Below are 72,089 nucleotides of genomic sequence, written 5' to 3'. Positions count from 1 at the left end.
GGTGCTGTTTGGGGGGCTTCTAGGTTTTTGTGGGTGGGTTTTGGGGTCTGGAAGCACTGCTGGCACAGTCTAATGTTGATTGCATTTGTTTTTCAGGAAATCCATCGTATAAAAGGGGAGTTAGGGCCTAGCTGCAGAGCGTATTTGGACTGAATTGAAGGTAGGCCCATTTTTGCTTTTTGCCTGTTTGGGGGTGTTCTGCTTTTTGGTGGGTGGCTGCAGGGGTCTGGGGGCAAAGCTCGGAAGGTCTAATATCGGAATCAAGTGGTTTGGAGAAAATCGGAGGTGAAAACGTTTTTGCGTTTTTGCTCACTTGCCTGTTTTTGGGGTGTTGTTTGGGGGGCTTCTAGGTTTTTGTGGGTGGGTTTTGGGGTCTGGGAGCACTGCTGGCACAGTCTAATGTTGATTGCATTTGTTTTTCAGGAAATCGATGGTGGAAAAGGGGAGTTAGGGCCTAGCTGCACAGCGTATTTGGACTGAATTGAAGGTAGTAGGCCAATTTTTGCTTTTTGCCTGTTTGGGGGTGTTCTGCTTTTTGGCGGGTGGATGCAGGGGTCTGGGGGCATAGCTCAGAAGGTCTAATATCGGAATCAAGTGGTTTGGAGAAAATCGGAGGTGAAAAAGTGTTTGCGTTTTTGCTCACTTGCCTGACTTTGGGGTGCTGTTTGGGGAGCTTCTAGGTGTTTGTGGGTGGGTTTTGAGGTCTGGGAGCACTGCTGGCACAGTCTAATGTTGATTGCATTTGTTTTTCAGAAAATCCATGGTGGAAAAGGGGAGTTAGGTCCTAGCTGCAGAGCGTATTTGGACTGAATTGAAGATAGGCCCATTTTTGCTTTTTGCCTGTTTGGGAGTGTTCTGCTTTTTCGCGGGTGGCTGCAGGGGTCTGGGGGCATAGCTCAGAAGGTCTAATATCTGAATCAAGTGGTTTGGAGAAAATCGGAGGAGAAAAAGTGTTTGCGTTTTTGCTCACTTGCCTGACTTTGGGGTGCTGTTTGGGGGGCTTCTAGGTTTTTGTGGGAGGGTTTTGGGGTCTGGGAGCACTGCTGGCACAGTCTAATGTTGATTGCATTAGTTTTTCAGGAAATCCATGGTATAAAAGGGGAGTTAGGGCCTAGCTGCAGAGCGTATTTGGACTGAATTGAAGGTAGGCCCATTTTTGCTTTTTGCCTGTTTGGGGGTGTTCTGCTTTTTGGCGGGTGGCTGCAGGGGTCTGGGGGCATAGCTCGGAAGGTCTAATATCGGAATCAAGTGGTTTGGAGAAAATCGGAGGTGAAAAAGTGTTTGCGTTTTTGCTCACTTGCCTGTTTTTGGGGTGTTGTTTGGGGGGGTTTTAGGTTTTTGTGAGTGGGTTTTGGGGTCTGGGAGCACTGCTGGCACAGTCTAAGGTTGATTGCATTTGTTTTTCAGGAAATCGATGGTGGAAAAGGGGAGTTAGGGCCTAGCTGCACAGCGTATTTGGACTGAATTGAAGGTAGTAGGCCCATTTTTTCTTTTTGCCTGTTTGGGGGTGTTCTGCTTTTTGGCGGGTGGATGCAGGGGTCTGGGGGCATAGTTCAGAAGGTCTAATATCGGAATCAAGTGGTTTGGAGAAAATCGGAGGTGAAAAAGTGTTTGCGTTTTTGCTCACTTGCCTGACTTTGGGGTGCTGTTTGGGGAGCTTCTAGGTGTTTGTGGGTGGGTTTTGAGGTCTGGGAGCACTGCTGGCACAGTCTAATGTTGATTGCATTTGTTTTTCAGAAAATCCATGGTGGAAAAGGGGAGTTAGGTCCTAGCTGCAGAGCGTATTTGGACTGAATTGAAGGTAGGCCCATTTTTGCTTTTTGCCTGTTTGGGAGTGTTCTGCTTTTTCGCGGGTGGCTGCAGGGGTCTGGGGGCATAGCTCAGAAGGTCTAATATCTGAACCAAGTGGTTTAGAGAAAATCGGAGGAGAAAAAGTGTTTGCGTTTTTGCTCACTTGCCTGACTTTGGGGTGCTGTTTGGGGGGCTTCTAGGTTTTTGTGGGAGGGTTTTGGGGTCTGGGAGCACTGCTGGCACAGTCTAATGTTGATTGCATTTGTTTTTCAGGAAATCCATGGTATAAAAGGGGAGTTAGGGCCTAGCTGCAGAGCGTATTTGGACTGAATTGAAGGTAGGCCCATTTTTGCTTTTTGCCTGTTTGGGGGTGTTCTGCTTTTTGGCGGGTGGCTGCAGGGGTCTGGGGGCATAGCTCGGAAGGTCTAATATCGGAATCAAGTGGTTTGGAGAAAATCGGAGGTAAAAAAGTGTTTGCGTTTTTGCTCACTTGCCTGTTTTTGGGGTGCTGTTTGGGGGGCTTCCAGGTTTTTGTGGGTGGGTTTTGGGGTCTGGGAGCACTGCTGGCACAGTCTAATGTTGATTGCATTTGTTTTTCAGGAAATCCATGGTGGAAAAGGGAAGTTAGGGCCTAGCTGCAGAGCGTATTTGGACTGAATTGAAGGTAGGCCCATTTTTGCTTTTGCCTGTTTGGGGGTGTTCTGCTTTTTGGCGGGTGGCTGCAGGGGTCTGGGGGCATAGCTCGGAAGGTCTAATATCGGAATCAAGTGGTTTGGAGAAAATCTGAGGTGAAAAAGATTTTGCGTTTTTACTCACTTGCCTGTCTTTGGGGTGCTGTTTAGGGGGCTTCTAGGTTTTTGTGGGTGGGCTTTGGGGTCTGGGAGCACTGCTGGCACAGTCTAATGTTTATTGCATTAGTTTTTCAGGAAATCCATGATGGAAAAGGGGAGTTAGGGCCCAGCTGCAGAGCCTATTTGGACTAAATTGAAGGTAGGCCCACTTTTGCTTTTTGCCTGTTAGGGGGTGTTCTGCTTTTTGGCAGGTGGCTGCAGGGGTCTGGGGGCATAGCTCGGAAGGTCTAATATCGGAAACAAGTGGTTTGCAGAAAATCGGAGGTGAAAATGTTTTTGCGTTTTTGCTCACTTGCCTCTCTTTGGGGTGCTGTTTGGGCGGCTTCTAGGTTTTTGTGGGTGGGTTTTGGGGTCTTGGAGCACTGCTGGCACAGTCTACTGTTGATTGCATTTGTTTTTCAGGAAATCCATGGTGGAAAAGGGGAGTTAGGGCCTAGCTGCACAGCGCATTTGGTCTGAATTCCAGGTAGGCCCGAAATTTGCTAAGTCTCACTTTTTGTGGTTTTGCATTTTGGCTGTTTGGGGGTGTTAAACTTGGTTTCGCCTGGGTTGACAGGTCTGAGGGCCTTGCTGTGAAGGTCTAATACCGGATAAAAGTGGATTGGAGAAAATCGGAGGTGAAAAAGTTTTTCCATTTTCAGGCATTTCGCTGACTTTAGTGTTTTTGGGGGGCTGTTTGGGGGGGTTCCTGGTGTTTGTGGGGGCTTTGGGGGTCTTGGAGCACCGCTGGGTATGTATACTTTTGATTGCAAGTGGGTTGGAGAAAATTCATGGTGGCAAAGGGGAGTTAGGGCCTAGTTGAAGAAAGCTATTTTTTAACTTAGGGCTCGTTAGGGTTAGCAGTATTGCATGTGTTTGGGGGTGTTCCAGATTTTGGCAACTGGGTTCTGGGGTCTACTCTTGGAGCACTTGTCGAGAAATGTCTAATTTTGGTTGCAAGAGGTTTGAAGAAAATCCATGGTTGGAAATGGGGGATTTGGGCCTACTTTACTTTCAAAGTACGTTTTGTCACCATTTTCCACTAGGCCTCTGACAGGTAGCAGTATCACACGTTTTTTGGGGTCTGATTGTGGGTATTCTACATTTTAGCGTCTGTGTTTAAGGGTCTGGGAGCATTAAAGGGAAGGTCTAATTTTGTTCTAAAATCGTAGTTTACACTACACCTAGCTTGAGGGGAAAGATCCGCCATATTCGCCCATACTTATTTATCCTTCAAAAGGAGACTCAGAGTACGCCCTTTCGAAACTATTGTACTGTCGATTCTGAAACTGAAAGTGTGACTTTTTGCACTACACAGCGTACATACCTTATATTTCTTTCTCAGTGGTGTTTTAATATCACTTCCTGTTTTTCCATCAACATTTACAGGGCGGCTTTCAACTTGTGCAATGGAAAAAAGGATGAAGTCAGGCTTCACATTAGCTACCCGCAATTCAGCATCCCCCAGGCAGGCAGTGGACAGGGTGTCTTCTGGTCACCAACATTGATCGACGGAGCGTCAGATGGAACGGAGGAGTACCGCAAATAAGAGGAATGGCTTGATGCATGCAACTTCCCAATTTCAACAGGACAAGTACAACAACATACAGTAAAAGTATCCATTAATTTCTACTTATCTTTTAAGTAATGTTATTGCTGTGAACTTCTATGAGTGTGACTCTGCATTTCTTTGCTCTCTGCTTCTAAATTTGCTATGCTTTTGCTATGTTTAACAGTAATTTATGTTCTAAGTGTTTATTCTCTCTGAGGGCAGAGAGGCAAGTGAAATTGTGTAATGACTGCAGCCCTGTACTCTCAACTTGTTTCTTCGTAGTTACTATTAAGTTGCAGTAAGTAGTAGTGTAACTTTGCAGTAACCTAACCATCCATTTAGTAAACAACTTCTGGCATGCAGTAGTGCACTTCCTTTATGTCCCTTTAAAGATTTATCAACATCTTCAAATCTAAAGATTTGTTTCTCTTCATTTGTTGTTTGACTGTCCATGCTGTGTTTTTTCCTCTCTACCAAACTTTCCCAAAAAAACCCATTCCCATCCAATTTTCAAACCCTAACCCTCTTCCCCCGGACTGTGTGGCATTTCATTGTGGTGTGTCTGACAACAACAATACATTCCACACACTTGCAGGGGAGGATAAGGTCAAAGCAACCAAAATCATTACAATCAGAAGTTCATGTGCGCCATCGTGGATTGATAAGAACATCCTCCTCCTACACGACGTGAACAATCAAATGCTTAATGCTTACGTTACGTTGATGACGTGTCCTTTGCCTTAATTTCTTATAGCAGTCCAACTTCACGCAACTACTACTTATATTTACATTAATTTAGCACTGCTTAGGCTACAATTTAGGGCACTGTTCTATACCGTACTATCTAATGTACTGTTTATAATGCTATGCTCAGCCCACTCAATGTTTCATTTCCTTTTTTTTCATATGTTGATACTGCCAGTGTGTACCACTACTGCTACCAGCAAAACAATGATATTGCATCCGGCGAGGATTAAAGTCAACAACCAACCTTATTCACCAACCGTGATTCACAAATCATAGGTAAGATAAGCATATTGTAGAGGTAGTAGAATAATGGGCTAGGACTAAGTTGGGAGGAGAGCAGAGACTGACAGTACTACTAGTAAAGTACAGTAGTAGGGCTATTGAATTGACTAGCTGGTTACTTGCATTTTGGTACATTTCAGGACTAGATGTTTCATTCATGCTGGTAAGTTTGAAAAACCAAACGTCCAGTAACCACCGCCAACCCCCACACAAAATAATATGAGCGCGTACACCGTGTTTTGGTATGAAAAATATAAGTATTAAGAAATATAAATTATTGATGTTGTTGTCACAAAAATAAAATAAATTACCCTAACTCACCCCCTTCACTAACCAAACCAATGTCCAAAAATCAAAAAGTCCCCTTTCCCAAAAACCCAATTTCCACCCCCCAACAGTCTTTAAAAAAGGGGCAAGAGACAGTCACTTCCTCCGGTGGCGTAGTGTGGACAGCTGGTGCTGCACGTCCCGCAGCTCTTTGCGGAGGTCCCGGAGCTGGCGCTGATGTTTTTCGCCCAACCGCTCCAGGTAGTCTACTCTCTTTCGGAGGTGGCGCACACGTGCCATCCAGGCTCTGGGGGGGGCAGCTGTTGTTTTTGCTGTTGTGCGGCGGCGGCGGGAGGCTGTCGGGCCACGCCTCCGTTTGGCTGGAGGCTTGTGGCTGGTGGACCCGGGGCAGTGGAGGAGGATGTACTGGTTGATGTGTCCTCATGCTCCCGAGCCCACAACCGCCGATGCTCAGCACAAATAGCCTCCAGCTCATGGGCCCTGGCCCGGACAGCCATCTCCTCGCGGGTGAAATTTTTGGGAGTAGTATCTATGAAGAAAGAAAGAAAAATACTGTAGCCAATAGTCTTTAACATAAAGTCAAAATAATTCAATGGAAAGTTGACACTCAGTAACACCAGGAAGTAGAAAATACAGTATAAAATTTTGGCATGTATCTTTCCGCCGTCTTTATGAGCCTGTGACAATACTGGGAGTTTCAGGAATTCCACTAGCAGCACTATGGGTGGACTCATTACTACATACATAGTCAGAGAGTACTAAAAAAGGCCTTTTTGACTTTTTTTCTCTTGTGTTGCAAAAAGAATTAGTGGTACGTGAACTTGCGGTAGCAGCCATAATGGCAGCTCACTCAGCTTTCACCCAAGAAATACAGACACAGGTCATGATGATGCAGACTCGCAGTGCTTTAAGCAGTAAATGCAGGTGGGGATAGGAATGTCTTACTTTTCTATAGGGGTGGCACTGCCACTGGCCATACTTCAACCACTCAGCGTCTGCTCTACTACATCATACACCTCTGCCATCGATGAGGATAAAGAATATAACATCCAGGCTTCCAAAGTACGTCTATGATTCTTCTTAATGTCTCAAATGTACCAAAATTTATTTTTGTCAACAACCAACTAACACCTGTTTCATTATATTTTGGAAACCGCCGTCTTCTTATCTTGAATTGCATTCAACAAAACCATTCTTTACAGTCATAAATATTAAGACTCGCTCGTCCTTCGTTTCACCCTTCTTTAACTTTTCGTTCTTCACATCCCTAAACTACATCTGATATGACTTGGCTTCACAATAAAAATTTGCCAGCTGAGTTGAAGTGAAATAGAGGGGGCCATTGGTTACCCGAGAAGTACCGCAGCTAATGATATTACAAGTCAAGGTTGACTGTCTTCTCCGTGATAGTAGCCCAAAAAGTAGTTCTGTTCTTAACAGTACAGTCTACTTATACTAGTGTACTGTGTACTACTGTACAGTACATCATACACTCCTTTGCGAGCCTACACAAAAACATTTCAATGAGTAAGGAGTATAATAAATTACCACCGTCCACCGCTGCTGATTCTTCCCCCCCAGCTCCTCCTGTTTGCACCGCCGCATCCACAGTGGACCCCACCGCACTGCTGGCCCCGGCACTGGTGGTCATCTGTGCCGCATCAGATGTTGTGACGTCAATGAAAAACATGTCATATTTTCAGATGCCATATACAACCCCCTATTTTATCTCGTAATGGAAGAAAATGTTATATAACACATTTTTTATTACTGGGATTGAGAAAAAGTAACAGTTTTGGGGAGGAAGTGTTAACCTTTTATATGCTTATTCCATTAAATGATACACTTCTTCTTATGACAACTTATGAATGTGTGCTTAACGTGCACCATTTTTCTTTACAGAAAGAAGATTTCATTGCCCTTCTGCCAGACGATTCACCAACTACTAGTAAGTCATCACTAGCAGTACTTTAAGTACATTAAAGAAGGTGGGGGCTCCCGCACAGTTATTCTAATAATTTCATGTGTCTGTTAACTATTATTAAGTTTGAGTCATAGTAATTTAATTCATGGGAATGTTGTTTAAACTTTAACGTCGTCTGCATCCATCACCATTGGTCGCTCCGAATACTACGCTGTTGAAAATGAAGAAATTATGTTTTCATTTCTTAATTGAAAATACAACTTTAAAACTAACAAACACTGCGTGGTTTATGTTCACGAGTGAGTGAGCGGAAGGGTTTGAACTACTGCACTTGGCAGTCATGTTTCAGTGACTCAGATAGGCCGGGACTCGGCGGTAGTCTTCTTCTGTTCTTCTGGGTCGTAAAATCATTGGTCAGACACACTTGATAGTCGGTCAGGGGATTGGGGGTTCAACTTCTGTTCGGACTGAGCTATGTCGAAAGTCGAACTGCACCTATCATCAACAATGTCCTATTTCTCTTGTCCATACTTCTTTAAGTGCAGAATAGTCCCTGAAACACTAGCGGTATGGGATGTGCTCCTCTCAAATCAAAAAGGCAACTGCTACCTTTTACTTGGTGTAAACAATGACATTTTGTTGTTGGAAATTGTCAAAGCACTTACATTAAGAAGACTGGAATAGACAGCAAGGGCAACCCAGAGGACTGCACTCAGTGCCTAGAGCTATTGCTGGATCAGAGTTTTGTTTCACACCGTTTGCCGACTGGGCAAGCTTAGGTACCTACAAAGACCGACTCATAATCGTAAATAGTAGTAACGCAGAGAGTGATGGTAGAGGCAGGATAAGAATGTAGAAAGTAGTCTACATTAGAAGAAGATCAAAGACTATTTTGTAAAACATAGAATTATTAGGAAACAGTTTGTATTGAATAGGAGCTGTAAAAGTTAGGGAAGTATAACAATAGAACAACTTACTGGGGCCAGCAGAAGAGCCTGCAAGGGACTGATCCTGTCCACCTTCTTCAACCAGAGTCTCAGTCGCCGCAGCCGCCTTGCCCCTGGGAGGTTCTGGCGAACATGAAATAAAGAAACACAACATGGATGATTGTTTTTTGGGAAATATTTGATTTCTTTGAACACAATCTAAAATTTTGTCCGGGGAAACAAATTAACAACAATTGCATTTGATCTGGTGAACTAGGAGGATAGTAGTACAGTATTGCAGGATTCGCAGACCATCTAATAGGAAAGTTATGTAATTCACTAACTACACCAACAACAAAAAGGTTCTACTACGACTGTCATCACTCAGCAGCACGAGACGTCGCGTGACAGACACAGTCCGTCATCATGATTGCAGACCACTAACAAATGTCCTATAACAAGTAATAAATAATATACTCAACATATCAATCCACTACTATCTCTTCAAAGTGGCAGCAGTAGGAGTACAAAGAAGGACTAGACTTGAGTCTACTGTCTCTACCATTACGCAGTAATGCTCTCAAACGAGTAAAAAGTTGCAAACAAGTAAGCATAGTAGCAACGCCAATAACCAGGCGAGCACCTGCAATGACAGAAGCTATTTAAAGATTAATTTAACTGCAATGTAATCGAATCAGCAGCATTCGTACTCTTCAGGAAAAATATAGATTAGCAATATAACAGAGCAAAAGAAAAAAAAGTAGTTATTAAATAGCTACTTACCAAGGCCAGGGATCTCTAATCCTAGCAGGTCGAGCATGTCATGCACCCGGTCCAGGATGTCAGTCCACCGGTGCGTCGCTTTCTGGTAGATGTGCCGGACCCCAGACTCCTTCCACATGCGCCGGCACACGTTCTCCCACAGCTGGCGCCCCTCCCGGAGGCCATAACAGGAAGCAATCCGCCCACCTGCTGCCACGGTCTTAGGGAGGTGGACAAAAACCATCAAGGCGGCCACATCCACCACAGAGTAGATCTCCCTGGCCTGGACTAGCTACCCCCTCAAACGCCCGCAAGGGAGCCAGGTACAGAGTGCTGGGCCCTTCCCCTTGCACTTGTCAGCTCCCTTTGCCATGGTCCTGGGCACAAGAAAAAGGAAAGAAGAATATGTGTGAAAAAAAATAGGAGAGAGCGCGAAAGAAATAAAGTAGGTAATAAAGTAACAAAAAGTAAAAAAAAATATATAGATGTAGGAAATTGTAGAGATAGATAATAAGCAAAAAAAAGTTCAGAAAAACATAGGATTACAAAGATGTAAGATGGATAGAAAGGTAGCATGCCCAAAAACCATAGCAATGAATGAAAAACAAGATGGCCGCACCCATAGAGGACCACGTGGGTAAGTTTGTGCGATATTTTCCCCGCGAGCACGCAAAAATACAGCCGAACTCGTAATAGTGCGGCGCACACAACGCGAGATTGCCAATGTAAATGTACATGTATTTATATAGCGCAAATCACCGACCCGGTATCTAAGCGCTTGCTTAGGGAACCCGTCCTGGTATTCCCCTGTGAGATAACCCCGGCAGGGTATCCACAAGGTGAAAGCCAGGCATCCCACCGCGAGGGGCCGTTGTGGAGATTAAGCAAGCTATTGCCCAGAGTCGCAGAGCGTGAACCCCTGAGTCGAGTAGGCACCGGAGCGAGAATTGTCGAGTCCGTGGACATTTTAGGACTCAAGACCCCGCTGAGCCGGGAATTGAACCCTGGTCCCGGGCTGACCTCTGCTTCCAGGTCTGCCTCCTCTAACCAGTGAGCCACACTTCTCCACACTTCTCCAATAGCGCCCGGAACTGGAAATACGCAACGCGCACAAGATGGCCGCGCCCATGTACGACCGCATGGGTAACTTCGCGGTCGGTGCGATGCAAGCGGCTTGCGAAGACGCTAAAAACCCCGCGAACACGCAAAAAAAACCAATCCGCTAATTTGCATGAATTCGCGGATTGCGAGTTCGATTTAGCAAGAATTCGCGCCCCGCGAATCTCGCGAAATTGCAGAAAAACGAATTTTGCAAAACTGAAAGCACTTAGCAGGTGCAAAAGTTCAAGCTAATTTGTTACCATTCCCTGTAGTGCTTCGTAAGGGGCCCCACCAAAGTTCAGTTGCCTACTTGCAACTATTCTCTGACCCTGCTCCGACCCTCAAAGCAGGGTCAGAGAATAGTTAAAAGTATGGCACAATGCTCCTGTAAAATAAATTAAACTGCAACAGGAAGCACTTACAGCTAAGGAAGCAGGTGCCAGACTTGAAGCTCAAATTCAGTGACACATTAACCAGCCCCAAATTAATTCATCTCATTTGAGGCTGGGCAGGTGTGCTTTCCCTCCATAATCTACAGTGGTGAACCAGAGGGTGCTGTGATGAACCAGAGGGTGGCAGTGCTGAACCAGAGGGTGGCAGTGCTGAACCAGAGGGTGGCAGTGATGAACCAGAGGGTGGCAGGGATGAACCAGAGGGTGGCAGGGATAAACCAGAGGGTTGCAGTGGTGAACCAGAGGGTGCTGTGATGAACCAGAGGATGGCAGTGATCAACCAGAGGGTGGCAGTCTTGAACCAGAGGGCGGCAGTTTTGAACCAGAGGGTGGCAGTTATGAACCAGAGGGTGGCGGTGATGAACAAGAAGGTGGCACTGGTGCTGAACCAGAGGGTGGCAGTGCTGAACCAGAGGGTTGCAGTGCTGAACCAGAAGGTGCAAGTGTTGAACCAGAGGGTGGCAGTGACGAACCAGAGGATTGCAGGGATGAACCAGAGGGTGTCAGGGATGAACCAGAGGGTGGCAGTGGTGAACCAGAGGGTGCTGTGATGAACCAGAGGATGGCAGTGATCAACCAGAGGGTGGCAGTCTAGAACCAGAGGGTGGCAGTGCTGAACCAGAAGGTGCAAGTGTTGAACCAGAGGGTGGCAGTGATGAACCAGAGGATTGCAGGGATGAACCAGAGGGTGTCAGGGATGAACCAGAGGGTGGCAGTGCTGAACCAGAGGGTGCTGTGATGAACCAGAGGATGGCAGTGATCAACCAGAGGGTGGCAATCTAGAACCAGAGGGTGGTAGTGATCAACCAGAGGGTGGCAGTGATGAACCAGAGGGTGGCACTGGTGAACCAGAGGGTGGCAGTGGTGACCCAGAGGGTGCTGTGATGAACCAGAGGATGGCAGTGATCAACCAGAGGGTGGCAGTCTTGAACCAGAGGGTGGCAGTGATCAACCAGAGGGTGGCAGTGATGAACCAGAGGGTGGCACTGGTGAACTAGAGGGTGGCAGTGATGATCCAGAGGGTGGCAGTGGCAAACCAGAGGGTGGCAGTGATGAACCAGGGGGTGGCAGTGATAATAATAAAGTAATTTATAAAGCGTATGGTGACGCCATCCCGGCGTGTCCCCGCGCTGTGGAGCACAATTTAGCAAAGAACAGTAGCACCGCTTTCGCTTATGAGTGGCAGGTGATGAACCAGAGGATAGCAGTGATGAACCATAGAGGGTGGCAGTCTTAAACCAGAGGGTGGCAGTTTTGAACCAGAGGGTGCTGTGATGAACCAGAGGGTGGCAGTGGTGAACCAGAGGGTGGCAGTGATGAACCAGAGGGTGGCAGTGATGAACCAGAGGGTGGCAGTGGTGAACCAGAGGGTGGCAGTGATGATCCAGAGGGTGGCAGTGGCAAACCTGAGGGTGGCAGTGACTAACCAGAGGGTGGCAGTGATGATCCAGAGGGTGGCAGTAGCGAACCTTAGGGTGCTCTGATGAACCAGAGGGTGGCAGAGATGATCCAGAGGGTAGCAGTGGCAAACCAGAGGGTGACAGTGGTGAACCGGAGGGTGCTGTGATGAACCAGAGGGTGGCAGTGGTGAACCAGAGGGTGGTAGAGGTGAACCAGAGGGTGCTGTGATGAACCAGAGGGTGGCAGTGGTGAACCAGAGGGTGATAGTGATGAACCAGAGGGTGGCAGTGGTGAACCAGAGGGTGGCAGTGATGAACCGGAGGGTGGCCGCGATGAACCACAGAGTCGCAAACAGGCTGGACACGTAGAAATAACATGGTCGCAACCGTTGCAACCAAACAAGTAAGTTTGCGTTCCCGAACTTGTAAAAAACCCTCGCGAACTGGCAAAAACCCTTGCGAACAAGCAACAAAAACAAATTCGCAAATATGCACGAATTCGCGGATTTTGCGAATTGCGAGTTCGCTTTCGCACAAATTCGCGGAACACGAATTCGCTAATTTTGCCCATACTTACCAGTTAGTCTGAGTCTTAGTGAAACAAGCGAGACATGCCCCAGTTTATCTTTGAGCCTTGTGTCACGCTAACTTCTTGCAACAGGTTCCTAATTAGTCCCAGACCATCTCTAGCATCCCAAATGTACAATCGAACATTTCCTTCATATCCCAATATTGATATCCTAATCTGCTCTATAGCCCTTGCAACCCAAGCCCTCCACAATATGCAGGCATACAGCTTTATGTCCAATTCAAATAAAAAAGTGGTCGATGGAGCAGGTTTCTCAATTTTCCCCTTTCAACCCATTACTAGTCTGAGATAACCCTGTGCAAATGCATGTAACTTATAAAGGTATATCGAGGCAATCATTTCATGGCCAAACCCTATATTGTGGAGCATTAGAAGTTGATATTGCCATCTAAGTGAATGGATGCTCTTTCTATATCTCTAGAAGCTAACACAGACAATATTTCTGTGTCTCAGTCTGCATCCAATGAAATAACTTCTGAATGTTTGGGAAGGTGTTTCAGCACAGGACAGAACCTCTCTGATCCAAGTGTTTCAGTGTTGTAAGACATTTAGAAATTGTTTGGCTAGAATTTTATGGGGTTTTAGAACATTTAGGTCAAGCATTGCCAGGGTGATGTGATGCTCTGTATACTGGGTTCCATTGTGGTATACATGGTGCTATTGTGATCACTCCCTTTGTATGTGTACGCTTTATGTTTAGCCTCCATATATAATTCCATCAAATGAGGGGCAAGGATATCTATGAATGTAACAGGGAATCCAACTGTGAGTTCATCATACCTGGAAGATTTGATTGCCTTTTGGTAAATCTGCTATGGCTGTCTTGATCTCAGGCAGGGTTACTGAATCTTCTAATTCTTTGTTGTGAGTCTGCTTTCGCATTTGTAGTTCAGATAAATCAAATTATTGTTCCATCAAGGTCTCTTTTGGAAATCCTGTAAAAAAAAATACTGGAAGAAAAGCTGATATAATTAACCCGGGGCAAACTTCGCGTAGCCGTGCTACGTGAGGCTACGCAAAGTTGTAAAAAAACTCTGCGCTGCTAAACGTAGCTAAGCGTGCATGCGGAGTTGTTGTTTCTGCATGCTCGCATTGTCTCGCGAATGCTTACGTTGTGCTCGCGTATGCTCGCAAGATGTTTTTGACGTTCGGCAAAGTGGATGACGTGTTTAGGGGAAATATCGAGCAAACTTCACCATGTGCTCGCCAATGGGTGATCTTTTTATTTATTATTTATCCCTCTCTGTCCCTAAGTCTACATTGTGCTTTAATTCTAGTTTTACTGCATTTCTTTTACTTTTCTAGTTTTATATTACTTCCTTCTTTACTCTTCTACTTCTTCTCCTCACTTTATTTTTTCCTGCTAAATTTTCTTCATCCACCCCCGCCCACACTAGAACCATGGCTAAGGGGAAGGGAACTGGCTCCAAGGGCGAGGCTCCTGCGCTCAAGAGCCGTCTGCCTTGCGGCAGACTGAGCCCTGCAGGGGTGTAGGCCCGGTCCCTATTCAGCGAGGAGGAGGTGGCCGCTCTTGTTTTTTCTGTGCAGTGCCACCTCCCTTTGACCTTCACAGCAGGCGGCAGGCTTGGCTCTGGGTACGCTACCCAGGAGCATCACCGCCGGTGGGAGAGGGTGCGCCGTGCAGTGTATAGCTGCTCTGAGGTCTGGCGTACCCAAAACCAGCTGACCCACTGGTGGCCAGACATCTTGGACCCTGAGCAGGACCTACTGGACCTGCTAGGTGTCGAGGTCGTGGGGCTTGTTGATTAGCTAATACTATTGTCTGTTCTCTAGACTGTATTACTGTTATTGCGAGTATAATTTTTTCCTGAATAGCAAGAATGCTGCTGCTTACATTGCAGGTAAACATAAGTTTAAACATCTTTAGTGATTGTTATTCTTCTAGACACAGGTGCTCAGCGCTACTAATCTTACTTGTTTGGAACTTTCCCCTCGCTTGGGCTAAATTTGTAAGAGTTTACTATAGAGATGTTAAGTTAGGTAATGCTAGAGAGACTCAAGTCCTCCTTCCTTTGTCCTCCTGTCAGTAAGATAGCTGTGTATAGGTAGTTTAGTTAATTAGTTACTTAGGGGGTCATTAGTATGGCGGGCGGACTTTTCCTCCTGCCATAACACAAAAAGCATGTGGAGGGATGCAGAAGGGTTTGTTTTAGCACTACAATGTCATGCAATCATATTTGAAAATTCCCAAGCAGGCTTACACATAGGGAAGCCACCAGAGGGTACACTGTACTGCAAGAAGAAAGGTACTATCTCAATTGTAGGTACTCATTGCAGTCAGGAAAGCACAGCCACATTTAAAATACATTCTAAGCACAACTTCTACACAGGGAAGTAACACATATACAAGTGTCCCACATGGAGAGAGCAAAATACTGGCTTGAGGGGAATTTTAAAACCAATTTATCAATAGCCCGATAGGAGACTAACATTGCAGAAGACAGGTAAAAAGACATCTCATGCCACTATGAAGTTGTTGCTGCTACCACTGTCATTCCTCATCAGCCCTGGGAGCAGGGACTCAGCTGAAAAGAGAGTGCACATGCTACACCCTGTCACATCACAGAGCCCCACTCTGGGTCACAATCCACGTTACAGAAAACCTTCAGCACATATGCATAGATTGTCATGTGGGATACAACTTGCCATGATGACCTCCAAGTAGAGATGCATGCTTTTCAGCAGTATGTGGTGGGCCTTTTCTGCCCCAACACACCATACCCATTACTTGATATTGTCCATATATTCCATACATTATAGTGATTAAACTATCATCATCATTGTATCTAATAATGTGCTTGTCTAGGAGACTTTTTCCAATTGAGATCCTAAAACTGGGCAGGCAAAATGTCTGTTTAGAGAAGCCGATCTATATATTTGTTTCCCTTGGTGAAATTGCTATAATTGTAATAAAGTGACCATTATTAAGTAATGAAGTCATTACTAATCCCGACCTTTAAGTACTTTAGACCTTTAATGCTAATCTCTATAGGAAAAATTCCAACGTAATACTCCCATTCATTTTTAACTGGCAATTTATAGTGATGGCTAGGCCATGTCATGCTCACCATGCCTAACTTTAATATGGTTATTGGTTCTAAGCCAATCATCACTTTGGGTCCTGGTCTTACTCTTATGATGCTTGGCCACGGCCTCCATTGGTCATACTTCATCAGGGGTCCCTTGTAGATCTTGACTGCTGACCTTCTGTGAGAAACCATTCTTTACTTCAGCTTTTAGCCGCAGTGACACCCTCCATTTAATTCTGCCACAATCAATTGAATGCACTGTCATATCTCCTAGTGGAACAACTGGAAAGTACCCATCACCAAATCCTCTGGGGAGATCCACCGGGTCATTTCATTTACAGCAGTTGTTAACATCAGAGCAGACTTTCATGTGACCTCATTCTTTACAGAATGACATAAAGAGACATCATACTTCCAGCAGCAAATACTACTTTGCTAACAACTGGGTTCACACATTCATAATGAAATGTTCTAAAAGGCATATTGTATTGGTCAAGGAGCACACAGCAACTGCCACTGCCAAAAAAGTGGTTCCCAAAGCTATCATTTTTATGGTCTGTCTTGACAGAGCAGCTGTCACCAGACAATATTGTGAGCATTACTAGAGAGAGGCTTTCAGCCTGATTCATCAAGCCGAAATGGGCCCTTTGCGAGCTCTATTTTTGCATTTGGGATTCATCATCCCAAATGCAAAAATCGGTAATAGCGATTTCGCTATTTTGCGATGATTTACATTTAAGGAATCTCAATTTGAGATTCCTTAAATGCAATTCATCATCCATTTTAAAATTGCGAATTTGCAATTTCGGCCCGCTATTTACCGCGAGGTCAAACCTCGTGGTAAATAGCGAAAACTTAGAAAAATGCTTTTAAAAGCATTTTTCTAAGTTGCATGTTGCACACACACATGTCCTTTGGACATGTGTGTGCGCAACACCTGTTCGTATTTACTTTTAAGGGGTGCTACAGGGTGTCCTTTGGACACCCCTGGCACCCTTTAAATCGCTATCTTATTTGCGATTAGCAAATTGCTAATAGCAAATAAGGAATACTCCCCATTCATTCCTATGGGCCTTTTGGCCCATAAGAATGAATGGGGAGTTATTCCTTATTTGCGATTAGCAATTTGCTAATCGCAAATAAGGAATATGTAGGAATCGCTTTTGTTTTTGCGATTCCTACATGAAAGCTGTTTTGCGAGTCTGGAATAGCGATTCCTTATGATTCGCTATTTCAAACTCGCAAAACGGCACTATGATGAATCAGGCTGTTTGTCTCCGCCCACATGTTGTGAGCTAAGAGTACATGTTTTGGTTGTGTGCTTCCACAAGAAAAGTGTTTGCCCTCCACACAGCTGTGATCATTTAGTTAATTTATCAAGCTGCCTGGCCTTCAGGGGCAAGAAAATGACATTGTAATGCTGTAAAAGTGCCTTAGCTAACTAGATAATGTTTGGTGTTTTTCTCTGGCAGCAGGAAAGATGTGAGTAGGGCAGTCTTTAACTTACATGGATGTTTAGCTCTGACTTGAGTGTCACGTGACCTTTTACCCTGCACCAATATTATTCTACGGTTATTTTCGTCCACACAAATACATATCCATTATCATGGTCTTTAACTGTACTGTTTCACATTACCATACAAAATGTATTTCAAGCCAAGCCTATTGGCATTGCCATTGCTTGTTAAAATATTTTTGACTGATATTTGGAAATGATAAAAGAAATTGGCAAACAGCTGTGGGAAAACATATTCCTCCTAAGTAAATGTACTTGCTTGATGTTTGCATGAGTCTGTTGAACAAAATCAATTTTAAATGTAATTAATGAAACCAGCGATTGATTTCATCCAAGAGAGATATGTAACATCCTTTAATTAATTGAAAATACATTTTTATGCATAAATACAACTCCAGGTGACTTGTCTAATGCTTAAATTGATATCAACAAATTTCCAATCTCCAGATTTAAACACGATGCAATGCTATTTCAGACTTTAACATTTTTGCTGCATTTTAAAAAGCTTTTATTAATCAGTATCTGATTGAAGGCAATTTTCTAAATGTATCTGGCATCTATTAAACATTTCCGTCTGAACAACCAAACACAAAATATTAATACTTTAAAAAAAATAAGCATATTTAATGTAGAAATGGGGAAGAACAAGAGACAAGAGGTAAGCTGTGACATTGTTGCAGCACCCGTGCATTAGTTTTATCGGTTTTTTAGGTCTCAGCTAGACAGTAGACAGTACATGCACTGTCTTGAAAATACGTGTTGTGTTTAAACTGTGAATTTCTAACCGCCCAAAGGCTTACCATTTGCTTGCTTCATCATCACTCTAATACTCTTTGTTCCTATTTGTCCATGCCATGTATGCATCATGCCTCTTCTGGGGTTGAGTCCTCCCCCATGGCATGGACTGGGTGCTTGTGTCCATCCACTGATTGCGTTTTAGAAGCTACTTTTTTCTTTGCCTTTGAGCATTCCTTTTTTGAGCACACTTTTTTGTCTTCACTCGCTTCATCTCTCGGCAGGACCTGCCGCTCCTAATTCTTGCTTCTAAGCATTTTGATGAATGCGATTTTCCCTTCTCCTCTCTGGGTGGCCCACCACGTCTGAGGAAAAAATGCTACAATAAACACGGTTGTGTATACAGTGCTCTGTGGCACATCAGATGCAGGTCGCGTCTAAGTAAAATTCAAAACTATTTTTCTCTTCCGCTCTCCTTGTAAACTATAGCTAATTGTGTGCAAGTCTTACAACAGTGGAGAGGATATGGTGTAACGGATAGAGCGCCGACCTTGAAGCTGGGGAACTGGGTTGGAGTCTCGGCTGTAAACTTAACATTGTAATCTCTCTGTGCCCACCTGAAATGCAACTGATGCACCTGTAAAGTGATTGTGATTGTGATTGTGATTAGGTTCTTATATAGCGCACTACCACTCCAAGGAGTATCTTGGCGCTTCGACTCCAAGTTGTTTGATAAAGATGAGAGGTAATGATGTTAGGTGAGCGTACAAGGATACTTTCAGGGTCGAGTTTTGAGCTACATAAAACTGCAACAAAAAAATACAGTAAAGGGAGCTCTTCAAGGTGAGGTCCAGTGTGCTGCAGTAACAAGATAAGTCGACTTTAGCTGAAGAAGTTTGTCCCTGTTTCCTAAATGTACCCGGGGAAATATGGCTGCGCAGGACAGTGAAGCCAAAGAAGAGGACATTTGTTACTTATGGGAAACCTCTTGAGGCTCTAGAAGAAGATAATTCCTGTGGCCTAAAAGTGCCCTGTGGGTACTGTAGTGTGACCACATGCGGCCCACGGTCTTTTATACACCTCTCTGGCCACGCCTGGCCAGAGGATTTCGTGCGTACAGCTTCCGGATCAGAATCAGGATAACCAGGACTTCTAGCCTGCTACATCCCTTCCTAACTTTGTTTCAAAGCAACTTTCGGTCAATACAACATGCATAGTATCTGAGCTGCTGGCTCAGTTGAGCATTGGGCCAGAGTTGGTATCTTTGATATTGGGTTCAGCCCTACAGTTCCTCAGCAGCAGGGAGAGCTCTGGTACCCTCCGCGGTAAAATACCGTCACTCCGCATTTTTTACTCCGCATTCCTTTACTCCGCATTCCATGATAACGCAGGTACCTTTACTCCGCATTTTTTTATAACGCATGCCTTTATATATTATATGCTTTTATCTCGCATGCTTTTACGACGAAAATCATTGTAAAAGCATGATTGGTAAAAGTATATGTTTTAAGGTAAGTTGTAAGGTAAGTATATGGTTTTTTTGGGGTTCAGGGGTATTTTAAGGGTGGGTTTGGGTTATGGGGTGCAGGGGTATTTAAGGGTTAAGGGGTACAGGGGTATTTTTAGTGTTCAGGGGTAGGTTTGCGTTTTGGGGTACAGGGGTATTTTTAGGGTTCAGGGGTTGTTTTGGGTTTTGGGGTAGAGGGGTATTTTTAGGGTTCAGGGCTGGGTTTGTGTTATGGGGTACAGGGGTATTTTTAGGGTTCAAGGGTTGCTTTGGGTTTTGGGGTACAGGGGTATTTTTAGGGTTCAGGGGTTGTTTTGGGTTTTGGGGTACAGGGGTATTTTTAGGGTTCAGGGATTGTTTTGGGTTTTGGGGTACAGGGGTATTTTTAGGGTTCAGGGGTTGTTTTGTGTTTTGGGGTACAGGGGTATTTTTAGGGTTCGATGTTGTTTTGGGTTTTGGGGTACAGGGGTATTTTTAGGGTTCAGAGGTTGTTTTGGGTTTTGGGGTACAGGGGTATTTTTAGGGTTCGGGGGTTGTTTTGGGTTTTGGGGTACAGGGGTATTTTTAGGGTTCAGGGGTTGTTTTGGGTTTTGGGGTACAGGGGTATTTTTAGGGTTCAGGGGTTGTTTTGGGTTTTTGGGGTACAGGGGTATTTTTAGGGTTCAGGGGTTGTTTTGGGTTTTGGGGTACAGGGGTATTTTTAGGGTTCAGGGGTATGTTTGGGTTTTGGGGTACAGGGGTATTTTTAGGGTTCAGGGGTTGTTTTGGATTTTGGGGTACAGGGGTATTTTTAGGGTCAGGATGGGTTAGTGTTTAAGGGTGCTGGGGTATTTAAAGGGACTAGGGTGGAATTAGTTTTTAGGGTGTATAGGGTAATTATTAATTAATAAAAATTAAATATATCTATATATATATTTATATATATATATATATATATATATATATATATATATATATATATATATATATATATATATATATATAGATATATATATATATCTATATATATATATATATATATATCTATATATATATATATATATATGTATGTATATATATATATATATATATATATATATATATATATATATATATATATATATATATATATATGTGTGTGTGTGTATTATTAATATAGTTCTAAATATAATGTAATTTTAAAGAAATAATGCTTCATTTTATTTAAAAATCTATATATATGTGTGTGTATATATATATATATATATATATATATATATATATATATATTTATATATAAATATTTATATATATATTTTTAAAAATAAAGTACTTTTACAAAGTATATGACTTCACCACACATGCATTTGCGTTGTAATTGCATGCGTAGTGAAGTCATATGCGTTGTAAAAATTTGCGGAATTATGGCTTGAGGAGTAATGGTTTTTGCGGATTTAAAAATGCGGAGTGATGGTATGCGGGATTTTTGTTTGCGGAATGGAAAGATATATTCACCCTCCGCTGGTGTGCTGTCTCCAACCGCTTGGTGGCGATCCTCACTGCTATCAAAAGCCTCATCATATTCTACTGCTTCGGGCCACTCACGATCTTCATTGTCTTCAGGAAGATTCCCCTGTTGGGAGGTAGCATCAACTCTTTTGACCCATGCTATATTCCGGGCAATAGTTTCTTGGCCCTTCTTGGCTGTCACCATTGTTCCATCATCTGTTAGTGTGGTCCATATCCCACAATCGTATGGTGTATGGAACTTCCACCCAGGCCTGCAGTCCTTGATGATCATGTGGTCTGCTGGTGAGATGGAACTTACTTTGGCTTGGCGCTTCTGGCTCGTGTTGGTGTTGTGCTGCCAGTGCCGAGCTTGGGTTCCATGGCTGTCCAGTGGCGGAGGCGACCAACCTGGACAGACCGGGATGGTGTCGCGGCAAGCCCTGTTGAACATCAGAGTCCATGGTGCTTGGCGGGTAGTAAAGGGAGGCATCACATGATATTCTTGGAGAAACTGTTGAAGGTCGTGTTTGGGGTTGGCTTGCTCAACCACAGCGATGGGAAGGGACTTTTTCAGGGTAAACATGAACCTCTTGGCCCCACCATTGGCCTGAGGCCACTAGGGGGTCATACTGTGATGGTGTATCCCTAGTTGTTTGAGGAGGTCTTTGAATTCGGCCCCATGAAAGGGTGAGCAGCTGTCAGTTTTTATCCCGGTAGGTAACACGAAGGTGGCATAGATCTTCTCCAATGCAGGGGCTACATGCACAAATGCAATCTATTCAACTACCTCCGCAATAGGATATTTTGAGTAGCTGTCGATTAGAACCATCATGGTTCTCCCATCTGGGAAACTCCCAAGGTCAAGGCTCAGCTTGGACCAGGGTACAGAAGTTGGGTCTTCACTGGTGCCGGCCTTTCAGGAGAACTTGTCAGCTGGCATCCTTGGCATTTTCGAACAACTTCCTCAAACATGGCTTCAAGTCCAGGGAACTTTCATGCAGGAATTATTTTCATGATACCTTGATGTCAGCTGTGTGCTAGTACCGTCACATGTCGCTGGAGGCTAGCAGGAATGATGATCAGACCCCCGTCAGGAGGGTCCCTCCTTGCGAAGTGCTGAATTAATTCTGGACTTGCCACATTTTCACATGCCTCTCCCTGTCTTAGCTGGGCCAGTAGTTGGCATCACATAAGAAGTTTTTTCATGTGCCACTATGAATTGCTGCTTTGAGTTTCACCAGAACTGGATCTGCCATTGAGGCCTTGACGATATCTTCCAGACTCAGAGCTCGAGGGCATGATGCTTGTGAGATCAGTTTGACATAGTCTTCGATGGCATCGAAACCTTTATCACTTGGGCTGTCTGATTGTAGAGGATGGCGAAAGAGGAAAACAGCAGGATTTTTTGACGCTGGCCACTATACAACTTCCATCTGTTAGTGTTGTAGCTGAATGGCTCACATCTCGATTCTTGGTGGTGGATGCAGTTGCAGATCAGATCCATGAAATAGTGTTATGAGAAGCTGGTGGTCCGTGATGATTTTGAATGGTTGGTATAAGTAAACATGTCAGCATGTCCACTTGGTTGCCAACGCCTCTCTCTCGATCTGGGCGGATCGTGCTTTGGTCTGTGTCAGTGCTTTGCTGGAATATGCCAGAGTCACCCACAGTCCTTGTTCTTGCTCCTGAGCAAGCATTGCTCCAAGCCCAATGGGGCTGGCATCAATGAGGCGTTCAGTGGGCCAATCAGGATTGAAGTACCCCATGGCGATGTGGTTGAGCTGTGCATCCTTGATTCTTTGAAATGCATCACCTTCCCTTTTCCCCACCCCCACTTGGTGTCTACATTCATGAGGGCTCTTAGTGGTTCTGGGAGAGTCGCAAGGTCCTGAATGAATCTGCCACAGTATGTGGACATGCCGAGGAAATTCGGCACTTTAGAGATGGAGGTCGGTGCGCACGCCTGCTTGATGACTTTCGATTTCAGGAGGCCACCTGGATTTCATCCTAGTTAAATACAGAACAAAAATAATCGAAGTGCGATTGGAAGAACAGGCAACTCTGTGTTCCCACAGATGACGTCACGTAGCTCCCAGGTGTTGGTGATGCTTTGCCACTGTTTTCGAGTGAATGAGGATGTAATAATTGACATTCATAACTCCAGGGAGTCCAGAGAGTGTCTCAGTGGGGCATACAGCAATTGGATGCTCTTTGTGACCTCAGTATCTGCACTGAGACTTTGTGGGTAGAGTTCTACGCATTCTTGTGGTTTCTCTCTTGTTCTTCATGCGAACAGGGTCGACCCATTCTTGTTTGACATTGATGGTTTTCTCATTCTCTTGGCTTGAACCATCTCGTTAGCCTAGGCAGCAGATAAATCATGGGACCTTGCTAATATTCGGATGTCATCTAGGCTGATATTTCGTTGTCTCAGAATGAGGATGCATAGGATTTTGTTGTGATAGCCTTGAATTATTTGAGCTCAAATTTCCTTCAGCTAGTCATCTGCTGCTCAGGTGCTTTCTAGCTCGCGCTGCCGTGCGTACAATGTGTCAAAAGATTCTCCTTCTCACTGCAGAGCTTGGCGGAGTTTGAACCGCCTGAAGTTGGGGTTATGTTGGGTATTGAAATGACTGCAGAGCCGAGTTTGGCAAGTGTTTGAATAGTTTGTATATGTCTTCCCCTGCGTAGAGTAGGAGTAGGCATCTTTTCACTGCACCGGTTGAGGAATCTGCCTGAAAATTTCCTCAAATTTGCCTCGCGGCGCTCCGGTCCTTCCCTGAAAGTTTGGGGGGATTCGTCAAGCGGGGGCCGAGATAAAAGGGGGGTCCCAAAACGTGTTTTCCCCATGTTAATTTCCATAGGGCGGTCGACCTCACTTTTAGCCCGAACGGCTGAATGGATTTCCACCAAACTTGGCAATATTGTAGGGACTGGTAGCCCGATGTGCCTTTGCTATGTCTCAAGATATATGCTCCAGTGGATTTTATGAAAATTAACTTAGAAAAAATATATATTGGGCTACATTGGGCTATATATATGTTAGAGCCCAAATGTAGCTCAATATAGCCCAATGTAGCCCAAAGATGGCCACCAGAGACAAAAAAAGACAAATGTAGCCCAAATATCAGCCAGATGTAGCCCAACTATAGCCCAATGACAGAATGTCCCAGAGTGTTCTAAGAACAGTCTTACTTATGACAAAAGTATTGCACACCTGAAGTCATCTTGATTGGAATAAAGTGGTAACACTTAATACATTCAATTTGAAAAGGAACAAAATGAGGGGTTTCATTTTGCTATAGAAATGCTTTATATATATATATATATATATATATATATATATATATATATATATATATATATATATATATATATATATATTCACTGAAAAAACCATAGGTTTCACACCAGTTATAGTTAGGAATTGGCATTTAAAAAATCTATTAAATTCACTGAAAAAACCATAGGTTTCACACCAGTGATAGTTAGGTGGAAATTTTACTCGCATAAATCCATTGAAATTCCCACGTTATAGTTAGTTGGACTCACTATAACTTGCGCGTGCAATGCACTGCTGATGACGTCACATATTACATCACTCATGACATGGTCAGTGACATCACTAATGACATCACTGATGACATCTCAAATGACATCACTGATGACATCATCCAGTGAATGTGTATCTTTCTGAAAAATAAATATTTTTATATATGTATATCTAAAGGTTGATGGAAGAATAAATGGGTAAATAAATGTCTAAATGGATGTTTTTTTGTGTAAAATTGATTGGTTAACTGACTTATTAAATGTATCTTAGTGAATACATATATTAGCGAGTAATGTTTAAATATTTAAATATCTGTATCTGTGTCTCACTTTGTGTATAAGTGGATGCATGGGTTGGTGAGTAGCTACATGAGTGTGTATATGGGTTATTAGTTGTTTTTTTGAGTATCAGTATCAGTGTCTGTATGGTTCGATGGGGGATATTACTTAGAGCACAGATGCATGAATGAGTGACTCACTATTTGTATGTATTTTGAAGACAGCATGAGTGCAAGACTGTATGGGTGGAGGATTGTGTATATGGGTGGGTTAGTGAGTATGTGTTTTTATAATTGATTGTTTAAGAGAGTAAATATGTTTCCGTTTCTGTAGAAGTATGTGTAGTTGTGTGTATGTGTATGTAGATGTTGGAATTACCTAATAAGTTGTTGTTTTTGGTATTGGTTTCTCCTTTTTTTAAGAAAATGTTAGTTTCTATTTTTGAATGTGTGTGTCAGAGGTTATTTTATGCTGATAGGAGGTCTGCCACTTTGTCACAAGGATGTTGTCATCAGTGATGTCATTTGAGATGTCATCAGTGATGTCATGAGTGATGTCACTGACCATGTCATGAGTGATGTAATATGTGACGTCATCAGCAGTGCATTGCACGTGCAAGTTATAGTGAGTCCAACTAACTATAACGTGGGAATTTCAATGGTTTTATGCGAGTAAAATTTCCACCTAACTATAACTGGTGTGAAACCTATGGTTTTTTCAGTGAATATATATATATATAAACATATATACATAAATATATATTTTTCTCCTTTCCTACGCCCTATTTCCAAGAATGGAGGTTTTTCTGGAGAAGAGGAGAAAGGAGCGCTTCCTGGAGCTCTCAAGTGCGTGCTCTTGTGCTACCGGCAGCTTGCTCTGTACTTTTAGCGGACATGGCCAGGCTCTGTCCCCAACTGCCTCTTGGTTATTTCTTCCAAGGCCGCAACACTGGGTCTTTCTTCGCTCGTGCAGGCTGTTCACCGGTGGTCACGGAGTGCTTATTTGGCTGCCTCAGGTTCTTTTCCTGCAGGATGCAGACCCGCGTAAGGGCATGGGCCATCTTCCTTGCGGTTTTCAAGGTGTGCGCTGGGGTGTAGCCACAGCTTCCCTTTTAGTGCAGGGTGAGAGACGCTTTCAGTGTGGGGTGGGTACCTCCAGGTCCCTCCCTTGTCGCCACTGTCGAGGGGGCCTTCCCTGGGTGCAGTATCAGGCCTAACTATGCCTCCCTCGCTGGATCTCGCAAACATGCATTAACTCGGCACAGGGTTGGATTGGGATTACAAATCGGCCCGGGCACGCATAAAAAATCAGCCCACATTTGCATAATGCCTTCCCTCAAATCACTGCTGTCAGCGTAATTTTACATAAAAAGGTGGGGGGTTAAAAAAATGCACGCATCAGTTTGCACTAGTGAAACACACCTTAAAACTAGTTAGGCCACTTCTGCTCAGGCCCCCTGCCCTGCTCTGTATGCCTACATTAATGGGAGGTCAGCAAAAGAAAAGGGGTGACACTCTACCTGTTGCTGCTATATGGGAGATAATGAGTGCCCATCTCCCTCCAGAAAGGCACTCAGACACCCACTGGGCCGCTGGCAGTATAGTGGAACAACAGAAACGCCGCCCTAATCGGCCCACAGGCTGCTCTAAAGCAGCCCTCAGCTGGAACCTCGGACCCCGGCCCCTCGGGCATTGCCCGAATGCCCCCCGTTACCAATCCAACGCTGACTCGGCATATGTGTATGGAAGTTTGACCGTGTGCAGTCCACGCTCTTTTATTATAAACCTCCAGCCACGCCGGGCCAGAGGATGTTGTGTGTACACCTGTCAGATCCGGAGCAGGATAAACAGGACTGCTGACCTGCTACAATTCCCACTGATTCAAGATGATCATTTACTTCCCTCCATGGGCTGCGGACATGTGTTCTAGCTAGCGCTGTGAAGCAGTCTGCTTAGCATAGACTGCCTTTGCATCTCTCCATTAAGCCTCCTGGCGGCATTGACATCTTCACTTTTCCAATGCACCAAACTTTCTTATGGACTTTGATGGGTGTCTTTTTCTGAAATAAACATCTAAAGCGGTGTTCACTAAAGTGGCTATATTCACCCTACAAATACAAGGTTTCGCCCCATTGAAAATTGTGCAAGCCAAAGCAATGCCTTTCTGCATGCATTTCTGTTTACAAACGTGACTTTAATGTAGCGCAGAACAGTCATTTAGCAGGATTGCTCTGCACTGTGTGTTGTTGACTCACTGAATTTGAATTGAATTTAAAATACTTATAGAGCGCTGCATTCACCATACGGTTTCTTGGCGCTAAGGAGGCAAAATTAGCAGAGGAGAGGCAATAGATGTTGGGAGAATGAGAGGGAGCGATAAGGACAATTTACAGCGGGATGGCCTGATTGAATAAGAAGGTTTTGAGACCTTTGCGGAAGAGAGAGTAATGCTTGGCCGACCGTAGGTGGTCGGGGAGGGAATTCCAAAAAGTAGGTGCCAAAAATGAGAAGTTGGCCCCTGCCCACTTTTTGCGCTTGTAGCGGGGTACCTGCAAAAGAGATTGGCATGATGAGCGAAGCTCTCTGGCAGGGACATACTCCCTTATCAAAGAGGTAATGAAGGCGGGAGCTGAGCCCTGGCGCGCCTGGAAGACCATGCAGCCAGTTTTGAAAAGGGATCGCTCCCTGACAGATAGCCAGTGGAGCGCCTTCAATAAAGGAGTTGAGTGGTGGGAGCGGGAAAGGCCGTACACTAGTCGGGCCGCCTGGTTTTGGACCAGTTGGAGCTTTCGTAAGCTGTACGCTGGAATGCCGTTGTACAGGGCATTGGCGTAGTCCAGCCGGGAGATCACCAAGGCGGACATGATCAGTTTAAGTGCCAGGGGAGAAAAGAAACGGGAGACAGTGCGAATAGTGCGAAGAGTGAGAAAGCAAGAAGAGACAACAGAGCTAATTTGTGAGTGTAGGGTAAGATGATTATTCACTTTGATGCCTAAAGTCTTAACTGTGGGAGAGGGAGTGGGAGGGAAACCAAAGGAAGAGGGCCAGAATAAAGAGTTCCAGGGACTGGAAGAGCCACCAGTGAGAACCAACTCAGTTTTATCCGGGTTCAGCTTCAGGTGGTTGTGGCTCATCCAGTCCCTGATAAAAATCATAATAGTCTGAAAGTTAGAAATAGAATAGGAAGAAAAAGAGAGGTTGAAGATGAGCTGGAGGTCGTTCGCATAGTTATATACGGTGACCTCCAGCTGCTGGAGTGCAAAGATTAGAGGATAGATATAAAGATTGAACAAAAGAGGGGAAAGAGAAGAACCCTGGGAAACACCACAAGTGACCTTAAGTGGGGTAGCCGAGAAATCCCCCAACCGGACCACCTGGATGCGGTCCCTCAGGAAGGACAATAGCCAGACCAGGGCTGAGCCCCCGATTCCCGCCACTCTGACACGTGAAAGCAAGATGGAGTGGTCCACTGTATCAAAAGCGGCGGAGAGATCGAGGAGCACCAGGGCCTGGTGTTTGTTTTGGTCCATGCCCTCCCTGAGGTTGTCCAGGACCGACACCACAATGGACTCAGTGGAGCGCCTAGGCCGGAAACCCGCCTGACGAGACGCCAGGCCCCCAGTTGCCTCAACATGGGCGCTGAGTACCGATGTTACATGGCGCTCAAGCACCTTGCCCAAATAGGGCAACAGTGAGATAGGGCGATAGTTGACTGGGACAGACGGATCTGCACCCGGCTTCTTCAGAATAGGCACTATTGTAGCAGCTTTAAGTGCTGGAATCACAACCCCCTGAGCAAGGGAACTGTTGAGAAGAGTGATCGGGGGTTGGGTGCAAACAGAGTAAATCTGTTGAAGAATACGGGCCGGGCAAATGTCTGCCGGGGAGCCTGACTTTACCTTAGGAAGTATTTCCAGGAATACTTCTTCAGTGAGAGGGGGGATCGAAGAAAGACAGCACTGGACAGTAGGAGGAAGGGGTTCAACAAAAGTGAGAGAGGGGGGTGGAATATTGGTCTTGATGTTAGTAATTTTTTCCAAAAAATAAGAGTTCAATGAATCACATAAGGACTGGGTGGGAGGAGGTTTAAGTGTAGCCCTGTCAGAAAAGGCTAGATCATGGATAATTGTGAAGATTTCCCTGGATTTATTCTCTGCCACCAGAATTTTTGCTGAGAAATAGGCAGTTTTGGCACCCAGTATGGCTTTTTTGTAGTCGCTTAATAGTGTGGAGTAATGGATTTTCAATAAAGGACAATAGTCCCTTCTCCATTGCCTCTCAGCTCGCCGGAGGGTCAGCTTTTTTTCCTTCAGATCTTCACTGAACCACCGATTTGACTCCTTAGGTCCTCTCGTTGAGATCCGACGTAAGGGGGCTACTGAGTCGCAGCCTCCAGCTAGCCAGGTGTTAATGGCGGTGGCTTGAGATGAGGAGGATAAGCCCGGCAGGTTAGGTGAGGAGTTCAGGAGAGAAGAAGATAGCGAAGGGAGGTCCACACGGTTCCAGTTCCGCGCCCAGGTGTTTTTGGCAAGCGGGACCTTAGTTACAGGGTTAAGGTGGAGGGAGAAGGAGATTAGGGCATGATCTGACCAGGGACATGGGGACACAGACATGGACGAAACGGAGATATTGAGAGACCAAACCTGGTCTAACACATGTCCGTGTATGTGTGTCGGGACTTGTATGTGAGAGACAAAATTCAGGGATTGAAGTGATTCTGTAAACTGTTTGGAGGAAGTACACTCAAGGGGGTCCGTGGGCCAATAGTTGAAATCGCCTAACACTAGGACTGAGGCGTAATTAACCGCCAAAGTGGCCAGTTAGTCCTGAAAGGCTGGCATGAACAAGTGGGAAGACAGGGGCGGGCGTTACATTAGCAAACAAGTAAGCGGGGGAGAAAAGGTAAGCGAGCGAACCACAAGATGCTCAGTGGGGATAATAGGAGGGGAAGGAAGAAGTTGAAAATTGTACTCAGACCGGGCAATAAGAGCCACGCCGCCCCCTGTCTTGCCCGCCGGGGGGTCTGCACGGAGAGCCATGTAAGAAGGGGGGAGAGCAGCCAGAAGGGAGGGTAGAGAGGATTCACAGAACCAGGTTTCGGTTAAGAACAGTATGTCAGGCTTGTGGGAGTCAAGCAGAACAAACAGTTCCTGATGGTGTCTAACCGCTGACCTGGTGTTGAGCAGGATGATAGACAAAGGAGGGGGGAAGATGGAAAACCAGAGCGAGAAAAGGGCTGCGTCAAGGGTGTCAGCAAAGAAGAAGGAAACTGAGGAGATGGAGGGGCAAGACCAAGAGAGGAAATATAGCTGATGATGGAATCGGGTAGAGACCAATGGCCCTGTATAGCTTTTAGATCCTCAGAAGAATAGGAGATAGGAAGAGCATGAGGACGCGCCCCTAGCCCCGTCCTGCCGCGGACGGGCGCAGACCGGCTTGACTTAGGCTCGACTTCGGCGCGCCTTCGTCGCGTCCGCTGCACTTCCTCATTGGGGGGCGTTTAAAAAGGGGTGGAGCGCGGGGGTGTGGCGCCGAGCTAGGTCGCCTGACCAGCCGAATGTAAGATGGCGCCCGCACACCACCGAGCCCTGAAAAAATAAGGGAAGTTAATCACCTGTTGATTTTCAGTAAAGGTTAAAAACAAAGTATAACAGTTTAAAATGCAGTGCGACTGCTCTCAATCAGCAGGGCGCTGCGATGACACTCGGGAAATCAATGCTGCTCCTGACTGCAGACGCGAACCCTCTGCCACCGGGGTCGCCTGCCTCCAACAGCGAGCAATGCGAAGCCACTCCTAAATAGGGGCGGAGCACGGGGGTGTGGCGCCGAGCTAGGTCGCCTGACCAGCCCAATGTAAGATGGTGCCCGCACACCACCGAGCCCTGAAAAAATAAGGGAAGTTAATCACCTGTTGATTTTCATTAAAGGTTAAAAACAAAGTATAACAGTGCGACTGCTCTCAATCAGCAGGGCGCTGCGATGACACTCGGGAAATCAATGCTGCTCCTGACTGCAGACGTGAACCCTCTGCCACCGAGGTCGCCTGCCTCCACTGGGTATGCATGACTAAAACACGTTGACATTAACAATGCGAATAGCTCTTGGATAGTCGAGACCTATTGGCTTCGCTAGGTGCTTGTTCTATTTTGTAAACAGTAACATTTTAAACATTTTATAACAATCATTACTTGAAAACCTTAAAATGTGTAAAAGGTTAACAACAAGGGACAGGGAAATAACTTTGACTTTGTTGCAGTACACGTGCACAGGCTTTATTCTTTTCTTTTTTTCTGCACGGTAAGAAACACTTTATTAATTGTACTATATATATGCACAACAGAAAAATAAAACTACTGGTAAACTTAGCATAGATGAAAGTGCATTATTTGTAGAAACGTTTTATACATTCATACATTTTAAAACCAAAACTGTTGTTTCAAGGGTTAAAATCCACAAAGAAAATCCACGTAAAGATAATTATTGATTTGGATCAACCTAATCGTGTATCTCTACCTCCCTGCACAGCCCTACTTAATATTCAGGTAGGCCATACAAGTTTTTCAGTGCTGAAATTGGCTTGTTAGCCTCTACTTTGTGCACCATTTTTATTAATATTATAACCTGTAACCAATCATGCCAAGTTTATAGCTATGCAGGGGGAAGAGTGTCATGGTGTTTTTTAGGGGGTTCTGTTGATTTGTGGTTCCAATTGACAGTTTGTAAATTTTACATGGCTAGATGCACATGTGGTAAGTCTAAGGAACAGGCTCTTAGGCTGCCTTACAAATACTTTCACAAGGTAAATACACGTATGAGTGTATTTGTAATGTTAGTGTCCTAAATTGACAATGATGTTAACTTCTCTTGACACTAAAAGAGCTTCAACTGTCCCTTGTTTTCCAATTGTATTTAGGGGCATATGTTCAAGGAAGTGGTGGAGTAAGTCATTAGCCGCCATGGCTTAACGCCACTACTGAAACTCTAGGCTGCACCATATTTACAATGATATGGTGCAGCCTTTCTTTTCTCCGTGTGCTGGCGCTACACTGCACCATAGTGCAAGGGTGTCTGCATGGAGGGGAGGATTGTTTATGTGTAGGAAGTCCCTTCCTGCACATAAACAATCCTAAAACGCAATTTTGTCACTTTTCTGTGAGTTGCTTCATTCAGCAAACATGAAATTCACAAAATGGCATTTTGTTTACATATTGTTTATGTGCAGGAAGGAGGATCTTCCTTTATATAAACTTTATATAAACTGCTCAAAAAGCAAAAACGAGGAGAAATAATGCATTTCTTCTCGTTTCGCCAAGTTAAGACCAGGTTTTCCCTGGTTTTAATTTTGGGGCTGCCTCCTTAGTACGCTGCCCTTTGTTCATAGGGAGCAGCATTCAAATCAGTGGGTGTTGCCGTGGAACGCTCATCGCTACACCCACAGCCCACCCCTTCCACGCTAACCATAGCATGAAAGGGGGCTTACGTACGAGGCACTATAATGCCAGGTTAAGTAGCTTATCGCTGCCTTGTAAATAAAGCAAAGCCCCTATCGCCGCCACAATGTCGGAAAAAGTGATGTTGCGGTGGCCATAGGGATTTGTACATATGCCCGTCAGTGCTTTCCTAGTCTCCAAGCAGTATATGATCAACATGCCAGTCGTCTACCATCGCTTCTGGAGTTTAGTTTGAACTGTTTCTCAAGGGGTGGAATGGTAATGTGAATTAGTTGGGAATGATGTTGCCTCTTTTGCATACGGCCAAGATGTGTCTTAGCTGCAAATGATAATAGAATTGTTTTTATAAATATTATATGACCTTTTCAAAAACTTCTATTCATAAGTCCCCGAATGGCCAAACTTAAAATGCTTAACAGTTTCTACATCTAAAATCCTTGTAAACCAACAGCTCGAGAAAGGGTTTTTCCCACGTTCATTGTTTTTTATACTAATTGATTGTTCTTTCCCTAACATCTGCAAACACTGGTCCCAGCAGTAACGCCATCTGTCAGATTCTGGGTTGAGAGCTGACCATGTAGTGGGATGCTTTCATATGAGAAGTGTCTGGATTCCTGCATCCTAGTCTTCTTCAACTCTTACCTAATGAAGACATTTCCCTAATGATGAGCAGATAAACTGCTTACGTTATATGAGACAAAAAGTCTTCTAGTGTGTATAATGTCTGGCAGTCATGCTGTGTGAACAGCCTTTCGGCAAAAACATCCTTTTGAAGCATCGTTACGTGGGATCAATTAGATTAGTTGCATCAAAGGGCACAACGTTTGGGAGAATAATTATTAACACATGTGCTGTTTTTTTATCAAAGAAAACCGATGTGTCATCCAGCATTAGATCTGTTAAAATGTAATTTGTACTTTGTAATGTACATTCTTTGAGTGAGTGAGTTAGTCAGGGTGGTTATATTTTTTAAAAAAAATCTCTATGAAGTAATTTGTTCCTAGATACATAGGGGCCCATTACTATGGTGTACCAGTAAACGGTCCGACTGCCAGATGTGTGGTGGTCCTGCTGTGCCCATTAGGATGCGACCACCACCCTGGCGGTCACATCCCGCATATTCAACATTGTAGTGGTCGGTGCTGTAAGCAGCACCGGCAACAATGTTGAATATGCATATTGTGCATTGGCATGCACAAGGTGACAGGCACCACATGGTGCCTGCCACCTTGTGTATGCCAATGTGGAGGAGTACCATAGGTACCCTCCCAAGCGCAGCCCCCCACTCTCCCACCCCCCGGGGCACGCAACGTGCCCCCTAAGTGAACACTGCATATATTCCATGGTGGAGTCTCCGCCATGGAAATGCATTCTACCGCACACATCATAATATGGATAGCGGTGCCTGCAAGGCACTGCCAGGATATTATGGGCTTTTCAGCCCTGCAGGCAATCATGACGATTGCCTGTGGGTGGAAAAGCGGCGAAGGGACTTTCCATCCGCTGCGATACCCCTCGCCATGCTAATATGGCGGGGGTAAATCGCTGTCCGGCGGTGAGATTTGGCGGGCGGTGTGCCACTGCCCGTCAGGCGGTGGCGATCCGCCAGCCATGATAATAGGCACCTTAGCATACATTGTGGAGTGAATGAGATGGAGACAAAAGTAAATCAGTGGACCTAATGGAATAGACATGAGGTCAAAAAATGGAGCTTTTCTTGCAAGAGGAAGCAGTTTTTGTCAATATTTCCAACCTTTTTCTTTAAGGATAGTTTACTTCAGTGATGAATGAATGGCTTCATTGTGACATTGAAGGTGTAGCATTTAAGATGGCTTCTTAGGTGTGATTAGCTCTCAAACAAATGACTTCGCTCTTGCATACATGTAGCTGGATCCAGACAGCCATCATCCATACTTGGCTTTGTGAGGCGCATGGAATCAACTTCCATGTCTGCGTCGTGTCATTGTTAGAGACAACTAAAACTGGATATTAGTAGCATCAGGCCATGGATTTAAATCATGAATTTTGAACTCATAGATTAAAGGGTTCTGCCCATTATTTTCAATTGATCAATAATGTTCAAAACAAATTTAAGGCTCAGCCCATACCTGTGCACCTCAGCAACCATCTGTCCTCTCTCTGGCATTAGTGAGCTTGCAGAGATGTGTGTCTAAATCAATCAAACTCATACACTGACACCATTTTCTCAAACCCAACTGTCGCTTCTGAATTCTGGGTTTAAAGCCATGATCACCATGACTGAGGCTCTATGCAACACTTTTGTTTGAAATGTTTTCCTTGTGAAATAAATAAATCAGTCAAATAATTCTTTGTCAAAAAGAGCGATCTATATTGAAGCTCGTCCTTCAACACTTTCAACACTATTAGCAAGAGTGGATGCTGCCTCTTTCCTAAGCACATCATCCCACAGTTCCGTCTTTCTGTCATGTTGTGGTGTGAAACTTGGCAGGGTGTAGTAAGTAATTAGTAATCAGATGCTGTTGAGGAACAGTACTGATCCACTCCTTGTGTCTCATCGTATGCCACCACCAGTTGTTGGTGTCTACATTGTATTGAAGTTGTATTTTTCAGCACAGTGGAACCCAGGTGCTTTTTAGAGAAATGGGAAGATACAATTGTATGCATGTATGTGACTGCGTAGCTCGAACCGAGCTTTTATGCAACAAAGAGTAGAGCAAGGCAAAGAACCATAGAGGCCACTTTTATTGAAGTGCCTAATACACAAGACTAACAAGACAGGCTTGACGGCTTTCCATCGCTTTAGGACACAAGCAGCGTTGTGTGCATAGTGCAGGCACTTCAAATGTTCTGTTCCGATTTTAAATTATATTTTACACAAATGTCATTGATATTTGGCAGCTGATGACAAATCATGAATACTTAGAATGGTTATAGCTGTGTCTGTACCAGCGCCTAATTTGTACCAGAGTTTGCTGGTGCTCATCACTGCCAGGCATTTATTTAAATTGAGATTTAATTATCACATTCTACCACATAATGGAGCTGTCTGCAATTCAGGGGAGTTTTTAACACATCAGCACAATGTTTAGTAATGTAAGTATACTGTAGACATAATGATGCTAGGGTGCCCATGGCCTTGTTGAAGCTTTGAGTGACCTGGAATTGTCCAAAGTGTCAAATGCACAGGAGGATAAATGTAAATAGGTAGCCCTGGTACAGGCATTTGGCAATGCTGGCAGGGACAGTGAGTGTGGAGCTGCAGTGGCATCTTGAGAATCATGTTAAGCCAGGCAACGTACTGTTTTACAAGCTAAGCACTTGCCTGTACATTTAAAAGCAAACAAAGATAGGTGAGAGCATGTCACTATCATACTTAGAAGGCTCTTATGGAGTTGTGTAAGATCAATACAAAACCCAAAAAGCTCGTCAAATTAGAGAGGGAGAAAAACAACTGTCATGCACCATATTCAATAAAGACATATTGGCCACTGATAATCTAGAAAGATCTGAAATTCTTATAAAACAAAGGTGGATAAAAGTTGGAGCATTGTACTAAAAAGTACAAAATCCTATCAAGAAGAGTGTAAGAGTGCTTGATGCTTCTCTCAGAGACAAACAGCTCTGAGGCCCTTCCTGAATAGCCGACTCCGTTTATGTGATCCATGGCCCATGAGACAGAACTCGATTACTGGATAACAAAACAGGAAGCATCATCCTTTATTGCCATCAATCCCTGAATTAATATTTCCAGAAATTGCACATGATAGATTAGGTACGAATTCTCATCAGAGCAATCTATCACACAAATATTATGCCACCGTAAATCGGTTCCTATGTAAGAGCAGAGGGTATACACACATTAATATATATATATATTTGTATTGGCATTTTGCATAGTAACAGTAAATTTTCATTCAGGTGTGTCACATCAATTTACACAATCCTTATCTCCGATACAAATTGCACTTATCACAAGTTTCTGTTCTCAAAGCCTCCCCTGAGACAATTACAGCACATATTTTGCATATACCATTTCTTTTTCAACTATGTATAACAATAACTTTTAACTTATCCCCCTTCATATGGTCGTGTCCTACTTTGCAGAGGAAAAAATCTTTCCTAATGTTATATACCTCATCTTTCTATGCTATTCTCGAGTGCTGGAGAAACTTCAGGTGCCACTACTGCATCTATCCCTTCCTGTCCTGTCTGTAACACGTATACCTCCCCCACCAGAGGGTCTTCTTCCTAAAGTATATCTGTTATCATGAGATACCAGGCCCTCGCACCTTCTTCTAGCTTCTCATCTCGTCTGACTTTTTTTATTCAAATTAGCTCTGCTGTGGCCCATTAGTGCCTGTCCCTAGTCCATCTCTGAACTGTGGGGGTATCTGAGCTCAGCCATCTAATTGCTTGAAGATGCCAACTTACCTGAAGGATATGACGGGCTTAATCATTCCAAGCATATGCCCTTCATCTTGACAGACAAATTCTAGAATCATTTGCTGTTGAGGGTGATACATCATCGTCCCCCAAGAGCCACCCTGAAAAAGGTGGAAAAATTATTTTGAAGCAATAATATATAGGATTATAGATAAGGAACAGTGAATTACAGTCATATTTTTCATTCAGTGGTTCTTAGTGAAGTCAAATAGACAATGAAAGCAAAGCACCAGTTGTCTATGATGTCGCTCAAAACCCAGAGGTGACATACATGCCTGTAACTCTTTTTTTACAGATATATAATTTTATGTTAAGTATGGCCCTCAAAACAATCTGTCCCTGCTTTCAAATGCAGTGTTGGGGCAGAGGCTAAAAGGGGGAGCCATACATAACATGGTCAGGTGGAGCCGGTTCAGGTAAGAGTGGTGGTGCAGGGCGCGGCAGGGGAAAGTCAACAGAGGATGGAATAGGTAAAATAAAATAAAAAAAGAAATAGAACCACTTACCTTGCACTCGCCACATCACTGAGTTGCGGCAAGCACAAGGTAAGTGGTTTTAATTTTTTTGTTTTGTTTTATATATTCCATTGTCTGTTGACTTTCCCCTGCCCCACCTCCCTGCACCACTGCTCTTACCTGAACTGGCCATGCCTAAACATGGCCGCTTTTCCATTTCCAAAATGTTTTTAATAAAAAAACCTGATCTCCTGTTACCAACCCCCACCACACTCTGTGCAGACCCTTCCCTTCCCTCTCCATTAGAAACCGACTAAATGACGACATCCTGCAGAACAGAGACAACGTGAAGGAAATCAAAGACGCATTAAAGGAATACCTGGAACACAACGACAACGGTGAGGTGGGGAAAGGTACCATCTGGGATGCCCTCAAAGCGACTCTAAGAGGGAAATTGATCAACAACAAAGCAAGAATGAACCGGGGCAGCAACAAAAAGATCAGCAAACTGGAAGACGAAATAACACAGCTGGAAAGAGGGCACTGCGCTAACATAACGGACAAGAATACCCTCACCACACTAAAGAAGAAGAAATATGAGCTGAACAAGATTCCAAGTGAAAGGGCGGACACGTGGCTGAATAAATTCAAATCCATAAACGTATGTGCCGCCAACAAGGCTGGGAAACAACTAGCATCTTACCTGAAAGCAAAACAAAGGCAACACACAATCGCAGCAATAACAGATAAAATGAATAAGTCCCAAACGACAAACAAAGGTATACTCGAGGTATTCAGACAGTTCTACCAGGAACTATACACCGAAGACAAGAATCTAAAAGAAGACGGCGGCGCAACCCTGCTCAAAAACACCAAACTGCCAGAACTCACTGCAGATGAAAGAACAGCACTGGAAGCGGACATAGCAGACACAGAAATCGAAGCAGCCATCAACCAGCTCAAACCAAACAAGGCACCAGGTCCAGACGGGTACACGGCAAAGTTCTACAAGACCTTCAGCCAACAACTAAAACCACTAATGGCGGAAACATACACTCACTGCATACAGAGAGGCAAGATGACTGAGTCCATGGGCGAAGCGAACATCACAATAATCCCCAAGGAAGGGAAAGACCCACAATACCCGCAGAACTACAGACCGATCTAGCTCATAAATGTGGACTGTAAGATATACGCGAAGATATTGGCCAACAGACTAAACAAGATCCTTCCAAATATCATCCACTACTCACAAGTAGGATTAATCAAAAACAGATTATCGCAAGACAATACACGCCTACTGTGCCACCTCATCAACCACACAACACACAGCAGCAAGCAGGCGGTGATGATAGCACTAGATGCAGAAAAGGCGTTTGACAGAGTATCCTGGCCATTCCTTAACAACTGTATGAGCAGGTTTGGGCTAGGGACCAAATACAGATCTATGGTGATGGCCCTGTACAACGAACCAAAAGCAAAAGTATTGGTAAATGGAAGCACATCTGAAACACTCACACTGGGTAGAGGCACCAGACAAGGCTGTCCCCTCTCACCAGGCCTATTCCTTCTAGCACTAGAACCACTACTAGCCAGAATAAGGGCAATAACGATATAGCAGGCGTCAAAATCAAAGAAAAAACCGTCAAACTGGCAGCATACGCGGATGACATCCTCATCACGACCACCAATCCGTCAACGTCAATAACGGCACTCATGGACACATAGGAGAATACGCTGAAGCCTCTGGATACAAGCTCAATAAAGACAAATCAGAATGTAAGCCAATGAACATCCACACCACCAGAGAGGTGCTTGGTGACTCAGGACTGACATGGCAGACGAAACCACTCAAATACCTAGGCCTGCTCTTCGGGAGAGACCTAACATCCACACTAGAGCACAACGAGGACTCAACCCTGAAGAAGATAAGGGAAAAACTAGACCTATGGTCACCCAAATACGTATGCTGGTGGGGCAGGATCGAAACAATAAAGATGATGGTAACGCCAGCCGTCAACTACACACTCAGCATGCTACCGCTCCCGATGACAGACGCTTTCCACAAAAAACTGGACAAGCTCATAAATACCTTCATATGGAGAAACAAAAAATCGAGAATCAACCTACAGAAACTGAGATTAACAAAAGACCTTGGAGGACTCAACTTGGCGAACTTCAAAACCTTTCAAACAGCCTGCCTAGCGAGGCAAGGAATCTTCAGGCTAGACAACACCCAAGACTACGAACCTGTTTGGTTAGAGGTGGAAAAGAACATTCTGGGGGGCTAAACCCCGTAGCGCTTCTAACAGCAAACAGGCACCCCTAAAGAACAAACCCGATACTAAGATACACCAAGGACGCACTGATGAAAATAGACAGGCGTATGGCACGGAAACTGAAGGGCACGACATGGGAGTCGATCTGGTTCAACACAAAGATAACCTACCAAGGAGCAACAATGCACAATGATACATGGATAGAGAAAGGAATACGCCTTCCAAACCAGCTAGAAACTAAACAGACACTATTAACATTCCAAAACCTGCAGCAACTAAACCGAGAACTCTACAGCTTCCTAAAAATCAAAACAGCCATAACCAAAGCAAACCTATGCAAGGAAGAACCCACTATCATCAAATACATGCAAACCCTAAACTTGGCAGGCCACCAAACGGCAAAGATATACAAGCTCCTCAACCCATCCACGTCGTCACTGAACAAGAAAACAACAAACACATGGGAACAACTCCTAGGTAGGCAGCTGAACGACAGCGAACAATGCAAACTGTGGTGTTCAGCGTCAACAAACAAGATAACCCCACAACTAGCCCAGACAAAATTCTGGCTCCTCCACAGAGCGTACTTTGCACTTTGTTCCCGAACACCGGTCTCCTCTCTGCCCCACAAGCATTAGTAGGGCACTGTTTTCCTATTTGCCATATCTGCATATTCACATTTTTTCTCTTTGCCTACGCCAGTGTGTCTACAAGTGCAATGAAAACGAACGATGACATCTCCCGACATGTAGTAAGTATGTGGTAAATGAAAGATCACAACCTAGGCTCCTCGGTTGGAGGGCAGCTGCTGATTCACAGGGAGACCTACTGGGTTCTTCACAATCAGAAAGTCTTCCGGGGGAGCTGCTGATTTTCTGCACCTTCAAATACGTGTGACTCAGTGTAATTAGACCAGCTGTTTGTTGCTTCACTTAATTACTGCACATGTGCCTTCTATAGATACATCCATGTGTTTTGTTGACTCATTGCAGGTGGTTAAGGCAATCATTTCTTCGCTTCCCAAATGCAGCTTTACATTAGCAGTATTGAAAGTATGTATAATATGTACATATATATGCTAATTCAGTTAGTGATTGCTGTAGTTTTTTTTCAATCAATTCCACTGCATGATAGGAAATGCCTGGCTGTAAAATCTCAGACTGGAGCAGTTGAGAAATAAGATTGAAACCACTTTGTGTAGAAGTAATGAGTTTGAATTAACATGAAAATCTGTGATCACATTTTACAAAATATCTCTTTGCCTGATTTATATTATGTTATATTTATATATATTACCTACTGGCGGTCGCCAGTAGGTATATATAGTTAGGATTTTTTCCCTATGGGATTTTTGAAAATTCTATGTCTAATAACTTTGGCGTTTGTGGACGGAATCGGCTGAAATTTTCAGGAAAATGGCATATTTTGTTTCTGAGCAGCTCCTGGAAATTTGGGGGGTGTTCGTCAAGGGGGGGCCGAGAAAAAAGGGGGGTCCCAAAACACGTTTTTCCCATGTTAATTTCCATAGGACGGTTGGACTCACTTTTAGCTCGAACGGCTGAATGGATTTGCACGAAACTTGGCAAAATTGTAGGGACTGTTATCCCGATGTGCCTTTGCTAGGTCTCAATATATGTGCTTCAGTGGATTTTGAGAAATTAACGTTCAAAACAAGATATATATCTGTAACAGCGCTCCGGGCTGCGCTCCGGTCCGCTTACTTTTCGCGTAACGGAGCTTTGCGTAGCGAAGCTGATTGGCTCTCCTGTGTCTGTCAACATTCTAAACAGTCCGGAGCGGCCGCCATCTTGTCTCTCGGTAGGATCGAGAGACAAGAGGAGGCCAAAACAAAGGGGGAAATTACCATAAGGGGGCATAGTAGATCCTCGTTGACCCCCTAGGTTTTATGTGGAGGTTTTAAAAGGGCCCAGCAGGGTCAAAAAAAAAATTTTTTTTTTTTTGCGTGGTGAGCGCCAAGTTCGCGAACCGGGAAGCGTTCTGGGCAGCGTACTATAAGGAAAAAAGAATGATAGACTTTTCAAATACTGTATGTTAATTGTTTGTTGTTTTTGTTGTTTTTTTTGTTTTCTTTATTTTTAAAGCTTTTTTATTTTGTTTGTGTTTCATAATTTATTAAACTTTCTAACATTTCAGTGTCTGAAATGTCATTATTTTCTTGGAATATTGTTTGCAATTTGTGAGGTTGTAAAATGTCCTCATTTTCAAGGAAGTCATCTACTGCTTGGACGCATTGCAGTAGTTCTTTGTCCAAAGTTTCGTCCATAAATTCAATGTCAATTTGATCAATTGGATCAATCAATTCTTGGCTGCTCTCTTGCAGGTCCATTTCAAAAGAAACTTGGTTTTCGCCTTCCATTTTGCCTGAAATTTGGATTAAAAAAATATATATTAGTAGAGATAGGGCACTGTTGAGATTAATTTTAGATAGGCATTTTTTATCAGTGAATTTATCTTTGGGCAGTGTATAGTATCAGAGTGGAAGTAGGAATATAAAAAAGTGTATGTGATTTAATGTAAGAAAATTTATAATTATACAAGAGAAGTCTAAGTCCATCCATAACTATAACAGAGAAGTCTATCTAAATGTATAACTACTACAGAGGGATAGTATATAACTATTTGAAAAAGTTTACCATATTTACTTATAGTGCACAATATACTTCAGTTTTAAAAATAACAACTTACCTTTAGAAACAAGTTGAAGTGATTAGTGATATTCCAAATGACATATACAACAAGAAGTAGTAGTCAAAATGGCTGTGTTTCCTTCTCTTCCTTTATATATATTCAGGTATATAACCAATCAAATGTCAGGTAATAAAAGTAGAAAATGAAAGTAACATTTTCATTGGTTGTCAATTCCAACACTTCAGATGTGTTTTGTGAAGTAATTTACCTCACGGTATTTAGAGAGGTCTACAGGCTAAATGGCTAAATGGAATTTCAATCAAATTTGTGAAAATAAAAGGGATTGTTATGTAGTATGAGCTCATCTATATTTGGTGAGAGTGTCTCTAGTCGTTTTTCTGTAAATTACTTTCCCACCTTTTTTTTGGACCGCTTCCCGGGAAGCGGCTCGGATCGCGAACCTTAAGCGTCACGGGAGTCCTCCATTTTGTGTTTTGGTCGCATTAAGATACAAGATGGAGGGCAAATAATGTTCAGAATGGGTAGAAGGGGGCATGGTAGATTTATTTTGACCCCCTAGGTTTTCTGAGGGTGGCTGAGGAGGCTTATATGTGCGGAAAAAAACATTTTTTTTAAAAATTCCGCGAGGTTAGCTTTCGGTTAGCGAACCGGGTAGCGCCCCGGGGAGCGTATTTTGTGGAAAATTAGTGAAAAAAGTTAGAAAAAAATAATAATTGTGAGTGATCAGATGAAGGGTAGCTCTGAGAAGAGCTTTTGGGTTTATGGTACATTTAGGTACTTATATGTAGGTACCAATGCACAGTCTTAAATTCAGAATGAAAATTCTGTTGCCCTCATCTGAGAAGTGAACTCCATCTCCTCTGTAGATATCTTGCATGTAGTAACGCAAGTTATTGTTGTACAAGGAGCCCATTCCATGGTCTCTCATGTAAGCTAAAACAGATTTGTTTACATGCTTCCTCGCTTTCTCAATTTGTGGACAAAATTGGTTGGACCACCTCCATTTCTGTCTTTGGCATATATTGGAATATACCAAGGCAGTTTGAGGAAAAAGTGCCATTAATTGCTCAAAGGTGTCCTTTAAAAGCATTTCCAGACCTACCCCAGTCAAAGTGCCCAAATCATTACCTCCACAGTGCACAATTAACAGGTCAGGTTTTGGCAAATGCATAAAGGTTTTCACCAATGGTATCAATTGGTGACATTTTAATCCTCTTTGGCCCAACCACTTAATTTCCACATCTTGTAAATTGAGGTTAGGTAAATTTCTGTTCTCAGCATACCTTTGAGCCCAGTGGATAAAACTATGTCCAACAATCCAGACATTAAACATGGTGGGAGAAGGTTGTGCTGCAGTCAGATGAAGTGTGGTAATGAAAGGGCAGTTGAAACAGTAGGAGTTTGTAAAGAAAAAAAACTGTGGATTTCCAGTGCTAATGATTCATTAGCAGTGATTGGTGCATTTCCATTTCTGAAAACAGAAAGTTAGGGTGCATGGATGTGTTCTTTGAAAGATGTAATTTGAATGGTCAAGGAAGAAACATTTAATGAAAGATTGCACTGGATACGCAGGTGCACTGAGAGTTCAGAGTTCAATTGAAACATTGTTGTGTGAATTTGCAAACATGAGAGGTCTTCCAGGAGGTGGTTGCTATGGAAAAAAGGCAGAGAGGGCAGAGGGGGGAAGGGTTTTGATTTGAAAAAAGTGAGGGAAGAGTTATGATTGGCTAATATGAGAGATATGTGTAATGAATATCTGTATTTCTGTGCTTTCAATAGCTGCAGCCTCTGGAGTGCATCCTCTTTCTTCTGCTGAAGACAATTTGGTGTATTTCTGAGACTGTTTTGAAACTCAAAAAGTATTTGCTAAGGTGAGAAAAGATTTATTTAATTTAGATAGAGAATAGTATGATTTAAGGAGAAAATGATGAAGAAAGCTGTGTTTTTAAAATGTGGCTTTGTCTCAAGTGATATACAAATAGATTTTGGTTTTAAATTTTAATTGCATTTTCGGTGTAGCATTCTGGCATGCAGTAACACAAGTTATTGTTGTACATGGAGCCCATTCCATGCTCTCTCATGTAAGCTGAAACAGATATGTTGTTTTTAAAAACGATTTTTGAAAACAATTACATTTCGGGATATGTACTGCTAGAGCTTCATAGGTTGTTTGGGTCATATTTATAAGGCATATGAGTGTCTATTATGTTATTTTACCCTTTTTAACTGGAAAGCGTTCCTCATGGGGCAAGTTTCTTGTAAATACGCTCCCACCTGTGGTTGGCAAATTTAGATTTTGATTATGGGAGTTACATAGCCATGTTAATAATGTCCCAAAAATGGTGCTAGGGCATTCCAAAAAACGCTTTCATGTGTCTCAAGGACATTTTCAGTCTTTTCCTCCTGAATGCAGGTATACAATTGATTTATATGCTGTGTTTAAAAACGATTTTTTGAAATGAATTACATTTCTGGATATGTACTACTAGAGCTACATAGGTTGTTTTGGGTCATATTTATAAGGCATATGAGTGTCTATGATGTTATTTTTCCTTTTTAAATGGAAAGCGTTCCTCATGGTGCAAGTTTGTTGTAAATACGCTCCCACTTGCGGTTGGCAAATTTAGATTTTGATTATGGGAGTTACATAGGCATGTTAATAATGTCCCAAAAATGGTGTAAGGGCATTCTAAAAAACGCTTTCATGTGTCTCAAGGACATTTTCAGTCATTTCCTCTTGAATGCAGGTATACAATTGATTTATATGCTGTGTTTAAAAACGATTTTTTGAAATGAATTACATTTCTGGATATGTACTGCTAGAGCTACATAGGTTGTTTTGGGTCATATTTATAAGGCATATGAGTGTCTATTATGTTATTTTACCCTTTTTAAATGGAAAGCGTTCCTCATGGGGCAAGTTTGTTGTAAATACGCTCCCACCTGTGCTTGGCAAATTTAGATTTTGATTATGGGAGTTAAATAGCCATGTTAATAATGTCCCAAAAATGGTGCTAGGGCATTCCAAGAAACGTTTTCATGTGTATTAAGGATATTTTAAGTCAATGAGGAAATACAGGTGATGTAATTCTGATATGAGGAAAATAAACTCCACATTTTTCAATTACATCACTAGTGTTTCCTAAGTTTATGAATGACATTGTGCAGATGAAGTTTAGGTGTGACCACAGATTCAAAAGAGGTCTGCCCTTTGTTCAAGAGTGAAGAGGACATGACTTACTTCATTGGTAGGCCTTTACATGCATTATCTCCTTTGTTTTCTTCAGTGAAAATCTTATCTGCAACCATGTGTTGGCCTCACCTCAAACAAACAAAACAGGTGATGGACCGAATGTGGATCAATGACACACATTCACCCCAGTCCAAAGATCTGGGCCCAAACAAACCTTTAGATAGGCCACACCTTATCGTCATCCTGAATTAATCATTTGAAATGTTAGGGAGAGATTTATGATTGTTGTATGCCTGTTTTGTAACACTGTGTGTCATTTTTGTGACGCAGTGCTGGTGCAAAAGATTTGCTATGTTAAGTTTTTGCTGACTGTTATTCATTTACTGTTTGGTAATAGTGGTTAATAACATTTTTTATTATATTTTTCCACAGATTCAACTGCAGATCTTTTCTAAATTTGAAAAATGCCAACTGAGAATCGAATTAGAAAGGCTAGAAAACGCCAAAGACAGCAGGATGATCTTTTATTGCAGCAGTCCTCTCCCCAAAATACTTTTAAAATCACCAAGAAAGCTCCGGGTAAGAGCACGAAATCATTCTTAAGAAATATTTGTAGTAAAAAAAGTATTTATCCAAAAAATGTTTCAGTTCAGAAAAAGAAAAGCATTTTAAATGGAAAGGAAAGACCAATCAAAAATGTTACTGGTAGAGCAAGAGATAACTCTGTGCATGATAGTAGAAGGAAACAACAGTTTAGGGACATTCGAAAACGAATGTTCCGCAATAGGATAATAGTTAATTTATTAAAAAATATTAAGAAAGGCCAACAGAAAGTGGCATTTTATAAGAAGAAGAAAAATGTAGAGAAAATTATTGATCATGCTTTTGAAATTAAGCGAAAGTTGTTTATTTTGGTAATCAATAGAATTAGGAAACTAAGCAAGGTAATTTCTGATTTCAAAAAAAAAAGTAGATGGAAGAGAGTAGTAAATCGTAGTAACTTTTGTGAAGTTTTTTCCGGAGAATGGATGCATAGTTCAAGTTGTGAGGCATTTTTTAATGAGGAGAGTTATTTTCAGGATAATGATTTGGTGTTTGCAGTTGACACCAGTGGTCGAGCTTATGAAGTGAAGGATGGTTGTCCAGTTGAAAAAGAAAAACTTGTGACAACAGAGACAGATGAGGTGTTGGGTCATGAGGTTTTAGGAAGACGTCCTAAGGGTCCTGTGTACATTTGGAAGTGTAGTTCTATTTGCAGTGTGCGACAGGTTTCCATCAATTTGCTTTGTGATTTTATACGGACATATAATAAGAAAAGTTTGAAGCAGAAAATGAAGTTGTTGCAAGATTTAGATCCTTGCAGAGTGAGACAAATGACAGGTTTGCGTGGTCATTCACTGGTTTGTCTTTCCAGGAGAGTATGCCAGAGTGTTTTTCATCATTTCAGGATGCTAGCAGTGCATCATAATAAAGTGAGAAAATTAGTGAGAATGTTGTATTATGCTAAGAGTCCAGCAATTATGCTTAAACAATTATGTGCTGCTCTTTTGCATGGTTCTGAAATAGATGTGAAGAATATTTGTGAAGAAATTGAGTTTTGTTACTTTGGTAGTAAAGATGAGAATGTTCAAATTGACTCAGAAGTAGAGGGTAATGTTGAAGATAATGTACAGGTTTCCAGTACAGATAATTTTCAGAAGGAAATTGCCACGTTTCAGATGAAATCAAGTGAGAGGCCTAATTTCACTTGTGTGTGTTGTCGACGCACTTATTATAAGAATCAGACTAAGTTAGTGGATTTATATGCAAAAAGTGAAAGGGAAAATAATAGTGAATGGAAGGATTTTGCCACATACTTGATGGTAGAAAATTCTTTTAATTTGGGATCGGATCAACGTGTGTGTACTTATTGTTGTAACAAATTAAACAAAAACCAGATGCCTGCTAGGGCGGTTCATAATAATCTTGAATTAGTTGAGATTCATTCTGAATTGAAGGATTTAAATACTTATGAATCTATTTTGATTCAAAGTATTCATCCCTTTCAGTCTATTGTAAGAATGGAGCCGAAGACAGGGAAGTTGCCTCCAGCAGATTTACAGAGAGGATTAAAGGGAAGAGTTGTTTATTTGCCTCTAGATTTGAACAAAAACATTAACACAATTGGAGTAGAAAAAGTGGAAGAGGAACCTCTGGTTATCTTGGTTAATGGGGTTCCGACAAAGAATAAGAAAATATGGCAAGATTTAGTGGATGTTAGGAAAGTCAAAAAGGTGACAGTGTATTTAAAGACAAATAATAAGTACTATAAGAATGTATATGTTGCAGAAGAGGAAGTAAGTGATGAAGAGGATAGCGATTTGTGTGCTGGTCAAATTGAGAAAGTAGAGGCCTCTAAAAGTGAAGAAATATATGAACATTATAGTGTTCATCCTTTGCATTCCAAGGAAGTCATGGGGAATGCTATTGAGTTGTTTCAAATGAAACAAGCCAAAGGGAGTCCCATTAGTGTTTGGGAGGAAAGTTTGGAAGTTCGGTGTTTCCCACAGCTATTTCCCACAGGTCGAGGAGGAAGATATGATGAGCGACCTCATCAAATTCCTGCGTCTGAATACCGGACTTTACGGTTGTATGCAGAAGATCCTAGGTTTCGTCAATGCATTCCCTATTTGTTTCATCTCCTGTTTGAAAGCGATCTGTCTGGACTGTCATATGCAGTGAACCACATCTTAAAAAGTGGTATACAGATGCGAAACATCTCGGCAAGTGACTTTATGCATAAAGTCAATGTCCAAGACAGTATTTTGGATTCTCACCTAATTAATCTCATGGCGTGTCAGTGTGGTACTAATGAGTATTGGTACCGTCGTCATGGTGATTTAAAATGTATGCTGAGGAACTTAGGAACTCCAACATGGTTCCTCACTCTGAGCTGTGCTGAGTATGGCTGGGAAGACTTACTTGAATTTCTACGAGAGGCAAATGGAAATATTGAAAACATTGAATTCAAGACACCTGGAGAACTGTGTTCTTTGGATCCAGTGAATGTATGCAGGTACTTCAATCATAGATTTGAAGCTATGATGTCTTTCATCACAAATAAGAAGAATCCATCTCTTGGAGAGGTGTTGGATTTCTTCTGGAGAAAGGAGTACCAAGCAAGAGGTGCTCCTCATATACATATGTTGCTGTGGATCAAGGATGCACCTAAATTTGGAACAGATCCGGATGACTTAGTGATAAATTTCATAGAACAGTATTCTACGTGTGCTGTTCCAAACGCAACGGAGAAGAAAAGCCTAAGAGAACAAGTTCTACGTTTCCAAAGCCATCGTTGTGGAAAGTACTGTCGTCGTAAATTCAGAAATAAGGACAAGTTCTACACCAAATGTCGTTTCAACTTTCCACGACCGGTGATTTCTAAAGGAAGAGTGAACAGTTTGATGTCTTCGCTGCGACATAATGTGACGAGGAAATCACCCAAAAATACATACAATTTGAAAAGGAACAAAGAGTCCAAGTACATTAACGACTACAACCCAGTGATTTTGTCCATGTGGAATGCTAACATGGATATACAGTTTGTGGCTGACAACTGTATGGCTGTGGCTCGGTATGTGACATCTTACATCACCAAAAAAGAAAAGACAGAATTGAAGGATATGTGGGAGGACATTTCCCATGAAAAGAGCCTCAGCAAGAAGTTGTACAGTTTCAGTCTGAAGATGTTGTCACATCGAGAAATCGGAGCTTACGAATGTTGTGACCGGTTGTCTTCAGCAAGTCTCTATGCCAAATCCAGGAGTATCGTTTGGGCGAGTCTTGGTCTTGCTGCAACGCGAAATCGAGTTCTAAAACCTGTCCGGGAAATTGAGTATTTGGCCGAAAAGGAACCAAACAGTACAGACATTTTGAAGACCAACATGTTGGATACATATTATCCAAATCGAAGCAGTCACCTTGAGAATGTTTGTCTATATGAGGTTCTACAAAATTATATATTCAAGAGGAACCTCAAAGAAGATATTGAGAAAGGAGTGTATGCTGTAATTGGAAGTGAGGGATGTCTGGTCAAGCAAAGAAAATGTCAATTAGTAAACCATCGAAAATTGAGTGGCGAATCTCCAGAAAAAAAGGAGTTTTTCTATTTAGCACTTTTGCAACTTTTCAAGCCTTGGCGTGCAGAAGAGGAACTGCTTGGAGATTTCCTCTGTTACAAAGACTCTTTCACTGCTGCTAAGGAGACCATAGAATGTCCTGCTTTTCCCAAATATCAAGAAATGTTGACTTTGGAAATTGAGCAGGAAGCAACGATTGCAGCTGAGATTGCTAGAGACAGTTCTCAGGACAGTCAGAGTTCTCTTTCATTGAGTCAGGATCCACTAGGAGGACCTATTATCGAAAATGAAGCTGCCACTGCTATGAATGAAGTGGAAAGAGCCATGGCACATGCTCAGGAGGATGCAGTTAACTTAGAAGACTTGGAAAAACAACTCAAAGTTGAGCAGAGGAAAATATATGATGAAGTTACCAAGCAAATTGAGCATGGATTAAGTCATGAGAAGAAAGAGTGCTCATGTACATCGTTGAAGCCTGTCCGACTGTTCGTGAGTGGAGAAGCAGGAACTGGAAAAAGTTTCCTCATTAAAGCAATTTCTTGTTATCTGCAGGAAAGGACTGAGTCATCGCTGTCTTGTGTTGCCACCGCTCCAACTGGACTGGCTGCACATAACATTAAAGGGATTACTTTGCATCGTCTACTGATGCTGCCGGTGGAGCATGACAACAAATTACAATACCACAAGTTATCTGGAGATGCTTGTTGTGAAGTTTCAAGAGTCTTGAGGAAAATGAAACTTCTTATCATTGACGAAGTAAGCATGGTTTCCAATGTCATGCTTGCCTTTGTGCATTTGAGAATGCAAGAAGTTCTTAAAACTGAATATGATGTGTTATTTGGTGGCAAACACATCATTGTTTTCGGAGACCTTCTGCAGCTGACACCAGTAAAAGGACAACCTGTGTTCAAAATACTCACGCATGAAGATACCAGGAAGTGCCTAGGGAGCATTGGCAACGTCAATATATGGTTAAATTTCAATTATGCTGAACTGCATGAAAATATGCGTCAGGCGAAGGATGAAGATTACAAGAATATTCTACAAGATGTTAGAATTGGAAAAGTGACTGAGCATGGGAAAGAAGCTTTACATGCACGATTACTGTCAAATTTATATCCCGAACAAGACGTTGTGCCTGAGAATATTTTTCAGAAAATTACTGAGAAGAAATCTGGAATATGTTTGATGCCAACTCTTGCAGAATGTGCCATCTTCAACAACAAAATGTTCAAATTTAGAAAAGCAAGAGATTGTGAAACTTGAAGCTATTGACAAAATAGAGCATATGGGATCAACAATTATTTTTTCTGAGAATTTGAAATCAAAATTGGATTCATTAGAGAAGACTATATCTAAAACAGCGGGTTTTGAAAAGACTTTGAATGTGTGTTTAAATTGCCTAATCATTTTGAGAAGGAATTTACATGTTGAAAGAGGTCTGGTAAATGGATCAATGGGTAATGTTGTTGATTTTGAGAAATACAGAAGTAGAGATGGAATTGAATTTTTAAAAATTAAATTTGATGCCATTGAGGAAGTACAGCTAATTGGTCGTTGTTCTGCTAGGTTTTTGCTTGTTAAAGATTTATATGTTCGCCGTAAACAGTTTCCTGTTTGCTTGGCATATGCGGTGACAATCCATAAATCGCAAGGTTTAAGTGTAGATACTGCATTGGTGAATATTGGCAGTTCTGTGTTCAAGGAGGGTATGGCATATGTGGCATTGTCACGAGTTAGAACTTTATCGGGATTGTACCTGATTGACTGTGATGTCACAAACATTTGTGCGGATCTAGATTGTGTTAAAGAATACAATAGGTTAAGAAAAGAGTATGCGCCACATTTGCCTCAATATCCTTTGTTTGAGAAACGTGTGGTAGGCCGGAAACGAAGAAATATCAGTAATAGTAGGGAGGTTGTAGCAAAAAGCCCAAAAGACGATGAACCGAAAATTGTATGCAGAAAGAAAGTGGATTCTGTTGAAGATGTTGTCGGTTTTCAATTTGAAAACAGTTCTGGTGTCAACTGCTATGCAAATGTAGTGGTTAATGTTCTCTTTTCACTAGAGACTTTAAAAGAACAGATTGTGTTCAATTCGGAACAAAGTTTATGCTGTTTGTTGCATTCTGTGTTAGAGAAATGTAGCACTGATCGAACAAAAGTAGAAAGTGTGTCTGAAGTTCGTTATCTGTTAGATGAATGTTCAGGTCAAACAGACTTCTCTGAAAATAATCAGCAGGATTGTCAGGAGTTTTTAATGTCTATGCTTGATGTATTGCAAGATGAGGGTGTAGATGTAGATCACCTGTTTGGGCTTTCTTATCAATGGCAGCATGACTGCGAGAACTGTATGGTATCAAGTACTACTAGTGTAGATTCAGAAAGATTTATATATTTAACTTTGCCAGACAGTAAATCAGTCTCCTTTAATAAGCTAGTAAATGCAGCGGATCACAACATGGAGTGTAGCCAATGTAAATCTGAAATGATGTCAACATTATTAATATTAATAATTTTTTCTGAGAATTTGAAATCAAAATTGGATTCATTAGAGAAGACTATATCTAAAACAGCGGGTTTTGAAAAGACTTTGAATGTGTGTTTAAATTGCCTAATCATTTTGAGAAGGAATTTACATGTTGAAAGAGGTCTGGTAAATGGATCAATGGGTAATGTTGTTGATTTTGAGAAATACAGAAGTAGAGATGGAATTGAATTTTTAAAAATTAAATTTGATGCCATTGAGGAAGTACAGCTAATTGGTCGTTGTTCTGCTAGGTTTTTGCTTGTTAAAGATTTATATGTTCGCCGTAAACAGTTTCCTGTTTGCTTGGCATATGCGGTGACAATCCATAAATCGCAAGGTTTAAGTGTAGATACTGCATTGGTGAATATTGGCAGTTCTGTGTTCAAGGAGGGTATGGCATATGTGGCATTGTCACGAGTTAGAACTTTATCGGGATTGTACCTGATTGACTGTGATGTCACAAACATTTGTGCGGATCTAGATTGTGTTAAAGAATACAATAGGTTAAGAAAAGAGTATGCGCCACATTTGCCTCAATATCCTTTGTTTGAGAAACGTGTGGTAGGCCGGAAACGAAGAAATATCAGTAATAGTAGGGAGGTTGTAGCAAAAAGCCCAAAAGACGATGAACCGAAAATTGTATGCAGAAAGAAAGTGGATTCTGTTGAAGATGTTGTCGGTTTTCAATTTGAAAACAGTTCTGGTGTCAACTGCTATGCAAATGTAGTGGTTAATGTTCTCTTTTCACTAGAGACTTTAAAAGAACAGATTGTGTTCAATTCGGAACAAAGTTTATGCTGTTTGTTGCATTCTGTGTTAGAGAAATGTAGCACTGATCGAACAAAAGTAGAAAGTGTGTCTGAAGTTCGTTATCTGTTAGATGAATGTTCAGGTCAAACAGACTTCTCTGAAAATAATCAGCAGGATTGTCAGGAGTTTTTAATGTCTATGCTTGATGTATTGCAAGATGAGGGTGTAGATGTAGATCACCTGTTTGGGCTTTCTTATCAATGGCAGCATGACTGCGAGAACTGTATGGTATCAAGTACTACTAGTGTAGATTCAGAAAGATTTATATATTTAACTTTGCCAGACAGTAAATCAGTCTCCTTTAATAAGCTAGTAAATGCAGCGGATCACAACATGGAGTGTAGCCAATGTAAATCTGAAATGATGTCAACATTATTAATACGAAGATATGGCCAGTATGTCATTTTAATGATCCAACGATGTAGGCCTGATGGATCAAAATTGTCAACTTTAATAAAAAATGTTGTTGCTTCTCAGCTGTCAATATCAGGAAGGACTTTTGTAACTGTAGCAATTATCTATCACGATGGTCCTTCAACAACATCAGGACATTACACAGCTTATTTAAAGTCTCGAAACGGCTGGTCATTCTGCAACGATTCTGTTGTAACTTTCAAAAAAAATTTTAAGGAAAGAATCTTGGGATTTCCTCTGAGGAATTGCAAAACGTTCATGAAGTAGAGGGAATGTAAGTCTGCAATGCTGTCTAGATTATTGGTCCAAAACTTTTAATTATAATGTCAATTTAAAAATCCAACTATATAAACCTGATGCAAGTAAGTCTGCTTCATAGTAAGCAGTATCAGTGTCATAGGAAAAGGAGAACATGAGTGAGAAAGAAGGGTAAGATATTAGTAGTCCAGGACTGTGAAAATAATCTTAAATGTTTTCTTTTTGAAAGTTGCGAAAATAGAAAATGACGGGATTTGATTGGAAGAATTACAAGAGTTGTGAATCGCTGCAACATGATTTGGCCAAGTGGAAACATGTGGTAGAATGTGAGAAGTGTTTTATTGTATGTAACATATTTTTCAAAACGATGGAGGTTTTCTTTCAGAAAGTGGCGGGCTGAAAATATTTATAGCACAACAGAGTCGACGCTGTTCATAGGACATCCTTCGACGTTATGGAAAGTTAAGTAAGTTAATTTTAAGGAGTTTTGAATTCAGATTTCTTAGGTTGTATGGGTTTTTTAAACACAATCATTTTGATTGTGTTTTTTTTCCCCGCTGTTACATGATGAATACCTTCAAGTCACTGATTTAAGTGAAATTTGATACATTCTGAGAACAGCAAAAATAAACCATTTAATATGTATAGTTAATGTTCTACTTTTTGTACTTATGATATACATTTAGAAATGTAAGGTAGATATAGAGTAACTGAGTCTTCTGTAAGTGTCAAAGTTAATGCTTACAGTGCAGTACTTCTGGGTACTGTTTTTTTTTAAAAAACTGAATAGGCCTCACCTCAAAGAAACCTCTTGAAAGGACACATCTTATGTCCATTCTGAAACAATCATTTACAATGTTAGACACAATTTTATGATGGCTTTACATCTCTTTTGCGCTGCTATTGCATCACTATTGTGAGACATCAGCAGTGCAAAAGAAGCACCATGTTCCAAAATAGGCCTCACTTCATCAGCATGAAGATACTGTTTGTTTAAAATATATATCTTTAGGATTGTGTAGGGGACGTAGATAAGCAGAGGCTTCTGTAAATGTCAAAGTTGTTGAAAAACAGTTTGTTTTTGAACCTTTTCCCTTCTCTTTTCTAATTTTTAAATACATGTTTTAATATTTTTGGAAATGTTTGTTCTCTCTTTTACAGATTGAAAGTATGAAAAAATATTTTAAAAAGTTTACAAGAATTTTAAGGTAAATGTTTTCTACTCTTTTTACCCGCAATGCACTGCTGATGATGTCACTGACCATGTCATGAATTATGTAATAAGAGGACATGACTTACTTCATTGGTAGGCCTTCACATGTATTATCTCCTCTGTATTCTTCAACAAGCGTAAAATTGATCTGTAACCCTGAGTAGGTCTCACCTTAAACAAACCTCAGGAGAGACCACACCTTATCCTCATCCTGAATTAATTATTTAAAATGTTAGGGACAGATTTATAATATATGTATGCCTCTTTTGCGCCACTGTGCGTCAGTTTTGTGACGCAGTGGCGGTGCAAAAGATATGTTATGAGGCGTCAAAATTACAAATTGATGCATTTAGGCAAATGTATTATGCTGTTTTAAAACTGTGCCACATGAAACCGATGCAGCACTGATGAAAAAGATGCACCATGTTGCAAGACAGGCCTCACTTGGAGTCATATGTATCAAGCTAATTAGAATGCTTTGGCGACATATTTCTGCTGATAAAAAAAGCAAAACTTTTATTGCCTATGTTGATGATATGGCTCTATGTTATTTACATTTCTTTGCTGTTTCAATTAATCTTTTTCAGTTATTTTTTCTTTTCTGTTTTCTATTTTTTCTCTCTGTTATTCCACATGTTTTAATCTTATTTTGAACATTCACTCACATTCTCCAAGAAACTCTTCTTTGTTATTGTTCTACTCTCTTTTTTTTCTTTCACTTCCTTATCCATTTTGTTTTTCGCAATTATACCCTCTTCCATCTTTTCTTCGTTAAATAGATCTATTAAACAGTATCTCTGGTTTACTCCCTATAGCTGTCTTTCTTTTAACATTACTCTCTGTTTACTTCCCTTATACTAACTCTTCTTTTTTTTTAAAAAACATTTTTTGGTTCGCTTCTAGTTCGCGAACCGGGCAGCTAACGGGAAAGCGAACCAAAAGAAATAGAGCTTGCCAGAGTGCTAAACATTCTAGCAATTTTATTTGAAAGGGGAGGTAGTTCTGAAAAGAACTTTTTTTTAAATGTTTTTGTTGTTTTATTTATTTTATTTTTTTTCTAAACATTTTTTGATTTTTTTGTATTTTTGAACAGTTTTATGTTTTTTTTTGTTTTTGAAGGAGGGGAAACAACAAAAAACAGGCATTGAAAAGGGCTCAACAGGAGCAAAAAAAAAAAATTATTGTCTGGGTTGGTTAGGGCAATTGTGATTTTCGAAAGCAATGTTCATTAAGTTTATGCTCATGTTCCCACATGAAAGTAATGCCCCGCAATACAAGCAGGTTAGTTTCATGTGTTTAAAGTTCTTTTGAATGTTTGGCACGGTTTCCTGTGCCTCTCCTCCAGTCAAAGAGATATGCAAGGTTGACCTGGCCACAGGAGTTGTTGGGGGATTATCCTGCAGGTCACGCAACTCTGCACGGCTGTAGTTGAGTGGATGCCACCTGGTCATATGGCGATGCAAAGTATAGTTTCCCATGCTATACTTTTTTTCAGTGCCTCTTGATAGCCTTTGTTTACAGATAAGGCAGGTGGCATATTTTGCATTGACTTTCTTCTCCCCTCGAGGGATTGAAAAAAACTGCCAGATAAAACTAGTTTTCCGACGGGAAACACGGGGCAACTCCTGTAAGAACTCTTGTTCTTCTCTCTCCTCTTCCTCAAGTTCATCCTCTTCCTCCTCTGTGTTGGCGATGAACCAAGATGATGGTCCTCTCTTCTCATGAGGAGGTGGAGGTGGTGGTGGGGGTGCACCAGCTGAAGCAAGTACAGAAGCCATTGCTCAATTATAGGTAAATGGTCTTTCTCTCACCAAGATGAAAGTCAGAGTGAGGAAAGAAGGAGGGGTTTTCATCATTTGGGAAAAGCAAAAGTTCTAAACCAATGAAAAGTGTTATTTTTAGATCATATGACGTAGTCTTACTTCATTTGGAAACTAAAAGTGAAATGAACCAATGAAAAGTTTTATAAACAAGTCACATGACTTGTTCCGCTCACGTTCCGGTTCGCTGTCCGGAGCACTTTCGGGAGCGCTAACGCAGCGCGTCATAAGACGCATTACGCGACAAAGTGATACGTCGCGCTTCCGCGACGCGTCACAGTTGCACAAACAAAACGTTTACCGGTTCGCGGACTAGGTCGCGGCATCAAGATGAGCTAACGGAAAGCTTCCCGGTTCGCGAACTGGAAGCGAAGAAAAAAAATATTTAAAAAAAAAATATCAATAAACATCTAAAATATATTTTTGGATTTAAAGAACAATACATTTTACAGCTACAGATGTTAGCTTTTAAAAAACCAATGAAATTCACTGAAAAAACCATAGGTTATAGACCATATATAGTTAGGAATAAGCATTTACAAAACCTTATTTTACTCGCATAAAACCATTGAAATTCCATATATAGGTAGTTGCACTAACTATATATCGCGCACCCGCAATCCACTGCTGATGATGTCACATATTACATCATCATTATATATATATATATTATATATATCATTATATATATATATATATATATATATATATGGACGCTCGCGTGTAGAGACACAGCCACACTCGCGGGGAGAAACTTGAACTCGCCTATCTTGCCTCAGCATGCTTGAATAGCTGAGGAGCTCAAGAGAAAGTGATTCAGTCCCATTTCGCCGTGGAATTCCTGACGCGTTTCGAAGGCTCCCGCCTTCTCTTCAGAGGATTTGGCGAACTGATGATGGGAATGCAGGTACCAGCCCTGGTAATAATCATGGCACGCCCCTAGTGGGCAGTCCAAATGTCCCAGTGCCTGATGGGACTGGTAGTCCTGTTTAGTCTTGGCGCCCCATCTGTGGATCAAGGCGGACGAGTGGTCTCCCCTCGCCAACCAGGCAACCTCACGGTAGTGGAGTAGCAGACGGATATAATCCCGTCAGACTAGCAAGCTGGATGCTTACCCTAGTCGGCTCCTACCCTGAGGCTGCTTGGCGGTGCTCAGCGTGTGTGCAGGGACACTGCTCGCTCGTTTTCCATCATGGCGCTGCTGCACTCTTCTGGCGGGTGCGGTAAAGGATGGTGATGGTTCCATCCACATATGGACGCTCGCGTGTAGAGACACAGCCACACTCGCGGGGAGAAACTTGAACTCGCCTATCTTGCCTCAGCATGCTTGAATAGCTGAGGAGCTCAAGAGAAAGTGATTCAGTCCCATTTCGCCGTGGAATTCCTGACGCGTTTCGAAGGCTCCCGCCTTCTCTTCAGAGGATTTGGCGAACTGATGATGGGAATGCAGGTACCAGCCCTGGTAATAATCATGGCACGCCCCTAGTGGGCAGTCCAAATGTCCCAGTGCCTGATGGGACTGGTAGTCCTGTTTAGTCTTGGCGCCCCATCTGTGGATCAAGGCGGACGAGTGGTCTCCCCTCGCCAACCAGGCAACCTCACGGTAGTGGAGTAGCAGACGGATATATGCCTGTCAGACTAGCAAGCTGGATGCTTACCCTAGTCGGCTCCTACCCTGAGGCTGCTTGGCGGTGCTCAGCGTGTGTGCAGGGACACTGCTCGCTCGTTTTCCATCATGGCGCTGCTGCACTCTTCTGGCGGGTGCGGTAAAGGATGGTGATGGTTCCATCCACATATGGACGCTCGCGTGTAGAGACACAGCCACACTCGCGGGGAGAAACTTGAACTCGCCTATCTTGCCTCAGCATGCTTGAATAGCTGAGGAGCTCAAGAGAAAGTGATTCAGTCCCATTTCGCCGTGGAATTCCTGACGCGTTTCGAAGGCTCCCGCCTTCTCTTCAGAGGATTTGGCGAACTGATGATGGGAATGCAGGTACCAGCCCTGGTAATAATCATGGCACGCCCCTAGTGGGCAGTCCAAATGTCCCAGTGCCTGATGGGACTGGTAGTCCTGTTTAGTCTTGGCGCCCCATCTGTGGATCAAGGCGGACGAGTGGTGTAATGTCAAATGAGATGTCATCAGTGATGTCATTTGAGATGTCTTCAGTGATGTCATCAGTGATGTCATTTGAGATGTCATCAGTGATGTCATCAGTGATGTCACTGACCATGTCATGAATGATGTAATATGTGACATCATCAGCAGTGGATTGCGGGTGCGCGATATATAGTTAGTGCAACTAACTATATATGGAATTTCAATGGTTTTATGCGAGTAAAATAAGGTTTTGTAAATGCTTATTCCTAACTATATATGGTCTATAACCTATGTTTTTTTCAGTGAATATATATATATATATATATATATATATATATATATATATATATATATATATATATATATATATATATATATAGCTTAATGGACGTGAAATGGTTTGAAATGGGAAGCAAATGCATTTTACGAAAATGTCACCTAAAATGCATATCAGTTCGACAAATTGTTCCTATCCATCGTATTCTATGAGACATCCTCTTAAAGAAATATTATCAGGTAATATCACCAATAGAACACATCACAATTGTTTCTCAGTTAGTCACCTTTTACACATGTCTGGCAGTGATATTTTGGCTACTAAAAAGTTTTGATGGGTAACATACACAATCAGTAAAATCTATAAACTATAGCTTACAAGTGTATCCCACGAGTTCAGCTTCCAATACCTCAGTTTGCCATGACTGCAATCAGTACCGTTCATTTGCAATGCTTCTTGAAGGCAGGAAAGCATGGCATGAGCATTTCGGGATTCCCATATCTAAGGCGTTTTCCACATAATATGCCCCATTTAGAATTTGGGGAACAGGGTACTCCACCACACACGTGTCAGAGCACCCTGTCATTCAAAGTGACTATCTTCCAAAGCGTTCTGAGGCACATATTTCCTCTGCAGGGCCATCAAGCAAATCCTGGCAATTCCAAACAAAAAAAAGGAAAAATGACCCTAACACTATGGGAGAAAATTCGCAGTGTGATATGGTTGTTTGTGTTCTTATTTTTCAAAACTATCTCCCACTTTCGGATATAGTTTATTTTTACACAAAAGTGTTTGTTGAACGGCCATAAGAAACTTGCAGGCCGCTCAGCTAGTTCACGTGCCAGCAGAGGAGCTGCCATCGGAGAGGTTCCTCTAAACGCAAAGAGCTCTCAGCCGGGCAGGCAGACATCCCTACGGTGCTCATGCATCAAAGAAGTCAATAGCGATTCTTTAATTGCGATTTTTAAGGAATCGAAATTAAAGAATCGCTATTGCCTATGCATGTAAGAATCGCAAATAAAATTGCGATTCCTATAAATTGCCTAGAGCCCCATAGGAATTAATTGGAATTGCATGCGCAATTTGCGAGTACCCAATTGATACTCGCAAATTGCGCATGCAATTTCAAGGGTGCAAGAGTGCCAAAAGTACGCCCGTCAATTTGTAATGTTAACACATGTTGCACACACACATGCCCCAGGGGCATGTATGTTTGTAACAAGGAACTTTGAAAAATGCACTCTTGTGCACTTTTCAAAGATTTTGCAAATTACCGTCAAGTTTCATTTGACAGTAATTTGCGTCCCCTAACAGCGAAATCGCAATTTTCAATGGCATAATGCTTTGCATTTGAGGCATCGCAATTTGCGATTCCTTAAATGCAATCACAATTTAAGTAATCACAAATTTTGCAATTCCTTAAATTGCGATTTTTTCATTTGGGATGATGCAAAAATACCAGTCGCAAAGGGGCAGATTCTGAGAATCTGCCCGTTTGCGACCGGTTTATTTTTTTGATGCATGTGGCCCTAAATGAGGCATATGGTGGCCTCTTTCCTCTACACTAAATAAGCCCCTATATGTTTACTGTTGTTTTTAACTTCACCAAGTGATTTGACTGCCCTTTATTTTTAGAATCATAGGTGACCAGGCACAAGGTGACGGCTTTGCTTTCTGACCAACAAAAGCTTAAGTTTAAAATTAAGTTAATTTGAATCAATAACAACCATGGGGACTAGAGTACAAACATATGTTTCTCTAAAAACACAGCTAAAATATATACATTTCAATGGGGCCTTAGGTCTCGTTGGCCCACACCATAACATTTAACATAACTGGTTACTCTTGTGGGACTCAGGGGCATATGTACAAGCCCCTATCACTACCAGAACGTCACTTTTTCCGGCATTGTGGTGGCAATAGGGGCTTAGCCTTATGTACAATGCAGCGTTAAGCCACTTAACGTAGCTTAACGCTGCCTTGTACATGAGCACCCTTTCACGCTATGGTTAGCGTAAAAGGGATGGGTAGTGGGTGTTGGGGCGGGCGTTCCACCACAACACCCATTGATTTTGACGCTGCCCCCTATTTACAAGGGTGGCGTACATAGGAGGCAGCACCAGGGACCCCTTAATAAAATTGCCATCCTATACTCTTAAATCAGCAGTCCAGCATCAGCTACAGCCTTGCCACCTGGGGCTGTAATATGGAATGCAGTGCATGTTCCTGGTTAGCGCTGGAGCAGGTGTGTATGTTACCGTAATACAGCTCCTGGTGCCAAGACTCTAGCTGATGCCGGACTGCTGATTTAAGAGCATAGGATGGCTACTTTATTAAGGGGTTATGTTATGTTATGTTATGTTTTATTGTTTTGTAGACAGCTTCTTTGCCTATGCTCCTGCATCCATAATGTGGCGCAGGCACAGAGGCAAAGGGATTCCCTCTTTTGAATGGGGCCACGCACCCATGCAAACGAGGGAACGCCCACTTGAGGAAGCGCTGACGGTGTATGTGCGTCTGCACTTTCAGTATAACAGAAGGGGCAGCACGCGTGTCTGCAGTCCCTTCTGTAATACCAAAGTGCAAACACCTGTTGCACCTCCAGGGCACATTGGTAATATGGATGCACTCTTTTAACACTGACCCAGCTGAGGTTCTGCCATTGTAAAGCAAGAGGTTGTCCCCAGCTCTAAATCAGGCATGGGAACCACAGGGTGGCCATGCATGGCATGTACCCACCTCTTAAATGATCCTCTGAATCCACAAGCATGTACAGTTACTGCTCCCTGATCCATAACATTCAAGAGCTGCAATCAGCAACAGATCACAGGCCAAGTAGTTAAGGAGTGGGCACTTAACACCTAAGGGGCCGGGGGGGGGGGGCGCGTGGCACTCACACACTGGTGACGGAACCGCTCCGTCACCAGCCTCGGGTGAGCTATGCTGATGACGGAGCGGTTCTGTCATGGCCCCGTCCGCTCAATAGAACGCCCAGCGCAGACGAGGAATGTGCGCCGCGCAGGCGCGACGGGCAGGCCATGACGGAACCGCTCCGTCACCAGCCTCGGGTGAGCTATGCTGATGACGGAGCGGTTCTGTCATGGCCCCACCCGCTCAATAGAACGCCCAGCGCAGACGAGCAATGTGCGCCGCGCAGGCGCGACGGGCGGGCCATGACGGAACTGCTCCGTCATCAGCACAGCGCCACCGCGACTGATAATGGAGCGGTTCCGTCATCAGCATTGTAGAGGTTAAAGGTCAGACTCTGCCAAGCTGATATTAGCCTCGTTGTGCAAAAACTCACATACAACAATCAGTCAAAAATTATTTTAGGATGGTATATCATCTGAAGAAATATAGTTTGACATAAATAGTGGGGCCTAAATATCATTCCCTAAACTATTGGGCGTAGATTTGCTATGTTTAAACCGAAGGTGGCTGTATTGTTGTAATTGATAATTAGGACACAATATATATCTCAGAGGATAATCTAACCTCGATATTCTGCTACCACATTAGCAAAGACATTAGATTGCCCTTTATCCTAAATGTTTGGACTTCCATACCTAAATGCATCATTTTCACTAAAAGCAATAATTTTGGTTTAACATCCAGACAGGTTTTTGTTGTCTAATCTTTTCACAAAAGAATTGAAAGGAAGTGGCTTTCTTCTCTAACTTAAATGGTTTAATACATTCACTTAATTTCATTTTAATGTGTATTCATTATCCATGCCATCTAATCTCCCTTAAGAGAGGGAATTCGACCAAGTGCATTATTTTGTTATGAGCATTTTCAGCAATCATAAACAATGCAATATATTTAAAGTATAATTCCTAAAGTAATTTTTTAACAAACTTTGATATTTGTTTCACTTGTACTGCTTAGATCAGAGGTATCCACTGTAGTTCCAAAATGACTGATCCACTTTAAAATAAATATATATATACAATAAATCTAAAATAACTAATGTGTAGTCATTAATTATATGGAAAGTGGCCCTCTGTTGGACCTGACAGCCTTGGTGTGTTTTTCCCCCAACCGTTTGCTTTCAATACTAATCCAAGGATTCTGCACACCTTACCCCAGCTAACCAGTACTAAACTGTGTGTACTCTCTTCCTAAAACATAGTATCATTGACTTACACCCAACTGACATATTTAATTTGCTTCTAAGTCCCTAGCAAATTGGTACTACATGTATCCAAGATATGTAAATTAAATGCTTCTATTGGGCCTGCAGAACTCATTGCACCACCTACTTAAGTAGCCTTTTAAACATGTCTCAGGTCTGCCATTGCACCCTCTGGTGCAGTCTTAAACTGATGTTTCGACCTGGCAAAATATACCTTTTGTCAGGCCTAAACCTCCCTCTTTAATACATATAATTCACTTCTACAGTAGGCCCTAAGCAGCCCTTTGGGCAGGTGCAGTGTATTTAAAAAGTTGGACATGTACTTTTAAGTTATACATATCCTGGTAGTGAAAAACTCACAAATTAGTTTTTCACTACAGTGAGTCCTACCTCTCCAATAGGATAGCATTGGGTTAACCCATTACATTCAATAAGTGATACCTTCAGTTATAAATGTAATTCCTGGTTGACCAGGGTATGCACACAAGCCAGACAGGAATCACCACTCTACTTAGGGTAAGCTAAGTACAAACTAAAAGATATCCTGTGCTCACCCTATGGTAGCTTGGCACAGAGCAATAAGGCTAATCTAAAGAGGCAATGTGTGAGGTATTTGTACAATACGCACACACAGTAACATAATGAATACACCACAAAAGGGCTCCACCCAGTTTTATAGAAACAGTTGTCTGTATTATTAGCAAATTGAAAGCAAAAGAATATAAACATCACATATATTTCTCAATATAAGCACATTTAAAGAATACCAAGAATCACAGTTTTCAATAGTTCTTGAGTGTCAAAGGGACACTCGCTTTCAAAGCATTTTTATTTAAAGAAGGCAAAAAAGCAAGATTAGCAAACTCTGGAGAGCCCAAAGAATTGTGTGTTGGATCGGGCAGTCATTGTATCGCTGACCGGTTTTCCAATAACAGATGCAAACAGAAGAGGAGTTGAAACAATACGGTCCAGCCACTGAGGCATGTCTGCCACCTGTCAGTGGGACCACAGAAGCTGCTGGGACCTTCGAGGTCTGCTTGGATCCCAAACCTGCTCTGGGCACTGAGAACAAGGGAAGTGGGTCTCCAGCTTTGGATAGCCCAGGGCGGCTGGTGCGGGGTTGACGTGGTCACTGCACTCCGTGTTGCAGCGGCAACACGTTCAAGGGAATGCAGCTGATCCACTCAGCACTCAGCCCAAGGTGCCAGTCCCATTTGGAGACTCCACTTACAGGGGGCGGACATGGGGAGCACAGAGCGTCGGCTTCCTAAAGTGGAGCACTTGTCTTCAGAGAAGTGAATTGCAGAGTCTGTGGATTTTTCAGCTGCTGGACTCAGTCCAGAGGCAGCGATGGTACGGCAAAAGTCTTCGAAGACCCTTACTCTTTTAGGAACAGGGGGCAAGCCAACAAGCCTTTGGAGAACACTCATAAAATAACAAAAAGGTAGCAGGCAGCAGGCCAGCACACAATGGCAGGTCGCAGAGTGGCAGTTCCTCCTGCAGCACAGCACTCAGGAATAAGCACACCAACACAACAAAGCAGTTAACAAAGTGCCAGTCCTTCCTGGCAGCACAGCAGTCATTCTGGCAATGTGCAGCCGTAGAGCAAGCAGCATACGGCCATAAGATGGAGGATAACGTCTAACACTGTTCTGTGTGAAACCCATCACCCAACACCATCCGGGCTGTTGAGATGATACAGAGAGTGGATAACGGTGGTGGAGACTGAAGGAGGAGGCCCGATGGAGCGAGGCTGTCAGGGAGTCTGATCCTGGGTGCCACAGGAAACTAGGGGGCTGATTGCTGTGATGCCGGCCATCCAGGCCCAGTGGCCTTCCAATTAAAGATTTTGGAGACAGCGTGGCCCTTGATTGTTTCCCTTCCCTGTGCGGGGGACCTCACCTAGGGTGTTAGAGGCAGTTGCGGGGTGCAGGTGATACCAGAGCCTGGCCTGTGGCACCCGCAGATATTGCGGCCCTCCCAGAGGTCAGGAGTGAGAAACTCTTCTAGTGTGAGTGAGAGGGACAGGGCATATTACGGAGTCCCCTCATAAATGTAGTGCAGTGTCCAGAGGACGATGCGGCTGAGGTGGATGGTGGCTGCACATTCAGCTTCAGGGCTGCTGTGAAACAGGAATATCTGCCTCCCCTGGAGCACACTAGGGAGGGCTGATGGTGCCTAACCAGAGGCCTTACCTGTTGACACAGCTCTGGGGGTTAGGCCAGCACCCATATAATGTTGCACGGTACCTCCTGCATCCCTGCTTGGGGGTAAACACTCCCCCCCATGAGGGGATGCTTTGAATTGGTTCTGAAACACATGGTGAAACACCTGGTGCTCACTCCCCATCACTGCTCCGACCGTGGGACCCCACCACTGGTGCACTGAACAGTGCATATCATGCCATCCTAAGACAAGGAACCAACAAGTTGGTGGGACTGCATGTGCCTCCCTTGCCTTCTGGGTCGGAGCACCAGTGGGTCCTCTCCTCAGGTTCCCTGCCCTGGTAAGAATACTTCTGTGTGCTGAATGACTGTGTGGCATGGGTGTCAAATAAGGCACTGCTGCATGACTGGGGCCCTAGAACAAAACTACCACTTGAACTTTATACAGCAAATAGAGCACTGCCCCCAGAGACAGCAGATGCCCTTTCCTGTACACCATCTGACCCCACTGAGATGAAGTTTGATAAAATACTTGTGGCCATCATGGACACCAGGTGTGATCTTGGCGGCAGGGTGGACGCGTGGTGGAACACAGCCTCTTGAGAGATGACTAGTGTAAACTCTTGGACAGAGTCACACAGGCTGAATCAACTTTACAAGCCCTCCAGGCCGCAACTAAGGACCTCACTAGTCGAATAATGGAACTTACAAACACAGTCTGACCACTGGAGAGCAGAGTAAAGGATGCAAAAGGGAAAGCATGGTGCAACACTTTCCACATTGTTGGCTTCCTGAAGGGTTCAGACAAAGTAGACCCCACTGCCCTCTTTGAGACATGGCTCTCCACCACTGTGGCTCCTGCAGGTCTGTATTCTGTCTTTGCAGTGGAGTGGGCCCACTGGGTGAATGGACAGCGCTCTCCACCTGGTGCCTCTATGACCGGTGGTGGCCGATCTCCTGAACTTTATAGACAATGATGTGATCTTACAGGCTGCTAGGCTGTTGGGCAAGGTTGCCTTTGATAACGTGCGAATACTTATTTTCCCGGATTCTACAACCGCAGTCTAGCATAAACAAGTAACCTTAATGGGAGTGTAGAAAACAAAGACTAAGGGATGCAAGTCAAACATATGCCCTCTTTTTCACTGCCAAGCTTAAAGTTATTGTGTATCACAAAACATATTTTGTACAGAATTGGAGAATGCCTGGGATTGGTGGAACAACGATGTTACAAGCCAACAGAATCAGCACCCGCTGCCCCCTCAGTTTAGATGCAAGCGGCCACAACAGCAGAGGCCATCAAGACTGACTATCAGCACCCCTACACCAACCCAAGCAAGAAAGTAACAGATGCAGGGTCTGACAGCCATGGCTAGGGTCCAGCTTTTAAAGATTCGGAAGGTGCTCCGTCGGAACAGGGCCACATCGATTTTTAATTCTGCCTAAATCTTTCTCCCCAGAAATACACCACAAATGACGGATGACATTGTCCAGGATGAGGGTTCCTCCCCCCTCCCAGTGGCGGCCACACTTCTAACTTTTGTGATGCATCACTGAGTACGCCAGTGACCTGATGCTCTTTTACCAAGCCTGGATTCTAATACACTTCCCATAATATGCTCATCTCTCTATGGGTTCCCCTCTCCCCCATTCAGGTAGCATGCCTATGCTGCCCAGTCAGCCTCCTGAGACACAACTAAGCATGAGCTGAAAATTCATTCCGCTCGAGGAATTTGCGGATTTTCTGCGATTTAGCGATCTGCGAATCTCGCGAAATCGCGGGGACGAATTTTCAGCCAAGCACTTACAGGGTTACAGCAGCAGGTTCAAAAGTTGAAGCAAATGTTTTGTAACCTTTTACAAAAGGGTTACAAAGAATTTAACTTCAACTTGGGCACCTGCTGCTGTAAGCCTGTAAGTGCTTCCTGGCGCCTCGTTGCCTACTTGCAACTATTCTCTGACCCTGCTCTGACCCTTGAAGGAGGGTCAGGGAATAGTTACAAGTAGGCAATGAGGCACCTGTCACGAAAATTAAACCTCAACAGGAAGCACTGACAGATATAAAAACAAGCATTTGCAATGCAATAGGTCTCGCATTAGGAAAGTTTGAGCTATTGGTCTTGTAAATGAGAATTCTTTTTATTTATGTGTTGGTTTTGAAAATAGCTAAATTAATAGCTTTGTCATTTACAATGCCAATAGTTATAACTTTCGCAAATGTGAAACCTATAGCATTTGTAATGCAACATGTTTTGTATTTACGTGACTTAGCTGTATTGATATTACAAATTACAATGGCTTTTAATTTTTTAAAATAATTAATACTTAAATAAAAGTGATTTTAATTTATAATGGCAATAGCTTAAACTTTTGTAAATAACTTTTGTGAAGATTATGTTCAGTGTATTTTATTGTGACAAAAATCCAAGAACAGAAGTGAAATATTAACATCTTTTTGTGACATTTGTAATAAAGTTTGAAACATTGAGAGAACATTTTTGAACCACTTATTGTTGAATGGTTGCGCAGATTGATGCTGGAGTGGTGCTGAATGGTGCTGTGGTGGTGCTGAGTGGTGCTCTGGTGATGCTGAGTGGTGCTGTGGTGGTGCTGAGTGATACTGGGATGGTGCTGAGTGATGCTGGGGTGGTGCTGAGTGGTGCTGTGGTGGTGCTGAGTGATGCTGTGGTCGTGCTGAGTGATGCTGTGGTGGTGCTGAGTGGTGATGTGGTGTTGCTGAGTGATGCTGTGGTGGTGCTGAGTGATGCTGTGGTGGCGCTGAGTGGTGCTGTGGTGGTGCTGATTGGTGCTGTGGTGGTGCTGAGTGATGCTGTGGTGGTGCTGAGTTATGCTGTGGTGGTGCTGAGTGATAATGTGGTGGTGCTGAGTGATGCTAGGGTAGCGCTGAGTGATGATGTGTTGATGCAGAGGGAAGAAGGGCACAAAAAACCAGTCTAACAGAGGACAGAAGGGCAGAAAAACAAGGGAAAAACAAGCCTAACAGAGGGCAGAAGGGCACAAAAAACTAGTCTAACGGGGCAGAAAGGCACAAAAACGAGTCTAACAGAGGGCAGAAGGGCAGAAAAAACGAGTCTAACAGAGGGCAGAAGGGCACAAAAACAAGGGAATAATAGAGGGCAGAAGGGCACAAAAAACGAGTCTAACAGAGGGAAGAAGGGCAGAAAAACAAGGGAAAAATTAGGGCAGAAGGGAACAAAAAACAAGTCTCACGGGGGGCAGAAGGGCAGAAAAACAAGGGAAAAACAAGCCTAACAGAGGGCAGAAGGGCAGAAAAACAAGGGAAAAACGAGTCTAACAGAGGGCAGAAGGATACAAAAAACGAGTCTAACAGGGGGCAGAATGAATCCCGCCCTGCGTGTTTGTCCACGAAGATGCCACCTTTTTGTGCAATACCTCTACTCAACTGGAGTGCTTTCTACTGTCTAATCAGTAAGTGCTCCCTCGTTGGCTAAATGTGTAGGGGCAGATTTACAATAACTGGCGCATCCCCAGGAATGCGCCAGTTATTGTGCGCCGCAGCTCCGCCACCCATGGTGCGCCGCATTTACAATGCGGCGCACCATGTGGCAAAAACGGCTTAGATGCGTCACGCATCTGTGCCGTAAAAGCAGCGCATTGCTGGAGCTGCATCGAGCTTGCGACGCAGCTCCAGCAATGCTCTGGGGGGGGCCTATCTCCCCAATGCTGCATCAAGCCTTGCGCCTGCTTCAAGCAGGCGCAGGGTTTTGACGCAGCATTGGCCTAAAAGTGACTGAGTGAATTCTTGTAGATTTCACTCAGCCACTTTTAGGAGGCGTTCCTGCGCAGGAACGCCCTCCCCTGCGCCTGAACGCCTCCTGATGGCGCAGGGCTTTACAACGTGACGCATCTCTCAGATGCGTCACATTGTTAATACACAGCACCATGGCGCATCTTTTGTGCTGGCGCTGTGTCACAAAAGGTCTCGGTAGAGGGTGGGAGTGGTGAACCAGAGGGTGGCAGTGATGAACCAGAGGGTAACAGTGATGAACCAGAGGGTGGCTGAGGTGAACCAGAGGGTGACAGTGCTGAACCAGAGGGTGGCAGTGCTGAACCAGAGGGTGGCAGGGGTGAACCAGAGGGTGGCAGTGATGAACCAGATGGTGGCAGGGGTGAACCAGAGGGTGGCAGTGGTGAACCAGAGGGTGGCACGGGTGAACCAGAGGGTGGCAGTGGTGACCCAGAGAGTTGCAGTGGTGAACCAGAGGGTGGCAGTGCTGAACCAGAGGGTGACAGTAGTTAACCAGAGGGTGGCAGTGGTGAACCAGAGGTGCTGTGATGAACCAGAGGGTGGCAGTCATGAACCAGAGGGTGGCAAAGGTGAACCAGAGGGTGACAGTGCTGTACCAGAGGGTGGCAGGGGTGAACCAGAGGGTGCTGTGATGAACCAGAGAGTGGCAGTGGTGAACCAGAGGGTGGCAGGGGTGAACCAGAGGGTGGCAGTGGTGAACCAGAGGGTGGCAGTGCTGAACCAGAGGGTGACTGTGGTTAACCTGAGGGTGGCAGTGGTGAACCAGAGGTGCTGTGATGAACCAGAGGGTGGCAGTGGTGAACCAGAGGATGACAGTACTGTACCAGAGGGTGACAGGGGTGAACCAGAGGTGCTGTGATGAACCGGAGGGTGGCAGTCGTGAACCAAAGGGTGGCAGTGGTGAACTAGAGGGTGACAGTGCTGTACCAGAGGGTGGCAGGGGTGAACCAGAGGGTGCTGTGATTAACCAGAGGGTGGCAGTGGTGAACCAGAGGGTGGCAGGGGTGAACCAGAGGGTGGCAGTGGTGAGCCATAGGGTGGCAGTGCTGAACCAGAGGGTGGCAGGGGTGAACCAGAGAGTGGCAGTGCTGAATCAGAGGGTGGCAGTGGTGAACCAGAGGGTGGCAGTGGTGAACCAGAGGTGCTGTGATGAACCAGAGGGTGGCAGTCATGAACCAGAGGGTGGCAGTGGTGAACCAGAGGGTGACAGCGCTGAACCAGAAGGTGGCAGGGGTGAACCAGAGAGTGGCAGTGCTGAACCAGAGGGTGGCAGTGGTGAACCAGAGGGTGGCAGGGGTGAACCAGAGGGTGGCAGGGGTGAACCAGAGGGTGGCAATGGTGAACCAGAGGGTGGCAGTGATGAACCAGAGGGTGGCAGTGGTGAACCAGAGGGTGCTGTGCCCATACACGACCGCATGCATACCTTCGCCATGCAAGCGGCCCGCGAACATGCAAAAAGCCCCGTGAACACGCACAAAACCCCACGAACACGCAAAAAAACAAAAATTCGCACGAATTCGCAGATTTTGCAGATTGCAAATTCGATTTTGCGCGAAATCGCGGAATGCAAATTTGCAAATTTCACCCATACTTAGACACAACCCCCCGCTATTCATGAGGGGGGCTCTGGGGCTCTCGTAGAGAGCTCCAAGGGGCCCATGTTCGTAGAACTTAATGTTCACTGATTGGGCAGCCAGATGTTCCTCTGCCAACCTGCGAAGGGAGTTGAGCATTTTGTTCAGTTGTAATTGAGCCTTACATCATGTATGTGTTGCAGTTTGAATGGGAGATGTCCATTAGTTGGGCCCCTTTGCAGTTCATGCCTATCCACTGCCATGCTCCCCCGTTACTTTTCTACCAGTAGCTGTTGAATGTCTAAGTGGCTATCTCCTTAAACACGCATCTGATGTGGAGACAGTCATTGCCATTCACCTCTTCATGACATCGCTTACCACTACCCACAGTGCAACATGTGATGCCTTTTATGTGCATTTCCAGGCCCTATGTAGTCGGGTGCCGGTACAGAAGCAGTCCAGTATATGAGATTTTCTCACTGCAGTTGTGTTGCCGGGAAAGGACCTGAATAAACCTATTGCAGAACAGAAATTTTGATGGGTAATAGGAGACTTTCCAACTTGTATGACTCCAGGGCTGGAAGACCTACCTGTTGAATTTTATAAAACGTACAAAGCCCTATTGGTCCATAAACTGATCGATGTCTATGCAGTGGTCCCTTCCATTGGTTGCTTTCCCCTTGTCCATGCGCTTTTGGTCTAGCTCCCAAAGCTGGGACGTGACCCAATTGAGGTCACCTCTTACAAGCTGCTGTCCCTGATGGATCACAATAACAACATTTTATTGCACTATGCTTGTGATCAACTGATGGGGCATATGCAAGTGTTGATCCACCCGGACCAAAATTGATTATTACCAGGCAGATCCACAACTCGTAATGTCCATAGAATACAAAGATTGCTGGCAGAAAATCTGCAACATTGGCCTTACTCAACTTGCCTAGTGTTTGACCGTGAAAAAGCATGTGGCACCCTAGAATGGGGATACGTGTTTGTGGGTTTATAAAAGCTGGGAATTGACATCTGGTTCCTGATGCTTGTTAGACTTCTTTATGCTGCGCCCTTGGTGAGAGTAAGAACAAGCTGGCTCATATGCACCCCACTGCTGGTCAGAAGGGGTATGTGTCAGGGCTGTCCTTTTCACCATTGCTTTTCACTCTGGCAGTGGAGACTCTTGTATGGCAGTTTTGTCAATCAGGACAAGCCTAGGGCATTACCATCTGAGGTGAGACACATACCATCTCCCTGTATATCAGGGATATCCACAACAAAATAGATAATATTGCACATATACTAAATATCTTCAAAGCTGCCTCACAGTTGGGAGTAAACTGGCATAAGACCTGCTTTTTTCCACTACATCCACACTTCCCCTCCCTTCAACACCAAATAGAGGTTGGTACACAGAATATTAAGTGGGAACAACATACTTTCAGATCTTGGGCATTAACATTTATCACAAGTCCCAGGATCTACTAAATGGTAGTAGCACATTTCTGACACTGAATACAATGTTTGGGGGTCTAGTGTGGGGCTTGGGATGTGCAGAAATGGCGCTGACCAAACTGCAATTAACAACGAAGCATGGAGGTTTGGGAGCTCTAGTGTTCAAATACTATTAGCTGGAGGCACAGCTCTAATGGCCAACTCATTAGTTGGCTGGGT

The sequence above is a fragment of the Lissotriton vulgaris genome, chromosome 4_1 (assembly GCF_964263255.1).
Source record: "Lissotriton vulgaris chromosome 4_1, aLisVul1.2, whole genome shotgun sequence".
NCBI classification, from domain to species: domain Eukaryota; kingdom Metazoa; phylum Chordata; class Amphibia; order Caudata; family Salamandridae; genus Lissotriton; species Lissotriton vulgaris.
This window is presented reverse-complemented; position numbering follows the sequence as displayed.